Genomic DNA, 72089 nt, shown 5'->3' with positions numbered 1-72089 from the left:
CTGATAAAACCCAAATCCAACAGTTCTTGCAACTGTACCTTTAATTCTTTCAACTTAGCTGGGGCCATTCTGTAAGGTGCTCTAGACACTAGCTCCGTCCTTGGTGCCAGTTCTATAAAAAACTCAATTTCTCTGTGCGATGGCAACCCTGGAAAATCTTCTGGAAATACATCTAGGAATTCACAAACAAGTCTGGTCTCTTCTGGTCTCACTACCACGACCTGAGTGGTATCAACCACACTGGCCAAGAATCCAATGCAACCTCCTTGCAATAGATCCTTAGCCCTCAAAAGAGAAACCATAGGTATGCGAGGTCCATGCACAGTACCAACAAACACAAAAGGATCCTCACCTTCAGGCTCAAAGGTGACCATCTTCCTTCTGCAATCAATGGTTACCCCATACTTTGCCAACCGATCCATACCCAATATCATATCGAAGTTATTCATAACTAACTCTATCAGATCCACTGACAACTCTCTGCCCTCCACTGTCACTGGCAAAGATTTGACCCATCTCCTGGATACCACTAACTCTCCAGTGGGTAACAAAGTTCCAAACCCCACATCATAGAATTCACAGGGTCTACACAGTCTATCAATAATACTACTAACAAAAAAAGAGTGCGTAGCACCAGAATCAATCAATATATTATAAGGGGTTCCAACACTAAGAAGCTGACCTGTAACTACTGAGGGTGAAGCCTCAACTTCTTCTTGTGTCAATGCGAACACTCAAGCTGGGACCGAGCTGTCCGCTTTCCTAGATTCTTCTTTTCTTGCCTTAGGGAAATCCTTTCTAAGATGACCCATTGCTCCACATGAAAAGCAGGCCCTTGCCCTACACTCTCCTAGATGACGCCTCTTGCATCTAGGGTATTCAGGACAAGACTTCCAGGCTTCATTACCACCTGGACGACCCATTGAAACACCACGGGGTCGCCTATCAGGACCTGGAACTGGGAAGGTATCAGGAACCTTCCTCTTCTGATCACTAGGGCATCCACCCCTACTTGAACCCACAAATGGAGGACCTGTCCTCCTGAACTCCTTTCTGGCTGCACTGTCTCGCCAGATCTTGTTCTCTGCACTCTCAGCTGTGAGTGCCTTCTCAACCACCTGTGCATAGGTAGTAACCCCAGCCATAGTGGTAATACATACATCACGGGCTAATCTGGGCTGTAGCCCCTGCAGAATTCTCTCTCTTTTGGTCCCATCAGTGGGCACCAGCTCCATGGAAAATTTTGCCAAACGATCAAATTTCAAGGCATACTTAGTGACTAACAAACCTCCCTAAAGTAGCCTGATGAACTCCTAGTCTTTGCCGCCCTGATAGCATCATTATAATATTTCTCGTTGAACAGAGTCTGAAACTCTTCCCAACTCAGGGCATTAACATTTCTGGTCTGGGTAATAACCTCCCACCAAATTCGGGCATCCTCCCGAAACATATAAGTGGCACAGGTCACCCTCTCATTACCAGTCACCCTCATGAAATCCAAGATGGTGGTAATCATACTCATCCACTGCTCTGCCTTGGCAGGATCTACACTGCCTTCAAACACTGGAGGTTGTTGCTTCTTGAACCTTTCATAAAGAGGCTCCCATTTATTTCCAACCTCAGGCAGCTGCCCAGCTATTAGCACCAACACAGGAGGTGCCTCTGATACACTGGCCACTGCAGGTGCTTGCTATTGTCTCAGGAGACGAAGTTCTTCCCCTTGTCTCAACACTGTAGCCTGCAGATTGCTAATTATCTGTTGCCAATTTACAGGAGCTGGCTGTGGAATCTGTCCTTGGTCATTCTCTTGACCCTGATTGTTATTATTCTGGACTTGATCACTCTGGCCAGCTGACATATCTGTCTATCCTGGATTCATTCTTATTAGCTTATACCTTGCTGAAACAATAGTCAATATGACTAGTCAGGTAGTAATAACTAAACCTCTTGTCGCCTTACGGTCCATGAACAAACAGAAAATTATCATATTCCCCAGTCATACAAATATACAGGTAGATACATGATTATAGCATTTAGCACTCAGCATGCATCACATAATAATTCACAATCAACAATACTAATACATATGTTCCAGAATTTCAGTACTATTTTGCACACGGTTGGTGAAGATGTAATATTCAGGGCACAAGTTTAACATGGTGTCTCATGCATGCAGATAAAGCATTTATAATATATTTAAGAAGTTATACATATAACTACATAAATAGTTACCAAACCATGAGTCGAGCTTGACTTCAGTGGTGAGTGTACATGCCCAGCCAGTCTACATGAACCCTAACCTTGGCACGCTCTGATACCAAGTTGTAACACCCTGATTTAATTAGTGCCTGAAAAAAATGGTTCAATCTATGGCTTTATGCTAGAGGAAGAATGAGGAGAAAGAATCTTGGGACTTAGTGATGGGGTTTGTACCAGGTAGATGATGAAGAAGTAATGAAATATGGAATGAGAGGAAGAAGAAAATGAAAAATAAAAAAAAAAACTATTTGCTCAATTTATTTTAATTTAGATATCAATTTGAATTTAATTCTTCTTATTAATTATGATATTTAGTTAAATTTTGGTGTTTAATTATTATTTTTAAAGATATTTTTAAATATCCTAATTAAGTGTATTGCCATTTACATCAATCAATAAATGTATATAACGATTTCGTGCATTTATTGCGCATATCGGGCATTTGAGTCTCTAGGGATTCTTCTGTGTGTGTCGTTGAACCACCCCGAGCTAGATGCCATTCTCGAGCAGGATATGACTGGAATAGGATGGCTTAACTTAGATAATGCTCGGGCTTGATGCATGCAATTTGGACGCTGGGTACCTCGATCTCTGTCATTTGCATCTCTAATGGTCTGGAAGATCTTGGGTTGTTCCGGACTAAGTGACACAACCTCGAGCTATTGGTTCGAAGTTAACGAAACTTCACCGAAGTCTTGCCTCCTTTATTTATTTCGCACCAGTTGTACCTCGAGCTAGATAGTTGAGCTCGTGTTTTTACGGTACAACATTTTCCCCCCAAGCTCCATCTCATGCATGATGTCACTTCTGACACACACAGTAGGGACTTTTGAGTTTTTATTATGAGAAAATGTGCCCACCCACTCACTCGAGTACAAGACATGAGTCTACTTGTCATATGTGTTTGTTCGGGTTTCGAGTACTGCGACAATTGTCTTGTCAACCTTTTTCCACCATTTGATTTATTTAATTCTGACCTTTGGATTTCCGTCTGCTTTAATCATGTGGTCCAGATTTGTCTTCGAAGTTTACGTATAAATAGAAGGGAAAAATTTGTTCCTAGCCACCTTTGCATACAGACTTTTCCTTTTATCTTTCTTCTTCTCAAAATATTCAAACTCTCTAAAAATCCTTTGTTTCCTAGAAATTCTCAGACCCTCACGCTTGGATTTTTCAAGCATTTTCTGTTCTTCCTTCATTCATCGATCAAAAAACCAATTTGTAAGTATGCTCATCCGTGGTTTAAATTTCATTTTCTCATTAATCAATAAGCTTTTATGAAATTTTCCAGTGCTTTTGCCTTACTTTGGTTATGTACGAGCTTAGTTTAGGCTTTTACTAGGCCAAAAACAGTAGCACTAGAAACGATTAGAAATAATGCAAAAGAAATAGGTTATTTTATAGGTTTTCTAGGTTTAAAAGATGAATTTTTGAATTTAAGGGTTTGAGTCAAGTTTTAGGTTCAATTTTTGGCAGCTTAAGGGTTATGGTATTGGAGTAGTTCTGCAGTAAACTGCTTTTTAAAACCATTGTGTTTGACACACGAATCCCAAAATTTTAGCACCTTCCGAGATTCGGGCGTGTGAACTAGAAACACATGTGGGACCACGCGTCAGGGTATTAAGCTTACACTTAACACATATATGCCTTAGGTTGAGTAATAAAGCCTTAGAATTTTAGGTTGCCATTTCTTCTGTTATTAGAATTAGGTTACATTCCCATGTCACCTCTAATGGGTCATTTTGTAATCAGGTGACTAAAATCTTCGTCATGGCCCCTCAAAAGAAAAAGACCATGACAGACTCCTCTTCTCAAGGCAAGGATAAGTAGGTCGCCCCCGAGACCCCCATTCCCCACTTTGGTCTAGTGGTGGAGAAGGAGATTGAGGTAGGACCTGATAGTTTCTTTAAGGCCGAGAGGATCGTGTCTATAATTTTTTCTCAACCCAAAGTGAATATAATTATGCTAATTCATGGGATCGTGATTAATCCCAACTTCTATGCTCGACCTCCATTAGAAGGTGAGTGAAGCTTCACCTAGTTGGAGGACGACTTTGGGGCCTGGAGTGATGAACATCTGAAGGTAGGAGCCTTCCTCCCACTAGATCAATATTTCATGAACTTATTGAATTACGTGAGCTCGCCCCTTTCCAGCTCCCGCCAAATTCCTATCCCCTCCTTTGTAGGGTAAAAATATCTATTCCTCAAGAACGAGTGGGAGGTCCCCACCTCAGAGGACATTTTTCTAAGTTTTTCTTATTCTGAACGGGGTTGTTATCTTGTCCAACTATTTACATGAGAACAGAGCGGTATGAGACCCTTGGGGGTTAATAAAAAACACTGGCCAACACTCCAGCTAAAGAGAAGGAGTTGAGGATAGTGGTGAATGATTCCACCATTGTAGCCTGCAAGATGATCAGAGAGGAATAGACACTGGATATCTAGCCTCACAGTCCTCCCAAGGAGCTTCCTCCAATTGTTGAGGAGGTCGAGGAAGAAGAAGAGGTCGCATCGTTGGTGCGTAAAAGAAAGATAACTGAAGGCGAGCAGGATTCCGACCAAGGCCGTGCCAAATTAGGGGCAGTAGCTGGCACCTCAGGTTAAGGTAATCAAGATAGAGAAATAAACTAGGCTGCTGCTACTTTTAGACTAGTCCAATTCAATGAGAGGCAACTTATGACCCGACACCCTTAAAACCTGAACCTGAATGTGACTTTACATCAGTGCGTCGACCAATTGGTCGCAGACCATTTTGCTTACCCAAAATATACTGTAATAGTAGATAACACTTTACATTTTAGGGCCACCATTTTTTTAACAATATGGTACAAACCTCCTGTCATGGTGTTCCTTGCAACATGGTTCCTTTAGGTATAAGGCAGGCAAAGTATGAGCCTAGTCCGGACGAGGAGCCTGAGCCCAGTAGGTCCCATGAAGTGGTAATGGTTCCAAGAGTTGGAGGTTATATCCAGCCCAATCCATAATCTGGAACTGATGGTAGTAGCTTCCTCCTCTAGCTCGGAGGGTATGGTTCTTGTTCTGTTACCTTTTACTTTGTATTATTTTGACTAACACTTCTTGGACCTAACTCTTCTACTTGCTCTTTTGCAAATGAAGACATGAGTCTAAAGGAAGTTTTCAAAACTAGACCTGTTGTAAAGAGGAAGAGGATTTTGAAGAAAGCCACTCCTGGAGCTAGAGTCGCCACCGGGTCTCCTACGAAAGACAAAGGTGCCAGCATCACCTAGAAGTAGTAGCAGCCCCAGGCCACTGTAGTCACGACCCTAGAAGCTCCTCCACCACCTCATCATGACCCTTCACATGTCCTGTAGGTCATCCAAGCCGCAACCCTTACTACCATGATCCTAGGTCCTCCCATTAAGGTGGGAAACACATCCAGAACCTTTGCGCGGTTTGTTTCAAAAGATCGTGAACAATCTGATGAAGCATGCAAACTTGGTCAGAACCTAAGCGCTGCCCGCCATAGAGGTTAGACCCTCGATGACCATCCTCGACTCTACATTGGGGATGACTCTGACCGTAAGTCTAATCCTTATCCTTCTTCTTTAGTTCCATGTTTTCATAAACTGACATCTCTTTAATCATTGGTTGCATTCTTGCATGGTTCATATATGTGGTATTGCTCAGATCCAAGCTGAGGTGGATGAGGCCAGGACCACCTTGGGGGAGGTGAAGCTTGCCTTGGAGGAGGCCAACCCCATGAAGGCTACCCTAGACGAGGAAATCATAGTTAGCTCCACGGGTACAACTCGGGCAATGGTGACAAAACGTTGGCATTTTCCACACTTGAGGACATACGAGGCTGAGTCCTTTTTCAGCGTGGGCTAGAAATAACCTTGCCTTAGTATCTTTAGAGCAAAGTTTTGCCTCCCAGCGTTGTCCCCAGAAAATCCTTCGTGGGCTTTTCGAAGGATAGCATGCGCTTCCTTGGGAAAGACACACCTTAGGAAGGGCAAAGAATGACCTTGCATGTAAAGAATCCCCTCAACCATAATGTACCACGAGACCTGATACAATTGTTTTCATGTATTCTTTTGATATTCTGATAGTTTTCCAGTCGTATGATATTCAACTATGGGAGTCATCCATGTCGGTTCTTTACAAATCACTCCGACCTCCACTGGATCTTCACTGATTCTTGGTTTATTCAAGAATTCTACGGGGACTAAATTTAATGTGTCCATTTTTTTGGGTGTGGCAAGTCGGGCTAAAGCATCTGCATTCGTATTCTACTCGCAGGGGAACTGTTCAATGGAATAAAACTCAAATTCAGATAGTTCACCTTTAACCTTTGCTAGATAAGTTTCCATTTTGATTCCTCGAGCTTGATATTCTCTTAATAGTTGATTAACACCAAGCTGAGAATCGCTAAAGCATTGAATTGCTCTTGCTTTTAGCTCCTCCGCTACCAGAACTCCAGCTAATACTACCTCGTACTCAGCATCATTGTTGGAATCAACGAATCTGAATCTGAGATCTGTATGGAAGCGATGTCCATCAGGTGAGATTAGTAATATTCTATATCTAGATCCATTCTTGTTTGATGATCTGTCCACGGAGAGCTTCCACAATTCTCGTACTGGTTCCCTCATTGGTTCATCCTAGAACCTCGTACATTCAACCACGAAGTTAGAGAACAGTTGGCCTTTGATTGCTGTTCGTGGTATATATAGTATCTCAAACTGATAGAGTTCAATGGCCCAGTTTAACAAACATCCTGATGTCTCAGGCTTTTGTATGACCTGGCTTAAAGGTTAATCGGTTAAGACGTGTACAATGTGGGACTGGAAATACGACATGAGCTTTCTCAAGGCTAGAATCAAACAGAACGCGATTTTTTCAATTAGAGGATATCTAGATTCAGCTCCCAAAAGCCTCTAACTCACATGATACACTAGTTTCTGTGTTCAATTTTCTTCTCGAACTAACATAGCGCTGACCACATTTTCTGTTATGGCTAGGTATAAGTACAAACATTCCTCAGCAAATGGTTTTGGTAACATGGAGGGCTCAGCCAGATGAGTCTTCAGATCCTGAAAGGCCTGTTCTCATTCTTCTGTCCTTTCAAATCGTCTATTTCCCCTGAGAAAGTTGTAGAAGGGAAGACATTATTCCAAGGACTTTGATACAAACGGGTTAAAGGCTGCAAACTTTCCAGTGAGGCTCTGCAATTCTTTTCGCAGCCTTGGTTAAGGCATTTCTAATAGTGACCCGATCTTCTCTGGGTTTGTTTTGATCCCCCTCGCATTGAATATGAAGCCTAATAACTTCCCTGGCGAAACCCTAAAGGTACATTTCTGGGGGTTCAGCTTCATGTCGTTCCTTCTCAGCACACCAAAACATTATTCCAGATCGGATACTTGGTTATTCCAGTCTTTGACTTGATGAGAATGTCGTCAACGTACACCTCCATGTTCTTCCCGATCCATTTGATGAACATATAAACATACAAGAACATGAACATTTATCTCTTGAAGCCTATCAAGTGTCCTTGAGTCTTTTCGTATATTTATCGATCTTCCTATCCAAAGCTTTGAGCACTCAAACCATGATCTTCCAGAGTGTTCTCTACACCTCAAGATGTGTGTGGGCACATAGAGGACATGGGTTTGCAATTTTTAGGAATCACAAGTATTTCTCAACACATGAGATCTTTGATTATGGTCTGAGAATGGCTAGAATAAAGCATAAGAAAGAAAGAGTTTAATCTGACAAAAACTCTGAGAACTATTCTGAATTGTATCTGTATTGTTGTGTATTTTTCTGTGTTTCCTTCTCTTTATTCTATATCATATATATAGAGATTTAAATCACCTTATTATTCCTAATAATAATAGTAATATAAATATATTATAATGATGATGATAGGATTTGATTTTAGGTAAATATCCAACTTACCTAATTTGAGAAACCAATTTCAAATTATTAGATGATTAAATAAATAAAATAAAAACTACCCTCATACAATATCAGTATATGTGGTACATGCATGGCACAGTCTATGGACTATGTCATGTGTGACCCTCTATTCCATTTTCAGGGATGTTTTATTTTTCTTTTATTTAATTATTTAATTAAAATCAATCTCCTACAAAATAAGGTGTTTATCTTTTTAAGGAAAAGATGACAACCATATTTCAAAATTTAAATTTTAAATGCAATATTCAAAATTCAAATTGATGATCATCATTATCATCATCTTTTAAAATTAACTAAATCAAAACCTATTTATGTGATTTTTGAGCCTTTATTAGAGAAATGTCTTTTGGTTAACTTTAATTAACATACTATATAAACAGTGAGAGAACCATTGAATGGTTGCAATAGAAGACTATCTTTTATTTATTTGTATGTGTCTAATTAATTACAAGTCAATCTAAAAAATATTCACATATATGTTTCACTTAATTATGGTTGGAATAAGATGTCTTATTTAATCTATGATTTGCACAATAATTCATAATTATCATTTATACACATTGATGAAATAGGTGGAACAAGTATATCTTAAAAATAACAATTGACTTTATTATTCAAAAGAAATACTAAACTTGTTCATTCATCAAATAATAGAATCTAAAACATAATTTCTAGAAAGAATTCTAGAACTACTTTAAAGAAAAAGAACTTATTAATTTCTTTCAAAATGAAAATCAACTATTTAAACATGACAAAAATTTAAATTGTTTTAAACTAAACAAAATAAATTTCTAAACTAATATTTTCTTTATTTGATTGTCTTCATCATTTCCTCTTCGCTTTGGTTTCAATGCCACTACTATTATCCTTAAAAGATTTCTGCATCCCTGAAAACAAGAACATATGAAAAATATTATTAGTGGCATAATTTTGAATCAAGCATTCAGAAATATTAAAGAAGAGTTTTTGAGTAAATCGAGTTAACCCCATATTTAAAAAATAGAGCATGTGTTATAGCATCATCCTTTATCATGGCCCACATCTCGTATGCAGTTTCAATAACCATATATCTTTTTCTAATTTCGCCATGCATGGATGATGTAATGACCCATCTAATTCTAATATCTTGGACCATTAAAACTACTAGACATACCCACTATCTTTGAGAAAACATGCATAAGAAATATTCATAACTTTATTAAAAACTCCAAAGTAAATATTGAAATACATAAATGAGCGGTATGGGATCCCATTGTTTTAAAATAAAACATAACTTTAAATTAAATGAAATTGTTTACAAAACTAAATGTGGAAAATACATAAAAACATAATTTAAAGAGACTAAAAAAAAATAACGCCGTCCTTGAATCGTCACACAGTCCATCGAATCCCTTCATCCTTAATACACAAACCAAGCTACCAAGAATCCTTTCGCCGCCATAACTATTTTCCTGCATACATACAAAAAATAAACGAGTGAGCCTAATGCCCAGCAAGGAAAATCTACTAGACATATAACATAAACATAAACATAAGACTACAAAACATATGACTATAAAAACATCTATTATAATGGCCATCATACTTCTTGGGACTGGCTAGCTAGGCAATCATATGCCCATAAATTTACGGGGCTTAGTTATCTAAACAAGTAATATAAATTTATGGGGCTCATTTTCTAAACAATCATATGCCCAAGGAATATATTATTGGGACTTGTTATCAAAACAAGTTATATGTTTGTTATCTAAACAAATTATATGCTTGTTGTCTAAACAATTATATGCTTGTTATCTAAACAAAACATATATTCAAGAACTAAAAACATATCATACATAAACATATCAAAACAAAAAAGCACATAAAATCTATCCTATTTTCCTTACCAACACCGAGATATTTGAGAACAAGGACGGGATTTGGAACACTCCTAAAACCAACAATAAGAATGGTGGGTATTTCTAAAGAAAAGAGATGATAAAGAAAAACTAAACCACCAAGAAGAAGCTTACCGAAAAGAATCCTTAAGTTCAAAGAACTTAAACACCTAACCAAGAATCGAAAACAACAAGTTAGGATTTGAATGAAAACTACAGAAAACTAAGGAATTAAATAGAAATGAACTTAAGAATAAGAATACCTTTGGATGTACTAGAACCGAACTACACCTGATATTGAAAACACACTATATCTCACTTCCCAAATGTTTATAAAGCTTAAGATGATAAAGCTTTTATCCCAAACCCAAGTGTTTATCACTCTATAGTAACCCTAGCAGCTTGAAGGCTCTGAACACAGCTTGAAGAATGAGAAAAATGGCTGGGTACTAGGTCCTATTTATAGAGTTCAAGGAGTGAATCTACCTCCTTTTAGCTTGAATAAAATAATTAATATTAATTGAAAAATATTTGAATATTCGTTCAACAGGTGCTTAAGACTCGGTCAAAAACATTCAGAGGCTAGTCAAGAGGTTAAGGGATGAATCAAGCTCGGTTTCTACACTGTTTAAAAAGTGGTCCTAGGGTCAATATATCGCCACCCTAGGCGATATATTGCCTAGCCCTATGTTCCAAGTGCTCGTGGTTTCGATCGTGCGAAGTTGACGTGTTTTTCGTATTTCCCGTGTGGCGATATATCGCCCCTATAGCTGCGATATATCGACATACGTTGAAATATTAGACACGTAATTGCACTTTATTAGCTTGATTTGAATTGGATAAACTACTTTGACTGAGTCATAATACGATTTTAAAGCTTCTGGAAGGTTCTAGAGCTTCTAGATCTTTCTTTTTAATTAAACTATTCATTAAAATACTTAAATCCTTAATAAACATGCACACGAAAAGTGTCATGATCTTATTAGTTATATCTAAACCTTATAGTATAATAAAGGACATCTTTATAATCAACTATATTAATCAAACCTTATGTTATAATTAATATTCTTAAACTATAGGTTAAACTTATAAAATCTATGAGTGTCACTATGAGTGTTTAACTAAGTCCCAGTGTGAACCAAAATCCAAAGTAACTATCATACTATAACTACTACTAGCTACTTCCACTACTACTACTACTACTACTACTATCTAACTAGCTAAGTAAAGTTCTCGAACTCTACAATTCTCCCCTACTAAAAAGAATTTTGTCCTCGAAATTTACTTAGCAAACAATTCCAGATACCGTGCTAACATGTCTTCCTCCAACTCCCATGTTGCCTCCCGTTCAGAACTATTACTCCATAGGACTTTGACTATCAGAATACACTTAGATCGCAAATCCTTCATCCCTCTATCAAGGATGCTAATCGGTTGTTCCTCGTAACTCAAGTCTTTCTGGAGTGCTATTGTATCATACTTGAGGATGTGAGATGGGTTTGACACATATGTTCGTAGCATCGAGATGTGGAACACATTGTGGCTATCTGCTAGAGCTAGCGGTAGGGCTAATCTATATGCAACTGCTCCCACTTTGTCCAATATCTCAAAAGGACCTATAAACCGGGGATTAAGCTTACCTTTCTCCCCAAACCGCTTCACACCTTTCATAGGAGATATCTTTAAGAAGACTTGATCACCGACTTTGAATTCCACATCACGCCACTTGGTACCCGCATAACTTTTCTGATGGCTTTGAGCAGTGAGCATACGCTTTCTAATCAGCACTACTGCTTCCTAAGCTTTTCTAACAACTTTGGGACCAAGAAGTTGCCTTTCTCCTACCTCGTTCCAATGTAATGACGATCTAAACATCCTTCCATAAAGTAACTCATAAGGCGCCATCTCGATCTTTGATTGGTAGCTATTGTTGTAGGAGAATTCTATCAGCGGAAAGTACTTACTCCATGATCCTCTGAAATCAAGTACACAAGCGCACAACATATCTTCTAAAATTTGTATGGTACGCTTGGACTGACCATCTGTCTGAGGATGAAATGCTGTACTGAGACTTAACTTGGTCCCCATGGATTGAAAGCTTCCCCAAAATCTCGATGTAAACACCGATCCTCTATCAGATACTATTGTCTTAAGGATTCCATGCAGTCGTACCATTTCTTGGACATAAATGTCTGCGTATTGATCTGTTGTATATGAAGTCTTGACAGGCAGGAAATGAGCTGACTTGGTTAGTCTATTTATTGCTACCCAAGCCGAGTCATGCTGCTTATTTGTTCGTGGAAAACCCGTCACGAAATCCATGGCTATATCGTCCCATTTCCCTTCTGGAATGCTAAGTGGTTGCAATAAGCCTGCAGGACGCTGATGTTCTGCTTTCACTTTCTGACATACTAAACATTTAGACACAAATTCCGCTATATCCTTCTTCATTCCTGGCCACCAATATATTTCCTTAATGTCGTGAGTCATCTTGGTCGACCCTGAGTGAACTAAGTATAGGGTATTGTGCACTTCTTCTAAAATCTTCATCTTAATCCCTTGATCGTTTGGCACGCATACCCGATCCTTATATCTCAATAACCCCTGTCCTGATATTGAGACTTCTGTGGCCTTGGCTTCTTTAACTGCATCCATATGCACTAATAATGTGTCATCGTGCCCTGGTTCAATCCATATTTCTTCTAACAGACTTGACTGGATAGACAAGTTAGCCAGTTACCGATGACTACTTCTATTCCGGCACTAATCAAATCCTGCTGTAGCAACTTTTCTATTCCAGCTAATGCTGCTAGACTTCCATAACTCTCCCTACTTAGCGCATCAGTAACTACGTTTTCCTTTCCTAGGTGGCATTGGATTTCGTAGTCATAATCCTTTACTAGTTCTAACCACCTACGCTGCCTCATGTTGAGCTCCTTCTGAGTGAAGAAATACTTTAAGCTTTCGTGGTCTGTATAAATCTCACACTGTTCTCCATAAAGATAATGGAACCAGATGTTTAATGCAAAGACCACCGCTGCCAACTCCATATCGTGTGTACGACAGCGTTGCTTGTATTCCTTTAGCTGCCTTGAGGCATAGGCTATCACCTTGTCATTCTGCATCAACACACAACCCAATCCTTGCTTCGACGCATCGCAGTAGACTACAAACTTGTTGTTGGGTTTTAGTATACAAAGTACAGGTGCTGAGCGTAGCTTATCCTTAAGCAAATGGAACCTCTCTTCACACTTATCAGTCCAGTTGAACCTTTGCTGTTTTCGGGTGAGGTTGGTGAGCAGTGTGGCTATCTTAGAAAAGCCCTCTACAAACCTCCGATAATAACCTGCTGTTCCCAGAAAGCTTCTTACCACTGATGCGTTCTTTGGTCTTTGCCAATCCTTCACAGCCTCTACCTTAGATAGGTCTACTACAACTCCGTCCTTGGATACAACGTGGGCAAGGAACGCGACTTGCGATAGCCAAAACTCGCACTTCTTGAACTTGGCGTAAAGTTGATGCTCCTTTAGTCGTAACAAGATAAACCTTAAATGTTCCTCGTCGATGAACACTATGAAAAATTTATCCAAGTAGTCCTTAAAGACCCTAATCATTAAATCCATAAATGCGACTAGAGTTTTGGTAAGACCAAAAGATATAACTAAAAACTCGTAATGCCCATAACGAGTTCTAAAAGATGTCTTGGGAATATCCTCTTCCCGTACCTTGAGCTGATGATACCCGGACCGTAAATCAATCTTTGAAAACACGGTCGCGCCTCCGAGTTGATCAAACAAGTCGTCAATTCGGGGTAGCGGGTACTTATTCTTAACTGTCACCTTATTTAGCTCGTGGTAATCTATACACATCTGCTTGCTTTTGTCCTTTTTCTTCACAAATAAAACTAATGCTCCCTATGGAGAATGGCTCGGTCTAATGAAACCCAAGTCTAGGAGTTCTTGTAGCTGCGTCTTTAACTCCTTGAGTTCGGTAGGCACCATCCGGTATGGTGCCTTGGAGATAGGCTCGGTGCCCAGTACTAATTTAATTGTGAAGTCAATTTCTTGAGTCGGCGGTAGCCCTGGTAAGTCGTTAGGAAATAATTCTGGAAATTCCTTTACATTGTGGACGTCTCCAACCTTTAGTGGTATTTCCTTTACCACATTCATGAAGCTGGCTAAGAATGCTTGACATCCTTTTTCTATCATCCTTTGAGCTTTGAGAGATGATATAAGCAGTGTGCGTAGTCCTGAAACTTATCCCATAAAGCAAAGTCTCTAGCCATCAGGAGTCTTGAACATTACTTTCTAGCGTTTGTAGTCGATGGTTGCGTCATGCCTTGCTAGCCAGTCCATGCCTAGTATCACGTCAAATTCTTTGATCTCCAGTTCTATCAGGTCTCCTTCTAGTTCTACGTCCTCAATCTTGATCGGTACGCCTCGTACTATCCTTGATGATAGGGCAACTCAGTTACAAACCTAGTTCTGAATCTTTCACAAGGTTTGTCTAATTTCTCTATCATTCCTAACGAGATATACGAGTGAGTGGCTCCTGAATAAAATAATATAGAACATACATTATTGAGGATAGAAATCTGACATGTAACTACTTTATTGCTAGCATCAGCTTCTCCTTGGGTTAAGGCAAATACCCTGGCAAGGACCATCTTGTCTTCCCTTTTTCCCTCTGGTTTGAGCTGGGGACACTACCTTGTTTGGTGAACTTCCTAAACCATAGTTGAAGCATCCCTTGGTGTTTGCAAGACATTCACTAGGATGTTTCTTTTGGCAGTTAGCACATTGCGAATATTGTACCTAACCCGACCTTTTACCTCCATTGTTCGTCCGTGCCCTTTTATCATTGTCAGACTGCTTGTTGTCAAGATGCTTCTTTTCTGACCATTATTGTTGCTGGACTGATTGCTTTTCTTGTGGTGGTTGTTGTTTTGACCATTCTGAGGTTGACTCTGCTGTTTAGGCTCAGGCTTACTGGCTTCCTCTTTACTAACATTCGCCTGAAGCCTTTCTACTTCTATTGCCGTTTCTAGAACATCGGCATAGGTAGTATTTCTCAGGATTGCTAGCTTAACCTCTAGCTCAATCTTTGGTCAAAGTCATCTAACGAACTTGGTCACCCTCGAAAAGTCAGTTGGAATCATTTCTAGTGCAAACTTGGCTAATCGGTCGAACTGCCGAACATATTCTGCTACTGATAAGTTCCCTTGCTTCAGAGCAGTGAACTCCTCGACCCTTGAAGCGATGACTGTCGAATTGTAGTACTTTTTTTGGAACAGCTCCACAAATGTGGTCCAAGCCATGGTGGCGACATCACGAGTCTGCTGGACTAAGTCCCACCATATTCTAGCATCTTTCTTAAGCAGAGACAAAACGTAGGATATGCGGTCCGCATTGTCGAGATTCCTATGCACTAGGATCGGCTCCACATTTTTGAGCCATTCTTTCGCCTCGAAGGGTTCTGTTGTCCCTTTAATGTTCGGAGCGTGTTGCTTACGAAACCGCTCGTAAATTAGCTCCATGTGCTGTGCTGGGTATGGCACATAGTTCGCCATTTTCCATCCCCCACATGGACCAACTTGTTGGGGGTGCTGGAGCCATTTGCCAAGGCTATGGTTCTGGCAGAGGTGGAGGTTGTGTCTAAGTATGAGGCTGAGCTTGTTATCGTTGTTGCTGCAGTAATTCCCAACCTACTGTCGTAGTCTGGAAATTTCTGCAGTGTTGTCAACCGACAGTGGCGGCGACACATTTCGGTTGGCAGTAGCACGCACTCCCCTTCTGCGAACTGGAGGGGCTTCATTGGTCTCAGGAGTAGCGTTGGAGGCATTGGCATTGGTGCGGGCAGACCTTCTGAGCGACATCTTCATCGGAGTTCTAATAGTTGAGAAAAACATGTTAGAACTTACCCTAATAGGCTCTAAGGTAAAAACTTAATCTAAGCAAACATAACTCGGACCTGTTAATTATGATTTCTTATGAAAAATTATATAAGCCTTCTTTATCATTAAGGTGTGTTTCTATACTTAGAAAAATAAGCCATCTTTATTATTTTCTAAGTCTGTTTCTAATCATCCTATATGACTTAATTCTCAGGTTCGAAACTCATCGTTGTTCCAAAGTTAACCATATTGAGGGAGGCCTGGGATCAGTAAAATCGTTCCCACTACTATGGCCCCCTAACTCTCAATATGGAACCCGGTCCATTGATTTGTATCCACCCTCACCGAACTTGGTCATTATTTATTAAACTTATTATTTATTATGATTGCAAAAGAAAATCAAACTCATACATGTCATCAAAATAACAGTGATATTTATTTGGAAAAAGGTTTTCACTATATACAATCATAAATGCAAATATAATAAATAAAACAAATAAAGAAACTAATCTATTCTAAAAGTCAGGATCTTCTACATCTGATCCTTCATCTAACATATCATCATCTATATCCTCATAGTCATCATTATCTTGAGCCTCAAAATACCCTCGAGGAAGATTCATAAAGATTCTATGTTTTTGCTTATTTGTGAATTGGAATTCCATTTTAGAAGTGAACCTAAGTATGAGAAAATAATATCTCATAGCTACCAGTAAATCATCTTCATCATCTATGATCTCTCTTACATCTTCTAAGGATGCAATTACAGTAGGATAATCTATAAAAGTCTAATCACTAAAACATATTGCTCCGTAGCTCTCATCATGATTTGCTTAGTTGCTTGGAGGTGACCTATCTCCCTGTGGAATAAGAGTAGTCTCTGAGTGACTCTTTTTAGCACTCCTACGATATTTCTTGGCTCTTTAATTCTTTTCAAGGCCTTAATGGCTCGAATATCCTCATAAGTTAATACTCCATTCATTCTTAACTGAAAACATAAGGCAAAAATGTTAGCTATACATATAAATATAATAACTATAACATAAACACTTACACTGGCGGTTAGATTCAGAGCTTGAGCGTGTGTATCAAGGAGAACTTCATGCGAATGAACCATTTCTCCGATACCAACTGTAATGACCCAACTAATTCTAAGACCTTGGAACATTAAAACTACTAGACATAGCCACTATCTTTGAGAAAACATACATAAGATATATTCATAACTTTATTAAAAACTCCAAAGTAAATATTGAAATACATAAATGAGCGGTATGGGATCCCATTGTTTTAAAATAAAACATAACTTTAAATTAAATGAAATTGTTTACAAAACTAAATGCGGAAAATACATAAAAACATAATTTAAAGAGACTAAAAAAAATAACGTCGTCCTCGAATCGTCACGCAGTCCATCGAATCCTTTCATCCTTAATACACAAACCAAGCTACCAAGAATCCTTCTGCCACCATAACTCTTTTCTTGCATACATAAAAAAAATAAAGGAGTGAGCCTATTGCCCTGTAATGACCCAACTAATTCTAAGACTTTGGACCATTAAAACTACTATACATAGTCACTATTCTTAAGAAACATACATATGAAACATTCATAACTTTATTAAAAATTATAAAGTAAAAGTTGAAATATATATAAATGCGGGGTATGGGATCCCATTGTTTGAAAAATAAAACATAACTTTAACTTAAATAAATTTGTCACAAAATTAAGTGCGGAAAATACATAGAAAACATAATTAAAAAGACTGAAACAATGTCATCCTCGAATCGTTCACGCAGTCCACAGAATCCATTCTTCCTCAATACACAATCCTAAGCCCCCAAGAATCTTTCCGCCGCCATAACTATTTTCCTGTACATATAAAAATAAAGGAATGAGCCTAATGCCCAACAAGGAAAATCTACTAAAAGCATATAAACATAAACATAAACTATAAACATATGACTATAAAGACATATACCACATAGGACTGCAATATTAATGGCCATTATGACATGTGATAAACCATCTATGTCCCCTGTCTAATATTTGAGGTAGGTTAGATCACATGATAGTATATGATAACCCATCTAGGTCCTCTGTCTAATATCTGAGGTAGGGTAAATCATAACTTTAAACATGAAAATAATAAACACTAGGGCTTGCTAACAAAGCAACTATGAGCCATAGATAAAAACATAACATAGCATAACATAAAATTATCATAACATATTACACATAAAAATGACATATAAACATATAGAATCTATCCTATTTTCCTTACCAATACCGGGATGTGAGAACAAGGACGGGATTTTGGAACACTCCTAAAACCAACAATGAGTAGGTGAGTATTTCTAAAAGAAGGAAATGAAAAAGAAAATGAGTCTAAACCACCGAGAAAAAGAGCTTACCGAAAAGAAACCTCAAGTTCAAAGAACTTAAATGCCTAACCAAGAATAGAAGATATTGAGTTAGGACTTGAGTGAAGAAAACTATATGAAACTAATGAAACTTACAGAAATAAACTAGGAATAGGAATACCTTTGAATGCACTAGAACCGAACTACACCTCGATATTGAAAAACACACTATTATCTTACTTCCCAAGTGTTTAATAAGCTTAAGATGATAAAGCTTTATAACCCCAACCCAAGTGTTTATCACTCAAAAGTAAACCTAGCAGCTTGAAGGCTCTGAACTGAGCTTGAAGAATGAAAGAAATGGTTGGGTACTAGGTCCTATTTATAGAGTTCAAGAATGAAAAGATCTTCTTGTAGCTTGAATAAAAATAATGAATATTTAATTGAAAAACATTTGAATATTCGTTTAGCAGGGGCTTAAGACTCGGTCAAAATGTTCAGAGGCTTGCTAAGAGGTTAAAGAATGAAATGAGCTTGGTTTCAAAATCATTTGAAAATCTTGCCCTAGGGCCGATATATCGCCCCTATATCCCGAGGCTCGACGATGCATTTGTGCGAAGTTACGTGTTTTTCGTATTTCCCGTGTGGCGATATATCGACATATGCAGAAATATTATACACGTAATTGCACTTTTTCAGCCTAATTTGAATTGAGTAAACAGCTTTGACTAAGTCATATAACGATTTTAAAGTTGCTGGCAGATTCTGGGGTTTTCAAATATTTCTCTTATAAAACTATTCATAAAAAATGCTTAATTTCTCAATAAACATGCACACGACAAGTGTCATGATCTTATTGGTTCTATCTAAACCTTATAGTATAATAAATGGCATCTTCATAATAAGCTATATTACTCAAACCTTATGTTATAATTAATATTCTTAAACTATAGGTTAACCTTATAAAATCTGTAAGTGTTGATATGAGTGTTCAACTAAGTCCAAGTTTGAACCAAAATCCACAGTAATAAACATACTATAACTACTACTAGCTATTACTACTACTACTACTATCTAACTAGCTAAGTAAAATTCTTGGACTCTACATGCCCAGCAAGGAAAATCTACTAGCACATATAACATAAACATAAGACTACAAAACATATGACTATAAAAACATCTATTATAATGGCCATCATACTTCTTGGTACTTGCTAGCTAGGCAATCATACGCCCATAAATTTACGGGGCTTAGTTATCTAAACAAGTCATATAAATTTATGAGGCTCATTATCTAAACAATCATATGCCCAAGGAATATATTATTGGGACTTGTTATCTAAACAAGTTATATGTTTGTTATCTGAACAAATCATATGCTTGTTGTCTAAACAATTATATGCTTGTTATCTAAACAAAACATATATTCAAGAAATAAATACATATCATACATAAACATATCAAAACATAAAAGCACATAAAATCTATCCTATTTTCCTTACCAACACCGAGATATTTGAGAACAAGGACGGGATTTGGAACACTCCTAAAACAAACAATAAGAATGATGAGTATTTCTAATGAAAAGAGATGATAAAAAAAACTAAACCACCAAGAAGAAGCTTACCAAAAAGAAACCTTAAGTTCAGAGAACTTAAATACCTAACCAAGAATCTAAAAAAACAAGTTAGGATCTGAATGAAAACTAAAGAAAATTAAGGAATTAAACAGAAATGAACTTAAGAATAAGAATACCTTTGGATGTACTAGAACCGAACTACACCTTGATATTGAAAACACACTATATATCTCACTTCCCAAGTGTTTATAAAGTTTAAGATGATAAAGCTTTTATCCCAAACCCAAGTGTTTATCACTCTATAGTAACCCCAGCAGCTTGAAGGCTCTAAACACAGCTTGAAGAATGAGAAAAATGGCTGGGTACTAGGTCCTATTTATAGAGTTCAAGGAGTGAATCTGCCTCCTTTTAGCTTGAATAAAATAATGAATATTAATTGAAAAATATTTGAATATTCGTTCAACAGGTGCTTAAGACTCAGTGAAAAATGTTCAGAGGCTAGTCAAGAGGTTAAGGGATGAATCAAGCTTGGTTTCTACAACATTTGAAAAAGTGGTCCTAGGGTCGATATATCTCCCACCCTAAGCGATATATCGCCTGGTCCTATATCTCGAGTGCTCGTGGTTTCGATCGTGCGAAGTTGACGTATTTTTTGTATTTCCCGTGGCGATACATCGCCCCTATAGCTGCGATGTATCAACATACATTGAAATATTAGACACGTAATTGCACTTTATCAACTTAATTTGAATTGGATAAACAACTTTGACTGAGTCATAATACGATTTTAAAGCTGCTCTAAGGTTCTAGAGCTTTTGGATTTTTCTTTTTAATTAAACGATTCATTAAAATACTTAGATCCTTAATAAATATGCACACGACAAGTGTCATGATCTTATTAGTTCTATCTAAACCTTATAGTATAATAAAGGACATCTTTATAATCAGCTATATTAACCAAACCTTATGTTATAATTAATATTCTTATACTATAGGTTAAACTTATAAAATCTATGAGTGTCGCTACGAGCGTTTAACTAAGTCTAGGCTTGAACTGAAATCCACAGTAACTATCATACTATTACTACTACTAGGCACTACTACTACTACTACTACTACTACTACTACTACTACTATCTAACTAGCTAAGTAAAGTTCTGGGACTCTACAGTTGATAACATGCACTGATGTGCCAGGTGATTTGATCTCATCCATTCACAATATTTTATCAAAGCTAGATGAAAAACTTGGTTCCCTTGGTGGTAGATCATAGTTCGCTCCATACAAGTTTTGTGTTTCGAAGACAATGTGAATCCCATCGTACCATCTTCTCTTGTGGTTAAGATTAAATAGAATCTTTTCCAAGGGTTTGTCAATGAGATATGTTTGTTTTCCCTATTTTTCAAGTACATGATAAGGATTAGGAGAATTAACCATTGTTGCTGGAAATAAATAAATAAAATATAAGGAATTAAAACATATAATAATAATTATAAGATTTTATTTGGAAAAGTAAATATGATGCGTGAATGCAAAATATAAAAACACATAAAAATATATACTAATCCACGATAAATTAATTTGAAAACTTAATGGACCGCCTTATGGTAGGTCATACTAACTCCAAATTAATTTTGAGACAAATCTCAATTTTATAAGTGAAAACTTAAAAATGCCCTTTTCTCTTTTGACTTATGAACTACCGCTAGTTTGGTCAAGATGCACTAGTCGTGCTCGGAAGCCTAGATACACCTTTGGAGTGTAACCCATTATTTTCAATCAATGACTTAACTCAAGAGTGTGCTTTAGGGTCAGTCAAACTTGAAATACATCACTAATTATATTCTCATAAGAAAAGTCAACCTTGAGATAAAATAAACATATTCGGAAGCTTTTCCTTAGGGATGCTGTGAACGGAGGTGACATGAGGCCCTTCCTATGCCTCTCGGTATTCAACCAATAATGGAGACCATGTGACTTATTGTCATAACTCCCTCTTCCACTCACTATCTTGGAAAAGTGTGTTTTTCACAAAATAAATATTTTTTAATTTAGTTGTAAAAATAATTATAGTTATTTTTACCAAATGATATTCTAATAATTACTAATCTAATTGAGCAAAAATAAAATAAAATTGTGCCCTTAATTCTAATTCTAATTCTAATTTAGCTTTAATTAAGAGAATATAATATTTATTTTAATAAAACATCTTTCATTAAAACACAAATTAAACAACTTTAATTTTGATTTACGATCTTAACTTATTAAGAATAAATTTATTATTATATGAATTATCAAATATAGACATATAACAAAAATTGTAGGACGTTCCTAATAGCATGTTTCTACATGAATGTAATGCATGCAAGGTGCGTACTGTGTGGGTATATGAATGGCATATTATAATACATGACAAAATATTAAACATTTTAATCACATTCAAATATTTATAATAAAAAAATAAAAGCGGGTATGATAACTTTTGGGTATTTCTAGAAAAATTACAACACTTGCAAAAATATACATAAAAATGTAGTCTAGGCTAACTAAGGACTGATAAAGAGCACTTTGATCTTCATCCTTGAAATGTAGTCTTGTTGAGGCAATGCCATCCTTTTCCATATCCATTTTGAATTATACAACTGTTTAATTATTTTAAACAAAATTTTAAAATAATTAAACTTTGGGTTTTGACACCCAAAAGTTTCCAACGCCCAATTTGAATTTGGGTAATTTAATCCAAAAATAAAATTAAACAATTTAATTTTAATAAATTAAAATTGAAAATAATTTTAATAAATTAAAATTCAAGATAATTTTAATTTTGGATATTTTAATTAAAACAATTTAAATTATGGAAGATAACAATTAAAACATTTTTAATTAAGGAAAATAATCAACATTATTTGAATTAAAGAAATTTCGAAATTAAAACCATTTTAATTCAATTTTTGATTTTTTAATTAAATAAATAATTAAAAATAATTATGGTAACAACACACTAGGTGTGTACCAATGGTGCAACGGTCAGCAGGTGGTCCAGCAGTGGGGCTCGACTGGGTGCAAGAGGCTCGCGGCAGGGGCGTAGTGTCTGGGCGCATAGGGGCGCGGTGGCTGACAGCTGGCATGACGCGCAGCTGGCTGGGCAGCAGCTTGGGGCTTGGGCTCGGGCTCGGGGCTCAAGCTCCAACAGAATATTACCCATAATTTTTAAACAAAAAATTACAAAATTCCTATGCTCCAAAATGACTTACATTTTTCATCTAGAAATTTTAAGAACAATTCATAATTCCAAATGCACCATTATAACAACCCTTAAGAATCTATCATCATGAAAATAAACATCCATCCATTCAAACATATATCGCATATAATATAAAAATACATATATTCCCACACAACTATTAATAATATGTATAGATTAATGACATACTCTGGTACCAATTGTTGGAAAAACATTGAAAGCACGCAGCTGAATCAACGTGGTGGGCCCATTATTTATAGGAAAAACAACAATAATTTTTTTTAATTAATCATATAAAAAGTTTATTTGATCAAGAAAACAATACATAAACTTTATCATAATATATTATTAATCATACAACAAATATATAAATATACAATATATTTATATATAACATAGAAACATATAAACATACAAGAACATGAACTTTTACCTCTTGAAGCCAATCAAGTATCTATGAGTCTTTTCATATATATCGATCTTCCTATCCAAAGCGTTGAGCACTCAAACAACGATCTTCCGGAGTGTTCTCTACACCTCAAGATGTGTGTGGGCACATAGAGAACTTGGGTTTGCAAATTTTAGGAATCACAAGTATTTCTCAAGACATGAGAACATGGATTATGGTCTGAGAATGACTAGAATAAAGGAGAAGAAAGAAAGAGTTTTGTCTGACAAAAATTCTGAGCACTATTCTGAATTGTATTTGTATTGTTGTGTATTTTTGTGTGTTTTCTTCTCTTTATTCTATATCATATATATAGAGATTTATATTACCTTATTATTCCTAATAAAAATAGTAATATAAATATATTATAATGATGATGATAGGATTTGATTTTAGGTAAATATCTTACTTACCTATTTTAAAAAGCCATTTCAAATTATTTAATAATTAAATAAATAAAATAAAAACTACACTGATACAATATTAGTATACGTGGTACATGCATGGCACAGTCGAGACTGTGTCATGCATGACCCACTATTCCCTTTTCAGGGATTTTTTATTTTTCTTTTATTTAATTATTTAATTAAAATCAATCTCCCACAAAATAAGGTGTTTATCTTTTCAAGGAAAAGATGACAACCATATTTCAAAATTCAAAATTCAAAATTCAAATTGATGATCATCATTATCATCATCTTTTAAAATTAAATAAATCAAAAATTATTTTTTGACTTACCAATTTTATTTTCTCCCACTCAAATAAAATAATTAATTTATTAATTTATATATATCAAATTCAAAAGTTACATATTTAAAGTAATAAATATATTTTTCAAAAATTAATAATTAATTCTAAATTAATTATTCAACGTCAATTATCATATAATTGCATACTTGACTAATAAAATTCTTCTCGAATTTCCAAATTATAGTTATACCCTTATATCGACTCTTACCATGATATGGTATTGATAGCGCCACCATGGGGACCTATAATATCAAGCTCCAATAAATATTACATTCTTAATCAAAGCTCTTTGATTAAATAATTATATTTATTAATCTCATGATTACTCAACTATAAATATGAGATTGAACTCTTGATAATTACAGACATATATTTACTGAGTACTTTATTAAAGAATAAAGTGTCCATTGATATATTCATTACATACAGTGTTAATCCTCTATTAATGGTTCATAATTAAAACAGAATAAAATTATCGTTTTACCCTTTTAGCTATATCTTGTTCCTAGAGTACCACTTACTTTACTAGTGAAGGTTGTTTCACAACAAGTTTGCGACGTGAGCGCTCATAACCTTTTCAGTTCCAAAAGCCAACCTAATAGGGAACCATTATTCAATCTATAAGAAGGTATAGATTCCATATCTGTTAAACTACGTCCCCAGCCTTATACATCGTTGAGTCCCCAAAATAATTGTTCTTAGCCTGATCATTCTGACAAACCTTAACACATGAATCAAAGGATCAAATGACATATATAAGAGTACATAGCAACCTCAGGATTAAGATCATCGTGTATATGGTCATCATTTGATGTGTTTGATTAATATTACGAAACAGTGTTCAAATAAGTATTAACAAATCACATCTAGTCCAGTTCTATATATCACTATATATAAAGTGCCTCCACTAAAGTGTCCTATTACACTAGTAACCTGGATCTAAGTCACATGTATTCATAATACTAGAGGACCATAATAGCAGTAATTAATCTAAAGATTCCATAACTTTATTTTATTGCGAACTGTTTCAATTTTATTACCTTAATCTCGATCCTCTCACAACTATATGAGATTAAGACCACATAGATAAACTTTGGAATTTTTATGATATTTAATTAATATTATCATATAATATCGGACATAGTCTATATATATATAATAATTCAATTCAAATATTTATTTCATTTAAAAGATTTGTCAACTACAATTGCATTAAGGGCACTATTCCCAACAATGAGCTCTTGGCCGGCTGTGGCCTCAACTAGTTGATCTATTCTCGGTAGTGGGAAATAGTCTTTAGGACAGACTTTATTGACGTCAGAGAAATCAATGTAGGTCCTCCACTTTCCGTTTGGCTTTGGGACCAAAATGGGGTAGGCAATCTAGGTCACATATTTAGCCTCCCTAATGAACCAATTTTTTAATAAGCCAGCTACCTCTTCCTCCAGAGCTTCTTCTCGATCTTTTCCCAACAGCCTATGTTTCTGCACCTTCGTAGGCACGTTTTATCCAGGTTTAAGTTATGCATCATTACACATGGACTGATGCCCACCATATCCTCATGTAATCAGGCAAAGACGTCAAGGTTTTTCCTTAGATATTAGAACGATTTGTTCTTACTTTCGGTTCCAAGATTTTTTCCAAACTTTACTATCCTCGAAGGTACTTCTAGGTCAAGAACAATTTCCTCTAGCTCCTCTAAATATTGGAGCTCAGATTTGTCTTCGCCTAATCTTGGATCAATTTCTTTTGGTTGGGCGACCTTATTTCCAGCTTCTTGAGGTTTTTCTGCCTCTTCGGAAATTACCATTGCCTGAGGTTCCTCATTTTCTTCGGTTATTACCTTGACTTGTTGTACGAGTTGTGATTTTCCCTTCATGGCAATGCTATAACATTCTCTGGTAGCGAGATGATCTCCTGTAGAGTCAAAGAACTTTACTTAGCTAGTTACATAGTCGTAGTAGTAGTAGTAGTAGTAGTAGTAGTAGTAGTAGTTATAGTATGTTTATTACAGTGGATTTTGGTTCAAGCCGGGACTTAGTTGAACACTCGTAGAAACACTTACATAATTTATAAGTTTAACGTATAGTTTAAGAATATTAATTATAACATAAGGTTTGATTAATATATCTGATCATGAAGGTGGTATTTATTATACTATAAGGTTTAGATAGAAGTAATAAGATCATGACACTTGTCATGTGCATGTTTATTGAGAAATTAAGTATTTTTGAGGAATAGTTTTATAAGAGAAATATTTGAAAACCCCAGAATCTGCCAGCAGCTTTAAAATCATTATATGACTTAGTCAAAGCTGTTTACCCAACTCAAATTAGGCTGAAAAAGTGCAATTACGTGTATAATATTTCAGCGTATGCCGATATATCGCAGCTCTAGGGGCGATATATCGCCACACGGGGAATACGAAAACATGTAACTTCGCACGAATGCTTCGACGAGCCTCGGGAATATAAGCCCAGGCGATATATCGCCTACTATGGGCAATATATCGGCTCTAGGGCAAGATTTTTGAATGGTTTTGAAACCAAGCTCAATTCAACACATAACCTCTTAGCAAGCCTCTGAATCCTTTGACCAAGTCTTAAGCCTCTGCTGAACGAATATTCAAATGTTTTTAATCAAATATTCATTATTTTTATTCAAGCTAAAAGAAGATATTTTCATTCTTGAACTCTATAAATAAGACCTATTACCTAGCCATTTCTTTCATTCTTCAAGCTGAGTTCAGAGCCTTCAACCTGCTAGGTTTACTTTAGAGTGTTAAACACTTGGGTTAGGGTTATAAGCTTTATCATCTTAAGCTTATTAAACACTTGGGAAGTAAGGTTAATAGTGCGTTTTTTGATAACGACGTGTAGTTCAATTATAGTGCATTCAAAGGTATTCCTATTCCTAGTTCATTTTTGTATGTTTCATTAGTTTTTTTTTTTATAGTTTTTCTCTACTATTTCTCGCCATTTCTCATTATCTTGGTTAGGTATTTAAGTTCTTTGAACTTAAGATTTCTTGTCGGTAAGTTTCTTCTCGGTGGATTAGTTCATTCATTTTCATCTTTTTTCTTTTAGAAATACTCACCTTTTTCTTGTTGGTTTTAGGAGTGTTCCAAAATCCCGTCCTTGTTATCACATCCTGGTTTTGGTAAGGAAAATATGATTGTTTCTATATGTTATATGTTATGTATATGTATAATGTGTTATGTTATGTTTTTATATAGGGCTCATAGTTGCTTAGTTAGCAAGCCCTAGTGTTTATTATTTTCATGTTTAAAGTTATGATTTACCCTACCTCAGATATTAGACAGAGGACCTAGATGGGTTATCATATACTATCATGTGATCTAACCTACCTCAAATATTAGGCAGGGGGCGTAGATGGTTTATCACATGTCATAATGGCCATTAGTATTGTAGTCCTATGTGGTATACGTCTTTATAGTCATATGTTTATAGTTTATGTTTATGTTTATATGCTTTTAGTAGATTTTCCTTGCTGGGCATTAGGCTCATTACTTTATTTTTTTTTTATATGTGCAGGAAAATTGTTATGGCTGCAGAAAAATTCTTGGCGGGTTGAGATTGTGTATTGAGGAAGAATGGATTCGGTGGGCTGCGTGAACGATTCGAGGACAATGTTGTTTTTAGTCATTTTAATTATGTTTTCTATGTATTTTCCGCACATGGTTTTGTAACAAATTTATTTAAGATTTAAGTTAAGTTTTATTTTCAAACAATGGGATCCCATACCCCAAATTTTATGTATTTCAACATTTACTTTATAGTTTTTAATAGAATTATGAATGTTTCGTATGTATGTTTTCTTAATAATAGGGTTTATGAATAAGCAGTTTTAATGGTCCAAAGTCTAGAATTAGTTGGGTCATTACTTCTCCTCTCACGGTAGATATTCCCGAGGACGATGGAAATTCCATGGGCAAGTGGCGAACTGAAGTTATAGCTTCAAACTTTATCACTGTAGGTCTCCCCAAAATTACATTGTAGGCAGCCGGGAAGTCAATTACCACAAACTCGAGCATCTTGGCGAAAACTCGCACTTCATCACTCAATGTTACTACAAGCTTGATTATTCCTATGCCTGCCATTTCCTCTCCTGAAAAATCCGTAGAGGGTCGTAGAGGTCACCATCAGATTGACTACAGATAGCCCCATATTTTCAAGGGTGGACCTGAATAACTCATTAACAGAGATCCCGTTGTCAATTAATATTCTGTGCACCCTCCGATTAGAGAGTTGAATAGTTATCACCAGCGGATCATTATAAGGAAATTGGACATGGCTAGTGTCTTCTTTCGTAAAAATGATTGGTTTTTTATCCAATCGCTATTGTTTAGATAAACTTTGCTCCTGAATGAACTCAAAGCCATCATGTATTTTCAGCTCTTGGATATATCTCTTCTGGGCTTCATTGCTCGTTCCTGCAAGATGAGGTTCGCCCGCAATGTTGACTATGTCCATCCCTTCATCAAGGGGATGGATGGTCTGATTTCCATGAGTTGGTTGATCTTGTGCTGGACTGACTTGGTTATCCAGAGCTGGTTGAGGGTTCTGCATTGCCGGTTGCTTAGGAGCTACCCTGCTCTGAACATATTGGGCTAATGGTCCAGCCCAAATGAGAGTCTTGAGCTCATCTTTTAACTGACAACAATTGTTTGTGTTGTAGCCGATATCATTGTGGCATTGAAAAAATTTAGTCGAGTCTCTCTTTGCCCTTGGATGCCTGAAAGGTTCTGTCTTTTTCCATTGAAGGCGAGTAAAATTAGCTAAATAGATACACTTTCACATATCTGTTAGATCGGTATAGGTGGTGTAGATGGAGGTATATTTCTCCCTGGGCTTATTCTTCTTAGGCCCACTCTGATCGCCCTCACCATTCCCTTTTCATTAATTACCCCCTACCTGGTTGTTTTGCGTGTTGAGCCATAGCTGCAGCATCCGCGACCCTAGCGTGCTGAACTAGTGTCTGGCTAATTCCTGCGATAGCATATTCCACCTCTTCTAGATTTATCCATTCTTGTGCTCGAGCTGAGAATTCATCTAAAATATTCACTCCTTTCCTTTGGAGCTCCTTCCATAGGGGTGAATATTTTAGATGAATTCTCAGCTCGAGCACAAGAATGGATTATCTCAGTAGGAATATGCCTTTAGGGACTCACCAAGTTGTTGTGCTCGAGGTGGAATATCCCGTCATTTCACTCATTTCATCATTAGCTTAGCACTGTCATTAGCGTCTCTAGCTTGGGCTGCTGCATTAATAAATTGATTGTAGTAGGCCTTTAGGGACTCACCAAGTTGTTGCTTAATGTTGGCCAGTGAGTCGGCTTCTACTCGAACCTCTTTCTCAGCTCAAAAATGTCTCTTGAACTTGGAGGACATCTTTTTCCAGGAGGTGATTGAGTATTTCTTATATTTGTTGAACCATAGCTCAGCTGGTCTAGTCAATGTAGCTTGGAATAAAACAAACCGTAGTAAACATTCACATCGTGGGCCATCATCAGAGTGTTGAAATTTCCAATGTGGTTGGACGAATTGGTAGTTTCGTTTTATGTGGGCATAGTTGTCATCCTGAAGCCAACATGATATGAAGTTGCTGTGATATGAGGGAAAAAATGCTCGAGCTCCTCATCAAAATCGCAATCATCTATATTTTTCCCAGATAAGAGCCTTTTCTCCATTATAGGTAGTCGTTTGAGGGTTGGATCCTTTTTCTCTAGGATATTTGGGAGTTGGTAAATGGCTACCATCCTATTGTGCATGTTAGGTAGGTTATTGTTCCTCCAAGATTGAGATTTGTTACACGGGACATTCCCATATGCACACACAATAGACGGATCTTCCCTGGTCTAAGTATAGCTCATGTCTTCATAGCGAGTGGACTGTCCTCTTTGCGCTTGTAGATGATCACGCAGGTCAGATAGTGGATTGAAGTGAAAGATTTGGGTAGAGCTTAACTGATTTCTCAAGTCCCTCTCTATCTTTGGGAGGTTGTGTTGCGTATACTCCCAACTTTGTCACCATGATTGCTCTGCGTCCAATAACTACCATTTAAAAAACATACGGCTTATGGCTGAGGTCGTGGGGCTTGGATGGACCAGATTAGTTCATCCATGGTCTACTCCGATTTCTTGAGTTGGCGATAACGAGGAGTGGTTACGTGGTACCTGAGCGGCTGGTTGAGGCACTAGTGGATTCATAGGGATCTTTGCCCTTCTCGATGTCGTCTTAACTCCCCCTGCTTAGCTAGGCTGATTTCTGTCAGTGTGAGCCGCTTGTCCATTCCTACAGTTATTAGTAGGAGGGTTGTTCCCAAGAGTTCGTTCAGAAGGCACATAGCTTGGTAATTATGTTATGATGAAATGACTTACATTAGGTTGATTATCTCAGTAGGACCGAGATCTGTGGGACCCACTTTGCCTCCTTCTAACATTCTCCCCAGTTGTAGTCGAGCCATGATCTCGTCTATTCGCTTGTTAGCCTAGGAAAGGTGGCTCCTTAACTGGGCATTTTCCATCTCAATTGCAGTTAAATACCTAGGGTTAGGGTTCGGTTGGCATGAGCCTGAACTTCTAGTATCGTCCTGGTCCATGTGTTGTTTTCTAGGACGGTGTTGTGTGGATGTACCTTCCCTAGTAGGAATGGTTGTATGGTAACCTCCGTGATCATCAGGCTGCTCTGTTTCATTGTCGTGCATGGAACGAGTAACCACCATGATGGTTGCTGTGTTGAATATCGTGCAAGATTTCAAGGCTAAACTACTTTCAATGAAAGCGCCAATTTGTTGACGCAATTTCTCATCAACAAGGGATTTAGAAATCCAAAATAGAGAGATTAAGCTTACAATAAACCAAATGTAAAGAAATATAAACACATACACAATTTATGTGGTTCAGTGGTTAAAATCCACCTAGTCCACGAGTCACTATTATTGATCTGTTTAGGAACCCTTGACGAAATTGTTTATGATAATTTCAGCAGAGTTTTTGCATACATAATGTTGATCCTTTTTAATGTCCATTCCCCTTGTATTTATAGGGAATTATGATGGAAAATATTGGGTAACTGGACTATAAATGGTAACGTACAATATTGGGTAACTTCCCAATGGACATTTAAATATCCTAATGAAGCCTATTTCCATTTACATCAATCAATAAATGTATATAATGAATGCGTGCATTTATTGCGCATATCGGGCATCCAAGTCTGTAGAGCTTCTTCCGTGTGCTTCATTGAACCACCTCGAGCTAGATTCCATTCTCAATCTAGTCGTGACTAGAACAGCGTGACTTGACTTAGATAATGCTGGGGCTTGATGTAGGCGATCTTGAAGCTTGTACCTAGTTCTCTAACATTTGCATCTCTAATGGTCTGGAAGATCCTTGGCTGTTTCAGACTCAGTGACACAGCCTTGAGCTATTTGGTATGGATTTAAGGAAACATCTCTAAAGTCTTGCCTTCTTGAGTTATTTCGCGCCATCTGTACCCCGAGCTAGATAGTTGAGGTTGTGTGTTTGGGGTACATTATTAATAAATATTGAAATTTGTAAATTGTAAAATTGTTGAGAGTGGCAACTTGTCCGCAAGAGATGGTCCAAAACTCAAGATTTGTGCAAAATATAAATAAACATGTGTATTTCTCTTAAGTGTGCTTTTACAACAATTTTCCAACCTTCTCCATGTCGTGAAAGGTTTCCTATTTATAGGGAATGCATATGTTTTCATATGAGGTGGTTCCAAGGGGATAACTAGGCGTGCTACAATACTGTAGAAGATCACGATGGTGAAGGTGGTGGTGCAGGTGATAGTGGTGATGACTGTTGTAGGTTCATACTAATTGCTTGACATTTGTACGCATGTTGCAAAGCCACAAACATGTGCGTAAAAGTGATTCGTACTCTTCAATGCCATTTGTCACCGTATTTGCTAGTTTTTTTTTACGCGACAATGTTGGTTGAATGTTTTCATCCCTTCTCTTATGTTATCTTCTTAAGGGATGTTGTTATGTTGTGACTTTCTTGCGAGGTCCATTTCCTCGCTTGGATATTTCTTTCTTTTCACGTGGGTCACAAATTGTACCCAATGTTGATATTAAATGTGTAAATCAGGGTGTGCAGCGGAAGGTGTATTGCAAAAAATTTCTTTTTCATACAAAGTCATGATCAATATAAGCATGTATACATTAAATCAAATATAATAAAAGATAGATCCAGATATAATACCTCTTGTAGCCTATCAAGTGTCCTCCCTATCATTTTATATATAATAACAAACATCCAATCCACAAGATTGCACCAAGATTTACACTGCAATCTTCCAAGCCAATCCTCAACACACTCGGATGTGTGTGGGCATGTAGGATGAAGTGGACAATATAGACTTTCTTGATGTACTTAACACAAGAGATCAAGAGAGGATGGAGAAGAAGAAAGGCTAAGATAGTGTATTGTTCTATTTTATGTTTTCTCTAAAAAAAATGAATAACATGACTCTCTCTCTCTCTCAAAAATCACGATACATTAGATTTTATAAACCTAAATTATCTATCAATATAGACTCAGCCAATAACTAATTAGTTTTAGATTAAATTATTTAATATAATCAAAATATCTCTTTTAAACAATAATTTAATAAATAAAATAATTCAAATTATAACATTTAAAAGTTGAACAAATCATATTTAGGTTTGATTGTAGGTTACATGCCAATAAATGTTGTTGACCAGCGTTTTGGTGAACGACACCGAGTCAAATTGAACCACAGTAAAATTATGAATGAGTTGAACTCAAGTAAACAACATAAGAATTTATAGTGCTTCGACCCGAAGAGTTGGTAATGACCTAGGTCCACTTGTACTTTTATTAATAGAAAAGGTCTCAGACTAAAGATCAGAAGAAAAATATTCAATTGAGTTTCCTAAGCATGAGAGAGAATACGATTTGACAAATATTTTGTATTTAAACTGCTCATGAGACTTAATTACTGTGAGAGTTTCCTTGCTGCAAGGAGTAAGCAATATGGAAACTTTTCGATCAAGGGATATCTTGTTTATGCTCCTACATACCTCTTGCTAATGTAGTACACTAGATGCTGAGTTTTTTCATCTTCTTTTATAAGTGCTGCACTAATAGCATGTCCAGTGACTGCTAGATAAATGAGAAAGGTTTCGCCATCAACTGGTTTTGACAATATAGGTGGTCGTTGACTTGGAAGGATTTCTCACACTCATCTGTCCTTTCAAACTTGTTGCTTCCCTTTAGTAGGTTAAAGTATGGAACACATTTGTCTGTTGATTTTGATACAAATATGCTAAGGGATGCAATTCGTCCAGTGAGGCTATGTACATCCTTGATCTTAGTTGGTGACTTAATTTCAATTAAATCCCTTATTATCTCTGGGTTTGCGTCTATGCCTCGTGAATTGATAATAAACCCCAAAAACTTCCCAGAGCCTACTCCAAATGAGCACTTTAAAGGTTTGAGCTTCATATTGTAATCTTTTAAAATGTTGAAGCACTCTACTAAGTCTTGGACATGCCCCTAAGCCTTTTTGGATTTGACCAGCTTATCATCGACATGACTACCATATTATTGCCTATCCGATTCTTGACATCATATTGACTAATCGTTGATACGTTGTGCCAACATTTTTTAGTCCAAAAGGCATTACTTTACAATATAAGCGTATATTCTGAAGCTAGTATACTCCTCATCAGGAGGGTGCATGTTAATTTTGTTATACCCGGAGTAGGTATCCATAAATTTAAGAACTTTATGTCCGGGAGTAGTATCGACAAGCTGGTCGATCCTAGGCAAAGGTAAATAGTTCTTTGGACAAGATTTTTCAAATCTGTGCAGTCTACACATGTCCTCTATTTTCCATTTGGTTTAGGTACAAGAACTAGGTCAGCAACCCATTTAGGATAAAAAGCTTCTCGTATAGACACATTTTCTATTAGTCTCTCAACCTCTTCCTTTAGGACCTTGGATCTTTCTTTGTCGAGCAACCTCATTTTTTGCTGGACAGGTTTAAAATTATTCTTGTCAATATTGAGAGCATGAGTAATTACGGTAGGGCTAATACCTACCATGTATTTGTGCGACCAAGCAAACACATCCTGGTTGTGTTTTAAAAAACTTATGATTTCAATCTTGACTTTCTCGACTATGTTTTTCCTGAATTTTATGGTCTTGATCAACTCTTCTTGATTGAGTGGGACTTCCTCAAGGTCTTCAATTGGTCCCACTCCAGTATAATAATCCCCAAAGCGAGGATCAAAGTCTATTTCCTCGCTTTGGGTATCGCCCTATTTGGAGGTTTCCACCTCGTTTATTGTAGCCTGTTCAAGCTCAGCTGAGTTGGTAACTTCCATTGTTGAGGCTGGCCCATTCTCAAAGGGACCAAAAAAGATCATGCTGGTCGTGAATGGGCCTTTCTTGGCAGTTGTGATGAAATAGTTATAGCATTCTCTAGCTTCCCTGTGATTTCCTTTAACACATCCTATCCCAACATTGGTTGGGAACTTCATTGTTAGATGGAAAATTGATGTGATTGCTCTTAAAATGATAAGTGTAAGCCTTCCAAGCAAGGGACTGAATGCAGAGAGGAGATTGACCACAAAAAAAGTATCCATTACTGTATTGTTCATCAGTGCATCTCCAACAGTAACAACCAGTCTAATTGGTCCTGCTGGAGTCGTTCCTTCTCCAGTGAAACCATACAAGGTTTGTGTGCAGGGATCGAGATCTCGAACAAAAAGTTTCATTCTTTCAAGACTGGTCTTAAAAAGAATGTTGACTGAAGATCTATGATCAACCATTATTCGTGGAAGAATCATGTTAGCAATATGTGCGTCTATTACTAATGGATCATTGTGCGAGAAACGTGATTGGCGTCTTCCTCGGTGAATGTAATAGGATTGCATTCATACCGATGCATTTTGGGAGTACACTCCTCAACGACCAACATGTCTTCACCAGGTTCATGGCATAGAATCAAGCATATAGTTCTAGGGCCTTTCTGCGATCGCTAGCTAGGTGCGGTCCCCTGCAGATCATGTCGAGTCGCCCTGCTACTAGAGATGGCAATAATGGTTGAGCTGGTACGTCAGGAGCCCTTGCAGCAGCTGGTTGCTAGTCAACTGGGCGACGAACATATCTTCTCATCGCTTGATGATTTTGACGAATCAGAAACTCATTTTCATCTTTGAGTTGATTACACTCATTAGTGTCATGTCCATGATTGTTATGGAATTTGCAGAATTTGTTGTTATCCCTCTTACTTATATGTTTCCTGATAGGAGCTGGCTGTGTGGCATAAAAAACTTATACTCATGACTCTAAGAGTGTAGAGTAAGTGGTGAAATGAGACACATATTCTCGTGGCTTATCATTGGTCTTGGCTCGCTTGTTGTCATTATTGTTACCTCCGTTAGAATTTTTTTTTTGTTTTCTATTGTTCTGGTTATTCTTATTTCCATTACCATTGGCTGTCTGGTTCATGTTAGAATTTGCACCTAGGTTTCTAGCTGGTGCAACGCTAGTTCCAGCTTGGTCGGCTTGATCTACTTTTTGAATAGCTTTTTCAAGTTTAATAAACTCGTCTACTCGGTTGAGAAATTCTCTGGTCGAATAGACAGTTTTTCTTCTAAGATCGGTCAAAATCAGTCCTTTCACTCTTATCTGGCAATGATGGCCATCAGCTTTCCATCATTGCTAACTGTTTTAGAGTGAGCAAATTCATGCATGAACCTCTGTACATAGTCTTTAAGTGGCTCATTTGGTCCTTGTTTAATATCAACAAGGTCATTGAGCTCGACTGGCATAGTTCGAGCAACGAAGAATTGTGAGTAGAAGAGTCTCACAAATGCATCCCAAGTATTAATGGTCACAAACTCTAATTTGAAGAACCATTTCTAAGCAGAGTTAGCCAAGGTAGCAGGAAAAATCTTGCATCGAACATCATTTCAAACACCATGGAGATCTGTCTGAACTCAAAGTTGTTCATGTGGGAAACTAGATCTTCCTTTCCAGTATACATCTTCCATGTTTGCATTTTAAAATTGGGAGGAATTGTCAGGGCATTAATTCGATCGAAGAAAGGATAGCCTTTCTATCTATCTAAGTCAATGTTGGTTGTTAACTCCCGAACCATCTAAGTTAAGGCATCTAGCTTCGCCTGAATTGCAGGAGCAACCAAAGGAGCTGCTGCTAGGAAATCGACTAGAATTGTTGTTGGGATTACTAGTGCAACGGGTCCTACAACATTCGACCCATTGTCTTCCCAGAGCTGGTCGAGGACATTACATAAGTCATGTCCTTGGTTACCAAGTCTATTGAAAATGTTGTTTCCTCTAGGTTGCCCCCATCATTTTGGCTATTAGCTTGAAGAGCACTATGAGGTGGTCTATAAGGACAATTAAGCTACTTGGGCTACCTTGGTGGGAGAAACTGTCCTTCAGGCTGCGAGCATGAATGTTCTATGGCTCAGGTTGTCTCACGAGCATGAATGTTTTAAGGCCCATGTGGCCTCACGAGCATGAATGTTCTAAGACCCAGGTGGCCTCGGAGGAACAAACTTTTCTCTAGGTTGTCCATCATTTCCACGATCATAATAGTACTGATCTTTTTGAGGTTAGTAGTATCTACAATCTCCTTCATCATTATCATAGCCATCTCGATAGGATGTTCGATAACTACTACTCACTTCCTGGTCATTTCTTCTCTGATATCTCTTTGGAGGATGACCATGGTTATGGCCCCCTGATGGGTTTCAGTGAGGTTGCTGTCCTCGATTCTGACTTTCTGGTTGCTTATTCCTTGGTCATCGGAATGGATTACCAACACATGGATTTTGTTGGTGAGGAGGATTTCCTCGTTGGAATGTATGTCCAGCAAATTGGTTTTGCTTGTTACGAGGATTCCATCCTCATGAGGTTGAGTGCCTAGGTTGTCCTTTAGCAACTCTCCTTTCACCATAGACTTGTATGTTATGGCATTGCTCTCAACCACGATCATGTACAACATGTTCGTCTTGAGGAAATTTGTTTGGTTGTACTGGTCGATACTCTCTGTTGGAGCGATTGCTCTGAGTTGGCCTGGGAGGAACAACCTGATCTTGAGATCTTGTTGGTTGAGTGGGTTCTGGGACCCGACCAGCTGGCCTTTGAGTCTTAGCATTCAATCGGCCAGTGTTCTCAGGTTGGGGATTCACTGGTCGATTTCCATAGCTAGGGTTTGCTGTACGACAGTTTCCAGTAACATTGCTGCTTTAGTATTACAGCGACCAGCTTTTTCTTGTCGAGCTTCGAGGGCTCGCTGCTCATGATCAATCCAAGACTGAAAGTCTTGTCTTTACTTGTTCAGGGCTTTAGCTATATCCTCTTGGGCTGCTACCTAATTCTCATGCATGGACACAATCTGTTGTGCATTTGTCCCATGACTTCTTTCAGCTGTTCAATGTCGGGGTTAAGATCTTTCCCTAAATCCACTTTTGGATCATTGTGACTCATTGCTCGTTGTGGAGGCAGATTTCTAGATGGAGAGACCTGGTGACCAGGACATAGAGGGGGGAATGGATTGCTCGAAGGGCTGTCATGTTGTCCAGTAGTTGGGTATTTCCCTTGTGGTTCCTGACTTTGGCTTCCAGTGGTTATAGCCATTGATTAAGATTGGTGAATTGAGATTTCCATGAGTTCAGCTCTCAATGAAAGCACCAAAATTTTGACCAGCGTTTTGGTCAAAGACATTGAGTTAAATCGAACGATAGTTAAATTATAAATGAATTGAATTCAAGTAAACGACACACAAGAATGTATAGTGGTTCGGTCGCAAGAGTTGGTAATGACCTACGTCCACTTGCAATTTTATTAATAAAATAGGTCTCAGACTAAAGATCAAAAGAAAAAAATTCAATTGAGTTTCCTAAGCCTGAGAGAGAAACTCAATTGACATTGATTTTGTATGTAAAGTGTGCATGAGACTTAATGACTGTGAGAGATATCTATTTATAGTCTCTTAGTGGGCCATGGGTCTTAGAAGCATGAAGTAGGCCCAACAAACATAATGTGGTCTTGTTACGACTGAATATACATTAAGAGAATATAAAAATACATTCAAATATCGGTTACATAAATATCTCCTAAGAATTGGGCCATTCTTATTTAATAAAGCATCAGTCGCGATGGAACTACCTTTGAGCAAGCTATATAGCTAACACACCATCGACCAGATCCTCATTGTCGATCAAACGCCCTTTGAGCAGTGCTCTACAAATGATAATCTTCCTTTTGTCATCGACAAAAGCAATTCCTTTTGCAATACTTGAATGGAAACGACCAGTACCTGCAAACCAACCAGCATGCACGAGTTCAATACCTAACTTTGCCACATGTCATTTTCATATGCCACATCATCATGTCCAACTTTGGGTTAAACAATTCTGTAAGCATAGTGTTTGGCGTGTAGCCCTGTGTAGTGCTCCCCAATTTTTCTCATTTATTTATTTAATTAACAAGATAAAATATCTATGCATTAAAATAATTTATTATTTCATAAATGCATAAATATAAGTTAATTCAAAATTAAATTTATCTTATAAAATCTAAATAATTTATTATCATATATTAAATTAGTATCATACTCTCTTAATATTAATTTATTCAAAGTATATTAATATTAGTCTGAACTAATATATAGTTTTTGAATAAAATATATTAATTAATTGCATATAATTATCACATAATAATACCTTTGCCCTGGAAAATTAATTCCTTGTATTTAGTCATTTCTCAATTTATTTTACCAATACCACCCACACCTTAGACAATGTATTGTAGAGATGACTTGGGGACTATGGACCTATAATACTAAGCTCCAACAGACCAGACTATTAATTAAATTCTTTAATTAAATAATCTTATTTATTAATTCTATTATTACTCCACTCTAAATCAGGAATTGAACTGTTAGTTATTATAGAATTATATTTAGAGAATTATTTTGTTCAGTCCATAGATATAATCACTTCATGTAGTTTTGTCCTCCAATTATTTGTTTATTAATTAGAGTTAATCAAAATTATTGCTTTACCTTTCTGATTACCTCTTGTTTCTTAAGTGCCATTAATTCACTAGTGAATAGTTAAATTATTATCATATTATAAATTTGAGCTCAATAACTATCGAGTTATAGAATTAACCCTTAAATGAACAAGTATTTGATCTTTTTTAGGAAAGTTGGATTCCAAATCTTGTAAAATCATGTTCCGAGCCATTCATACTATTGAATCTTTAAAATAAAAGTCATTAGCCTCATTATTCTAAGATACCTTAACAAGTACATCAAAAGAGCCAATAGACATGAACAAAATTTCATGATTACTCAGGATTTATACTGATCGACATATGATCATCATAATGATATGAATTAAATATTTATGGAAAACGATATGTTTATAAATGAATTAATTCACACCGGTCCAATCATATACAATGTTGTTATCCCAAAAAATTGGCATTAAGTTTCGACACGTGGAATAGACTGGGCAGACCCCCCCGACAGGTTGATCAGTGAATACTTCCAGGATATATGACAAGTTACTATACGACATACTATCACAGAGGCTCAGCTGGTCGGAGTACACTTGGAAAATGAATAACAGTCACTGCTCGGTACGCTTGACAGAGAGCGGTTGGTCAGTGCGACATACAGGTAAACCTGGCCGGTAAAAAGCAGTTACACTCATCATTCACAGCCAGGAGGAATCGTCCAACCACCCATAAAGAGCGCCTAACATCCCTAAAAACTTGGTCAAGCCTCCTAACAAATAGGATTGTAACTAACTGCGAGAATTAAGGGATATTTCCCCCTCAGTTATGTTCAGGCAAGACCCTTGGACAAAACGGACAGTATAAATACAAACTCCCCACCATGGTGGAGGGGGTTCAGGAAATATAGCCTACCGACCAGCATTAGGAATATACCGAGCAGCTTGGCTCAGTACTTAGCAGTAATTCTATTATACTGTATTATATTTTACACATAGAAATCCACTTGTACTCACTTGTAATTTTGTGTAAACCTTCAAGATTAATACAAATCTAAGTGGACGTAGGTCATTACCAATCTTTGGGGCCAAACCTCTATAATTCTTGCTGTTCTCTATTATTTATTCCACATTATTATTAAGTTCTTGGCTCATTTATGGTGCATTGATTGTCTAATTGAAAACTTTTTAATCAATTATTTGACTCCACATCAGCTGGCTAAAAAACCGATCAACATTCTGGTGCTTTCATTGAGAGCCTAAGACAATCACATTTAGATTCTATTGCTACAAGGATGGTAGTCTCAACCAGAAAGTCAAGCAAAGAGCCTCCAGAGCCTGAGGCTGAAGTCTCTCACCAAGTCCCATCAATGAGAAATTTCAATGGGCAGCGAAGTGACTTGCAGACTAGGAATCCATCTACTGTTGGGGGGTAAACCGCTGGGCCCACCGCACTAGGACGCGAAACAGCTACCTCTGCTTGAGTCACCCATGCAGGAACGTTAGGTTGAGCTGCTGCACGAGGTGCCAACCAAAAAGGACCCAGAGTCGGAGGTCCTATATGGTATGAGCCCCACATAGATATTGAAAGACTTTACCTAGAAATTGATCAGATAAGGGAAGTCGTTGGGCAGATGTAAGATCGGCTCGCCTCCATGAACTAGCAGTGAGCCACTGTGCAAGAGGCCCTTAATGAAGCTTTCGAAAAACAAAGGAGAGATTTTCAAGAATGGATGGATCGACATGCCTGGGAAATGCAGGCCGATCATGAGGACATGGAGTGCCGGACTCGGGAAGCGACTGAATCCATCCGCAACTATATGCAACAGCAGCAAACCCAAGGTATGGGAACGACAGCTAGAACTACTGCCCAAAACCAACAACACCCTCCTGATTTTAGTTTCAGTGAAGGTGTCATGCATGGGCAAGAGGCTCAACCTCAGAATGGGAACCAAGGTCTGACCAGGAGTCATAGATCTGGTCGGGGCGCTCAAAACAACAATAATAGGCGACCTTTACTGGCAGACGAGTAGGTCTTGCCAAGGCGTGGCATGGGACAGGACCAAGCCAAGAAGTTTTGGCCAAGATCTCAAGGCAGTGGCCATGAAAGGAATCCAGTACTGCAGGGTGAAATGGCAACCCTCGAGCTCTAGCACCAAATAGGAGTGGTCAACCCCAAAACTACCAGCATCAACCTGGTCAGTACAGACATCATTAAGAATATCGACCAAGGTCCCCAAGAGATAAGTCGGAGGTTAGTAGTGCATACAAGGTCCCAATTATGCTGATGGGTATGACCATGATGAGGCAGCAAGCGAAGTTCGCCAATAGAATAATCAAGGTCAGAGAGGTAACCAGCCCGAAGGACTACTTGTCCCACAAGGGCAGGATATCCCGAACAACTAACCACCTCGAGGTGGAGGGTTCCAGAGAGTACCTCCAATAACAGGCTGTGCAGACAGCCAGAATGTCAGGGGAAGACCACGACCAAACTCTGTTTTCAACCGAATAGGGCCCATGGGAGGTGAAGACCTTCAAGATGCTCTTAATCACAGCGGGGAAAATTGAGATTCGAACAACATAGCTTTGGTTGAGCCTGTTCAGGATCCAAAAATGGATGAGGTCCGCAATGCAGCACAGCCCAAGGCAGCTGCAGACCCTAACATCCAAGCCCAGCTAGATCTGTTAACCCGACTGGTAAGGGACTTGACAACCCCCAAGTTAACAAATATTGATATGGAGAGGCAAAAAGGTTCCCCATTTTCAGACTGTGTTAATCAGCTGCCCATACCTGTCAAATTCAAAATGCCGACATGGAAGATGTACATTTGACTGGAGGACCCAGTATCTCATGTTCACAACTTTGAACTACAGATTGATTTACAGGGAGTTCGGGATGATGCCAGGTGCAGGATCTTCCCGGCCACCCTGTAAGAAATCGCCCAGCAATGGTTTTTCAAGCTACACCCAGGGTTGATTACATCATGGGATGGATTTGTACGCACATTCTATTCTCAATTCTCCTCAGCAATGCCCCTTCCCTCCTAGACGAATGACCTAGTAGACATAAAACATAGAGATAATGAACCTTTGAATGATTACATTCAACATTTTATGTGGGAAGCCACCAGAGTGAAATACCTTAATGACGATGGTAAATTAATAGCCATCAATTGGAGAGTTATGGTAAAGATTCTGTTCTAGAGAAATTTGAAAAGGAAGTTTCCACGTACCACCCCAGGAGTTCCTTGATCGGGTAGAGGAATTCATCAAGGATGAGGAGGCCGAGCAGAAGGTGGATAATTCAACTCAGGCGGCTACCAAACAGGGGAAAACAGATGCTGGGAATACCACCAATCCTGCAGAGGGAGGAAAGAATGGGGCTTAGAATGGAAAGTGCAGTAATAGGGCTGTAAATAGCAGGAACCAGAATGACAATAAGAAGCCCAAGACTGCCGAGCAGCCCAAGCCACGGGAATATGTTCCTAAATTTACTACTTAGTCCATCCTGTTAGAGACCCGAGTAGACATTTTTAATGCCACATAGGCTGTCGTACCATACGGAAGGCCTTCACCAATGATGAAGGATGTTAATAGATGGGATATGACCAAGTTCTATCGGTTTCACAATGACAATGGTCATGAAACCAATGAATGTAACCACCTAAAAGAGGAGATATAATTCCTCATTAGAAAAAACAATGCTCATCTGAAGAGGTATGTACGACCGACTGCCGACCAGGAAACCTCAACAGCCTCATCAGCAACAGTCTCAGCAATATCAGAGCAATCAGCCTCTCTCACCACCACCAATTGCTGTTCGACTAGATATGATGTGCAACAAGCCGCATTTAGTCGGCAACTCCGGCAAAGCTCGAGAAAGATACGCTTATTCCCTTAGGGACGAGCAGGAGGAAGATGTACTAGCTGTCGAGGAGCGTACTCCCAAATAGCGTCGCTACGAGTGTGAGCCCATCACATTCTGCGAAGAAGACACAAGTCACGTACATCATCCACATAATGATCTGTTGGTGGTAGAGGTACAGATGGTTAACATGATTGTAGCACAAACGATGATTGACCATGGGTCATCTGCCAACATCCTATTCAAGTGTAGCCTGGATAGGATGAATTTAAGCATCAGAGATCTGGAACCATGTGAGCAGTTATTGTATGGGTTTACAGGGAATGGAATGGCCCCGACAGGAAGCTTAAGGTTACCTTTGAGAGTGGGAACGACTCCTAACTACAACACTGTAATGGATTTGTTCGTGGTAATCGACATCCCATCTCCGTACAATGCGATGATGGGCCGACCAGCCCTGTATGACCTCCAAGCAGTCACTTCAGTTTTCCATCTGCTTATCAAATTCCCAACCCGAGCAGGTACAAGATGTCTTAATGGGAACGAACTAGTGGCCTAAAAATGTTATAATTCATCAGTAAAAAAGGCGAGGCAGTCAACCTACACCACACAGCCTGAGGGCTCAGTCACCAAAAATATGATGTAGCCCAAAACAGGGGGAAGACATAGACCCAAAACACCAGACCAGGGTGGTCAAGGTAGGGAAAGGATTGTCCAGGAACATAAGATCTGCCCTGATCCAGTTCCTATGGAACAACAATGATGTGTTCGCCTGGTCTCATGATGACATGGTAGGGATCTTCCCAAAAATTATAAGGCACACCCTCAACATCGATACCGAACGCTTCAAGCCTGTAAAATAGTATAGGAGATTACTGGATCCAAGAAGAAGTGGAGAAGCTACAAAATAATGACTTCATTAGGGAAGCTTTCTACCCAATACGGGTGTATAATCCCGTGTTGGTGCCAAAGCCTAATAACAAGTTGAGGGTGTGCATAGATTTCACTGATTTAAATAAGGCATGGCCAAAGGATTGCTTCCCACTACCGAGAATTAACCAGCTAGTGGACGTTACAGCCAGGCATGAGATCCGAACTTTTATGGATGCCTATTCGAGATACAACCAGATAATTAAGCATCCACCTGACCAGGAGCACAGCAGCTTCCACATGGATGTGGGGCTGTATTGTTATAAAGTTATGCCATTCGGCCTGAAAAAAGCTGGAGCCATGTATTAGCGACTGGTAAACTGTATGTTCAAAAACCAAATAGGAAATAACATGAAGATTTACGTGGATTATATGTTGGTGAAATCCAAAAAGGCTGGGGCACATTGAAGACTTGGAGGAACGCTTCAATATCTTGAGGTAGTACAGAATGAAATTGAACCCCTTAAAAGGCTCCTTTGGTGTGGGGTCGAGAAAATTTTGGGGTTTATAGTGAACTCCTGGGGAATTGAAGAAAACCTTGAAAAGATAAAGGCACTATTGTACATGCCCTCACCATCCAGAATCAAGGATGTGCAGAGTCAAACAGGACGCATATCAGCACTCAGCAAATTCGTATCAAAATCCACTGATAGGTGTATTCCGTTTTTTAATATCCTTAGAGGCAAAAAGAAATTTGAATGGACTGAAGAGTGCGAACAAGCCTTCCAAGCTCTAAAGCAGTAGCTAGTACAACCCCTGATCCTTTCAAAACCTCTGGAGGGTGAAGAACTGTGCATATACCTGGCAGTAACTCAACATGCTATTAGTGCAGTCCTGGTCAGAGAAGAAAACAAGATCCAGCATCCAGTCTACTATGTCAGTAATAGCGTGGTCGAAGCCGAGAGCAGGTATCCTCTATTTGAAAAATTAACTTACTGCCTGCTCCTGTCATCCAGAAAACTTTGCCCATACTTCCAAGCTCATCCCATAAAGGTTCTTACCGACCTACCATTGCGCCAAGTCCTGCTAAAACCAGACACCTATAGCCAGTTACTAAAATTGTCTATAGAGCTTGAGTAGTATGAAATTACTTACCAGCCCTGAACAACAATTAAGGGCCAGAATCTCGTAGATTTTATAGCCGAATGTACCGGTATTCTAGATGCAGATGAAGAAATGGCAGAGCAGCCACAAGAGTCTGGACCACTGCCCAATACAAATGTTGAACAGAACACCGAGCACACATCAACCACTATTGTTCATTATGAGGAGAAACCCCAGATATGGAAGCTGCACGTCAATGGCTTATCTACCGATTAGATGTCTGGGGTCAGTCTTACATTAATCACTCCTGCAGGGAAACAGATCCATTGTGCACTTGGTTTTGGATTTAAAGCATCCAATAATGAAGTGGAGTATGAAGCATTAATCACGGGGCTGAAGTTAGCAAGGAAAGTAAAGGCTGAAGTCTTGGACATATACAGTGATTCACAATTGGTTCTCAATCAAATCCTTGGTGAGTACACTGCTCGAGGAGAAAAAATGATGGCCTTTCTTGATAAGATCAAAGACCTACTGTCTCAGCTTAAGAGGTAAGATATCGAACAGATACCAAGAGTGTAAAATGCCACAGCAGATGCACTGGCTAGACTAGCCAACAGTGTTGTGATGGACAAGGCTAACCTAGTCCCTATTGAATACTTGGTGGAACTAAGTATCAACCTGCCAGAACTAGCCTTTCTTATAGACAACATTCCATCCTAGATGACCTCGATTGTAGCTTATCTAGAACACAACATTTTTCCCAATAGTCGCAATGCTTCCAGAAAATTAATGAGGAAAGGTGCTCGGTATATAATCCTAGATGAGATTATGTATAGAAGGGGATTCTCCATGCCATTACTCAGGTGTGTCACCCAGGCAGAATCAGGACAGATGCTAGAGGAAGTACACGAGGGTCTCTGTGGGAACCATATAGGGGGGAAAATTCTGTCTAAGAAGATTTTAAGGCAAGGCTACTTTTGTCAAACTATGAATGAAGATGCCTTTGCATATATTCGAAGATGTGACAAGTGTCAGAGATTTACCAAGATACCCCAAGCATCCCCAAAATGAGCTTACTCAAATGTAGAGTCCATGGGCCTTCGCTATTTGGGGAATTGACCTCAGTGGTCTATTATCGAATGGAAAGGGAGGAGTTCAGTATGCAGTCGTTGCAGTTGATTACTTCACCAAATGGACGAAAGCCGAGCCACAATCAAAAAATCACTTCCAAAAAATGTATTAGACTTTGGGGTGAAAAACATAGTCTACAGAATTGGTCTACCCCAGAAAATAGTGTCAGGCAACGACACCCAGTTTGATAGTAAACTTTTTACTAATTTATTTGTCAAGCATGGAATTACAAAAAGTTTCTCAACTGTCTCGCACCCTTAAGCAAACAGACATTCAAAGCTGTTAACAAAGTTCTCAAAGACACCCTGAAGAAATGTCTAGAACTGGCTAAATGAAACTGGCCTTAGAAATTGCCTGAAGTACTCTGGCCATACAGGACTACCAAGCGAACAGCTACTGGTGATACCCCCTTTGCACTCATGTATGGGTATGATGCAATGTTGCCAGTCGAGATGACTCCACCTTCCCAAAGACGAACGATGTACGACCATGATTGTAACCACTAATTGTTGGCCCAGTCCTTAGACCAGATTGAAGAAAGACACGAAAAGTCCAATGTACGCTTGGCTGCCCACCAGCAAAAAGTTGCTCGATACTTCTATTCTAGAGTTAAGGAATGAAAGTTTTACGTGGGAGATATAGTCCTGCGAAGAATAGTCCCAGAAACTCAAGATGCCTTAGCAAGAGCGCTAGGGCCAAGTTGGGAAGGTCCTTACCAGATCGCAGAGGTAGTACAACCTTGCACGTACAAGCTAGCATAGTATGAACAAGATCTCCAGTTAGTACATGTCCACCGTTACTGGAATGGGGATCACCTGAGGAAGTACTACCAATAAAGATTACTGTTAAGTGATCATTCATTGGCCGGTACAGGCACGAACTGCCCATACCATCGGCCAGCTTGAGTAAGCTATGTTGATTATGCACAGGCACGATTTGCCCATTTATTCTAATAATTAATATTTATGAATGTAAGCTACATTGTAGCGACACAACTTGTATGGTTAACTTTTAATCACTAAGACACGATTTTTTTTCCATTTTTACAAGCCTTACTTTTACGATGATTATCTTGCTAATTAGTGATTTATTTCACGGATTGTCGGCAGTGTATGAAACCTTTGTAGGTTTTAGCGAACCCAAATACCACTGAACAAGTTATCACGAACATCTCTGGTCAGTTAGCAAGTGACCAAGAGGATAACCCAAGAGTTATGAATCCTGCTCGGTCACTTGGGGGGCACCATAGTCATATGTGGACAAGCAGAGAGTAAAGCATGTAATCAAAAGGACTTAGAAACATTTCTTTTTATTAATGTTAAAGTGCTTGCACGTTTCACTGTATGTACCAAGCAAAAAAACGGGCCATAAATAATTTCTGTAGATAGGGTTGAATAGTTTTTGTTTACAACTCATTTGAAAAATTGAATAGCTCTGATTCACAGAGCCGCACATCTCCAAAAACAGTATACGTTGAGTAGCAAGGAAAAATAAAAGCATGAGCATATATGATAACTCTACAAAATAGAGTTATTTTACCATATTTTGTATACTAATTGTTGCTTAGTTCTTGAGTTTTTAATTAACTTATTAAGTTTTTATGTAATTTTTAATTTATTAGTCTTAGTGTAGTTTTATTGATTTTTATACGTTTTTATAGTTATTATATTGTAATATGTTATAATTTAATTATTTGAATTATTGTTGTGTGTTTAGTGGTAAAAATAAATGCATATTTTTTCAATTTAAGTGTCAAAACAAATTAAGTTTAAATTAATATTTTCTTTAATTTAATGAGATGTATTTGTATGTTGAAAATATTTATTTGAAGTTAATTTATACTATTTTATAGAAATTAATTTGCATTTTTGCATTTTTATTTAAAGGAAATCAATGATAGAAGTGGCATTTTTGAGAAGAAGGCAAAGAAAATGGCTCAGCCCAGCCATGGCCCAGGCCCAGCCCGCCTGTCCTCTGGCCCAGCCCGCCTGTCCCCTGGCCCAGCCCGCCTGGCACCTCAAGTCAAACTCCTTCAGCCTTCAGCAGCTCCCCTTGCCGCCAGCTGTCACCGAAGCCTTCAATCACCCAGCCATCTTCATCTCCTTCAGCATATATGCCTCCCACGCCAGCTGTCACCGAAGCCACCCAGCCTCTTCAAGAAGCCAGCAGCCACCGTGGGCCTATCCTCCTGCCCAGCCCACTAACCCCGCGGCCCAGCAGCCTACCCAGCCGCCTGGCACCCAAAGCAGCCCACCTCCCACAGCTATGCATGCCACTTTTTGAGCCTATATTTCCTAAGTGTACCAATTGTCCCCTATACTCAAAATGCCACCTTTTTACCCTTTTGTCTACACACTTTTACCCCAAAATCATCATCACTCCTACAATTTACCCCTATTTACCATATTATTATTAATTTAATCAATTTACTTAATTTAAATTGATTATTTTAATAATGTCATTTTGGCTATAAATAAGGGTTTTGAAGACCATTTTGGGTGCTCAATGTTTTGGTTACCATCTTTTTCTCTCATTTTCTCTCTACCATTCTCTCTTCCATTTGGGTTTTTCAAGAGCATTTTGCAAGTATGTATGTCTTTTATTTTGTAATTTCTACTCTAGTTATGTGCTTCTAATCTTTTTCATAAGATTATTAAGATCATGATGAAGCAACTTGTAACTAGGTAATATTTATGTTGTATGTTGATTTCCCTTGTAATGCAACAAAGTCTATGGATTTTTCTTCTTTCATATATTTATTTCATCTTAAATATCTTGTATTTTAGATTGTTAGAACATATTTGCACTTTGTTCTTCATTAGTGCATAAACATAATATTCTTTGTGTAAGATGTGTCATTAAATTGTACACATCCATGCTTAGAACAAAAATATTATGTTTTGCCTTATAAATAATGTTCATTGATTTATTTGTTATTTCATTAGATTGATTTACACTAAATGCTTTGAAATTATAATTTTGAAAAGTGAAGAAAAATCCTATCTTTTTATAAGAAATTTGTGTTTAAAATTATAAATCTTTTTGAAAAAGGATAGTTTAAATTATTTTAACTATCACTAACACTTGGGAATCAATATACTAATAAATATTATTAAACTTACATTTTGTGGATTCTAGTATCTTAATAATCTTTTCTTTTAACACTTATTTTCAACTCATTATTGGTTTATTTTCATTATCTTAAATAGCTTTATTTTTCAATCTTTTATTTTATGTTCATAATATTAAAACTTATCAATCTTTGGAACTAGGTTAGAATTTATTACTTTTGATTTAAAATAGTTTCATTTTCGATTTTAGACAACTCCTTTGGGTTCGACATCCTTGCTTACGATCACTATTCTATATGGACGATTCGTGCGCTTGCGATATATAAATTTTTAAACATACCCGTTTTGGGTCCATCAATATATATAGCTAAAACAAGAATCATTTTATAAAAGGAAAAAGATTGCTCGAGATTAAAGGTTGCTTGACTCAACTATGCTATTTTGGCTAAAGTAAAAGATTGCTCAAGATTAAAGGCTGCTAGATTCAACCATCTTTGTCTTTGCAACAATAAAAAAAAAATAACAGGTAAAGTTTATCAAGCACTCTGGATTTGTTGGTTAGACTCGATGACAGGGGTCTCGGCAGGGAAGCTGTCAGACTGGTCGACAGGGGTCGGAGCCTCAGTTAGAACACTTAGACTAGAGGGCAGGACATCTTTTTCAGGGGCCGTGATAATCATCTCGGTTGGTGGCACAACAGATTCTGGCTCAGAGGCTGGAGGTTGCTTGGCATGGACGGTTGGGGCCTCGTTCTTCTCTCGCTCAGCAAAGTAGTGCATAAGCTCATCATAGGCCTCTCCCAGACTAAAGTACGTTGTCTTATTGCGAACCCATAAATCATAGAAGGTGCTCATACCAAAGTCCTCCAAATCTTTAGCATCAGCAACCCTGTCAATTCCCTCTTTCTGAAGAGCTTCTACCAACTTATCTTTTTCCTCTTGAGCGGCCCTCCCATCAATAACATTATTCTCCTTTAACTCCTCAATCCTCCTTTCCAATCGGTTAACATCGAGATTCCTCTATTCGGTAACAGATTTGAGCCCCTCATTTTCCTTAGTAATCTGTTCGGCGACTTGTTGAAGATGCTGGACTTGCTCTGTCAGTTGGGCAACCAGGGAAGTTTTATTCTCGGACTCTTTCTCTAAGACGATTACATGTTTGCTCACCCCTTTGGCTCGATAATGAGCGTAGCTAAGAGCCATCATACAGTGCAATATAAAATAAAGAAATTCAGAACAAGTAACAAGAGAAGAAAGACCACGCAGAGATCAAACAAATTCATTACTTACCCTGGTAACATCTTAAAGACCGATGCTAGCAAAGAAGTCCATAGATTTTCTACTAAGAGTATCCATGAATAAAGTTTGGGAGGTAGACACCCTTTTTATATGTCCTTGCTAGATAGCCAGGTCTTTCTTCAGAGGCCCGTGGACCTCCTCGACAAGATTCTCAATAATGCCTTCTGGAGCTCTGCTCGGGCTGGTCAACTCCGGTGTAGTGGCCATATGGGTAACTTCCTCAGCAGATAGTCCTTTGCCTGATTTGCACAATGGGGTGGGTGCCTTATTATGAGAAAAGACCTTATCAAGGGTCTTCTTGGCCTGGTCGGTAGTTTCGACAGGAGGGTCGGCTTTTTGACGCTTGGCCGAGGGAACCTCACGAATAGGACCACTTGTGTGCTTTTGGGTAAATTTCTTTAAAAATACAGACGACATATCTGCAAAAATGAAAGCAAAGAATTAGAAAAAGCATCGAGTAGGGTCAAAGAAAACAAAAAAAATCATCATAATTAGGCAAAAATTAAAAGTAGGTTGTTGAAATCGAGTCAGATCACCCTCTTCAGCTCCCCCCTAGCAGTCGACTGCCTCGAACGGAAGACCCCCATCATTATTTGATGAGTTTGAGTCTATATGCTCTACTACAGCCTCCTTGCCCTTATTAGGCTGGGGGTGATAACAGTTTTGGGAGTGCCATGCTCGACAGGCTCCTTGATGACAACTCCGGCTGAACTCTTGGTTCGGTGAGCCACGCAGGGTTTGGACATGGGGATTGATGCTTTGGCTTGCTTTTTACTGGGTTGTGGACTAGGTGACTTAATACTAGACGAAGGTTTTCTAGGTGATTGCCTGGCAGGGGTGGCATCCTTGGCCCTTGTCTTGGGATTAGGGTAGAGCCCAGGGGATACAAAACTTTTTGTAAAGGTAAAGGACACCAGAAATTTGTAGCAAGTATCCATAGGAGCTAGTTTTTTTTCGCTCTTATCTCCATTTCTCTGGTGGGGGGCCGGCCAGCTAAAGGGACCATTGTGATGGAAGGACAGGTGATTAGCAACAATGTTGTCTATGACAAGGTTTTGGCTGGCGTAATCCCCAACCTTGGAGATACCTTCGATATTCGATAAGTAAATGTTGGAGTCCCTGTGGCTAAAATAAAAATACCCCGACCTGCCTTGTCGAGGGATGGATTTGTGGTCAAAGAGATAGTTTATCTCGTGTGCAGTCGGTACTAGCCAGTTTAAGGATTGGTATAAAAAATAGAGGGCTGAAAGGAACCGGATGCCCTTAGGACTAATTTTTGTAGGGCAAAGCCCGAAATAATCTGCCACACTGCGGAAGTATGGCAGAATAGGAAGGGTGGCACCCGTATTCATATGGAATATGCTCCAGGCGCATAATTGGGCCCCAGGGTGCTCGGCAGTTTGTACAACAGTAGGCTTGAAGATGGAAACGTCTCCGAGATGGAGGTGTTCTTTGATGTTCTGCAGCTGCTTTTCAGAAATCATGCTCTTAGGAGCCACATACAAGGGGGCGTCCTCCATTTATGAGGCAGGGTTAAGGACGACCTCGGTATGGATCTCCTTGGCATAGTCATTTTCAGTTTCTCCCTCTTGCCCTGAAGAGTTCTTCTCTTCATGTGTGACCCCAGTGGTTGCAAGGCGTGCCACATGGGGGTCTTCTTCCTCTATACCACGGTTAGTGTATTTCATTCTAGCCATCGGTCGTTTCAAATGGTGTCTAACAACACAGTTTGGTGGTCACCTCCCCTCTGCACATACAAGAGAAAGGGAAAGGTAAGGCAAGAACACCTAACAGTACTGGTCGGTAAGGAGTCATAAGGTATATCGACTAGCCTAGAAAAAACACAGGACAACACGCTGAACAGATGGTAAATCATATTTAAAACAAGGGAACCCAAGAAAGTGGAAGGTTTCCCCCACAAACTATTTTTGAGTGGTGTTCTTCATGTTCTTTTAAGAACACCGCACGTAAATCAACAAAAAGAGGAAAAGAAAACTTAGTTTTTACAAAATGAGGGGTTCAAAAAGATTATCCAGGCCGAGGGCTACTCAAAATAGATATCTATTTACGGGTTGAAACAACATACATTCAAGAAATCTAGGGATTCATCAAGAAAATTACTCACAGTCACAATGTATAAAATGCAAAAATAAAAGAGAGCATCTTGCATAGGTTACAGGAATAACAAAAAGATAAGCTTGGAAAACTTACTTGTTGCAGTATTAAGGAGCCAAGGACGAGTTCATGGTGCGATGTAAGGATCATAATATAGGCTAGCTCTCTCTGAAGGACTGGGAGATGGAGATTAGGGTTTTTCCAGAATGACTCTGGCTTATTTGAAGTAGAAGGGGAAAGGAAAAGGCAGCCATATTTATAATCAAGGAAAAACGAGCTTCTCCTTGCAGAATTTCAATGCGTCCATCCACTCAGCAGTTCCCTTAGCCACCGCAGGCACATCTCCCCAGACACGTCATCATGCTCGTCCAATTACTTTGCCTCAGCCACCAAATACATCAGCTACTCTTCGATAACTGCGCGTTACAATAAATGAAGGACTATTATGGTGCTTTCTGGTTCCAAAAAGTGGTGGGAAGAACTGAAAGGTCATTTCTTAGAAATATTAAGGCTATTAACTACACCAGGTGTTATGCCACTCAGCAGGGCATGTACCTCAGACCAGGCCGGACAGTATGGTCCCCAGACAAAAAGTTTCCATGCTACTTAGCACCATTGCAAACTTGTGGGGCAAATGTTATTCCAAAAAATTGACATGTCTAAAATTGCATTAAGTTTGGACACGTGGAATAGACTGGGTAGACCCCCCCCCCCCCCCTGACAGGTTGATCAGTGAATACCCCCAGGATATATGACAAGTTATTGCATGACATACTATCACAGAGGCTCAGCTGGTTGGAGTACACTTGGCAAATGAATAACAATCACTGCTCAGTACGCTTGATAGAGAGCGGTTGGTCGGTGCGGCATACAGGTAAACCTGCGCGCCAGAAAGTAGTTACATTCACCGTCACAACCCGGTGGAATCTCCCAACCACCCACAAAGAGCGCCTAACAACACTAAAAACTTTGTCAAGCTTCCTAACAAATAGGAATGTAACTACCTGCAAGAATTAAGGGATATTTCCCCCTCAGTTATGTTCAGGAGGGACCCTTGGACAAAAGGGACAATATAAATACAAACTCCCCACCATGGTGGAGGGGGTTCAGGAGATATAGCCTACCGACCAACATCAAGAATATACTGAGTAGCTTGGCTCGGTACTTAGTAGTAATTCTATCATACTGTATTGTCTTTTACACATAGAAATCCACTTGTAATCACTTGTGATGTTGTTTAAACCTTCAAGATTAATACAAATCTAACAGGACGTAGGTCGTCACCAATATTTGGGGCCGAACCTCTATAAATCTTGGTGTTCTCTATTATTTATTGCTCGTTATTATTAGGTTCTTGTCTCATTTATGGTGTATTGATTGTCTAATTGAAAGCTTTCTAATCAATTATTTGACTCCGCGTCACTTGGCTAAAAGACTGATCAACAAATGTAGCTATATAAATTACCTTAACTAAGATTTCTATCTACATTAGTGATCCAGATATAGATCACATGTATTACAAAAAATACTTAGTGAACCATACTACAACCTATTCATTAAAGATTCCATACTTTAATATGTTGTTGAATTTTTTATTCATTATATATGATCTTAATTCTCTCATACTCATACAACATCATAATCTCATTAATGAATATGAAATTTTCTAAAATTTATAATAATTATTCACGATAATTTAAACACACAATTATAAGAATAAAATGTTCTTTTATTTAATTTCAAAATAAAATTTCTTTACCAATACTTTTAGGGCATCAACCTTAAAAATATCCCATTTGCTCTTAAAGGAAGTAACACAACTCTTTTAATCCCATATTTTACACATGACCATCAAATGACTTAGGAAGAAGTGTCTTGGTAAACGAGTTAGCCAGGTTTTGTTTCGATGGTATCTTCACAACTATCACATCACCTCTATGCACAATTTCTCTGACAAGAAGACATTTCCTATCAATATGATTGCCCCTATAATGACTCATTAGCTCTTCTGAATTAGCTACTACTCCACTGTTGACACAGTGTAGGATTAGAGACTTATCCATATCTAGAACAACTTCCAAATTAGTATAGAACTTTCTGAGCCAAATTGCTTCTTTATTTGCTATGTATTTGACTTCCATGGTAGAATTTGTAATGCTGGATTGTTTAATACTTTCTAGACTATAACTCCTCCACCAAGAGTGAATACTGAACCAGACGTCTATTTATAACTATCCCAGTTTGATTGAAAATTAGAATCAGTATATCCAATAGAGTTAAGGTCGCTACTTGAATACACAAGCATATAGTCTCTCGTTATCCAAAGATACTTAAGACTGTGCTTTACTACAATCCAGATTTCCAATCTAGGATTTGATTGATGGCAACTGACTACACCAACTATATAATATATGGTCTTGTGCATAACATAGCATACATTAGACTACCAACTGCTGAAGCATAAGGATACTTTCTCATATCATCTTCTTCCTGAGGTGTCTTATGACACTATTCCTTGGATGGAACAATTCCATGTTTGGTCGATAACGGACCTTTCTTGGAATTTTCCATAGAGAATATTTCTAGCACCTTATCAATATATGACGCTTGAGAAAGTGTCAAGAACTTGTTCTTCCTACCCCTTAGGATTTGGATTCCTTGACAATAGCTCGTCTCTCCCAAATATTTCATTTGGAATTTAACCTAACCATTTATTTACATTTGATATAGTTTGTACATAATTACCAATGAGTAGAATATTGTCCACATGAAGAAATAAGAAAACCACATTCTCCCCTTTGATTTATTTATGCACACATGCTTCATCAACATTTTGTTCGAAGTCGTATGTTTTAATAGTTTCATCAAAAGTATGATTACAAGGATCTTCCATTGCCTCATTAAAGGTTAATGGAGTGTCCTTGTTAGTGTATGATACAAGGATATGTTCTTCTTGTTCATAGTGAACAGGTTGTCTAACAGCCCTCCCACTATGATGCTGCACATGGGCTTCCTTTTCAGGTTCAATAATTTCTATGGTTTGTCACTTTATCCCCCAATTATGAAGATGGACTGATCTGATCAGATGTCAGTTCCTCTAAAATTACTTTGCTCCGAGGTTTATAGTTTACGATATAGTCGTGTTCAAGGAAGGTTTCATTTGTTGACACAAATACCTTTTGGTCCTTGGGACTATAAAATTATCCACCTCTTGTCGCAGGAGTGTAGCCAACAAATATGCATACTTCTGACCTTGATTTTAGCTTACCAAACATAAGTCTTAGAACATGAGTTGGACACCCCTATATACGAAAGAGGAGCAAACTAGGTTTGGTGCCATTCTATAACTCTAATGGTGTTTTACTTATGGACTTAGAAAAGACTACATTCAAAATGTATTTCACCATTTGAAGTGCATATCACCAGAATGTGAGAGGAAGTGATGAGTAGATTAACATACACCTGACCATATCCAACAAGGTAATATTTCTTCTTTCTAAAACACCATTTGGATGTTCTGTTCAAGGTGCTGTGAGTTGGTATAAAATTCCATGATCCAGGATGAAATCCTTGAATTCTAAATCCAAGTATTCACTGCTTCAATCTATTCGAAGTGTTTTAAGAGATTTACTTAATTTCATCTCAGCCTCGACATTGAAGTATTTCAACTTGTTAAAAGTTTCTGACTTCCTAAGAATTAGGTAGGTTTTGACAATATCTTGAGTAATCGTCAATATCAAATTGGAATGTCATTCTTGCTGACATTATGCATGAGTATACTTCCCCAAAATCTCTTGAGGAACTTCCGTGCAAAATCTTGTATGAAGATTATGTAGCTCAAGGATAGATTAGGGGAGGTTGAAGAAACACATAGTATGCCTCAAAAAACACAAAAAACGAGAATTATTCTTGAAGCCTGAATATGTGGCTTAATTGAAGGGGGACATTTTTATCTTGAAGGGTTTAATATTGATCCATGAGAAGTACTTTGATGAGTGTGTATTTCATGCACTCATTCTTAACTCTTTAATCTTGTTTTAGTTTGTTATTGTTGGAAACAATTTTCCAATATGCATAGTCGAAGCGCAATAGGCTGGCCCATGAGATTACAATTTTTTTTAAGGAACAGATCCATGAATACACATACATTAATTATAAACTAATAGAAGAAAAATAACATTCACCGTTGAAGATTTATCAAGTGTCCTTGCTATGTTTTAGTATTTATAAACAAACACCCTATCCAAGCTTTTTCATCAAGAACTCAAACCATGATCTTCCAAACCGTTCTCTATACATCAAGACATGTGTGGGCACGTAGAGAAATAATGGGATTATTTTGATTCATAAGATGTACTCAAGACATGAGATCTTGGAATAGGCTATGAGAAAATCAGGTTTTTCTTTGAGAGAGAATTATACTATATATTTCTTTATGTGAGTGAGTGAAAGCATATGAAAATTTATTAGACCTAGAAACAATAATATCTAATTATGTTATTATATTAGAATTTTTTTAACTATCATCTTATTATTTAAAATAATTAAATCACATTTAATTAAATAAATAAGATTCCCTACTTGATTAATATGCAACTCATCAAGATATCAAGAAATCAATCTTGCTTAATCCACACCATCTCTTAGTAGTGTTTCAAAACATAGTGAAGCATGATCATTCACCACACTTCTCTTTCACACACACACCACACGCCATACACCACATGCCATAGACTATTCCATGCACACACATGCGTACACATTTATCATATACTTGATTCAAATCATAATTAAGTGAATAAAATAAAGTAAATAAATAACTACGTAAATAAATAAATAAAAGAATTACTATTAAAATAAATAAGATAGCAATTAATTAAAGAAGTAAACATGAAAATAGTAAAATAAAATAATTAAATTAAAAATAATTATATTAAACAACTATTACCTAAATTAAAATATATCAATAAAGAATTAAAATGTGTGTTTGGATATTACAGCTGGACACCCCCAAATACAAAAATGGTGTAAACTACGTTTAGTACCTTTCCATAGTTCTAATGGTGTCTTTTGGATTGAATTTGATGGAACAACATTCAAAATGTACATTTCACATTGAATTGCATAGCCCCATAATGACAATGGTAATGATGAATAGCTCATCATTGATCTAACGTCATGTTCCTTCTTTCTGTAACACCATTTTGCTGCTGCATTCCACGTGCTGTGAGTTTGGATTGAATTTCATACTCACACAAATGGTTCTCGAATTCATAATCTAACTACTCTACTCCTCGATCAGATCGAAGAAATTTTAGAGATTTACCTAATTGCTTTTCAACTTCTGCTTGGAATTCTTTTCAACTTTCCAAAAGTCTCCAGATTTCTTTTGTATTAAATATAGGTAACAATATCTTGAATAATCATCAATAAAAGTGATGAAATATTCAATCCCTCTACTTCCTTGTACATTAACTGGACCACGCACGTCAGTGTGTAGAAGTTGGTGTGGTTCTTTGGCTCTTGAACCTTTAGCAGAGAAGGGTATTTTGGTCATCTTGCCTTCTAGACAGGATTCACAAACTGGAAGAGAACAAACATTCAATTCTCTTAAAGTATCTTCCTTTACTAACATATTTTTCCTATCCAAACCAATATGTCACAATCTCAAGTGCCATAGATATGTTTCATTATCAAAATCAGTCAGTTGTCGTTTAATAGATCTTAGATTAGCAACATTAAACATTTCAGAGTTGTAGATTGATCGTTCATTAGCTTTCAGTTTATACAGACCATCATTGGATTTTTGCATGACAGATTTCAATACCACATCTCGAAATAACAATCCAATTATCACTAAAATAAATATCAAATCCTTATTCATGCAACATAAAAACAAAAGGTTCCTAATTAATAATCATATTACTAATCATAAACTAAAATTTCTAAACATTAGTTTTCTTGCTTGAAATAGAAATCTAAAATCTCTAAGACAAAAACAAACTAAAATTTTAAAAATTATTCATAATAAAAATTAAATTATAAATAAAACTAAAATCAAGCTCCATCTCTATCCATTTTTTCACGCACAGTTAACTGCTTTCTGGAAAGATTCTTAACCTACAATGATGAACAAACAAAATATAATTTGTAGCATCTGAAAGTACAATAATCACCAGAAAAATATATGTAAATAAAATTTACCTTTGTTTCTTTCAAACGATTAGACCTAGCAACTTCTTCACATTTGTCTATTATCAAGTGCCATATTTCATAGGCGGTCTTGATATGTATATATTTTCCTATCTTTCGTGAGGCAAGCTATAAAGCAAGTTGTAACTAGCCAGATGATTGGACTTGATAGTCATGTGAAAAGGATGGAATTGATTGGGGATCTTCAACAACAACACTCATCAATTTCTTCGTTTCGAGAACGGTCATCACTCTCGAAAACCAATAGTGCATGTCATTTAATCAAATGTGAGGATTTCGAGGATTGCGTCAAGAGTATGTTTATTAGATGGCATGATTGTTGAAATAAATTAATAAAATAAAATGAATTTTGCTCATATAATGAATATCAATAATTTCATAATAGTAAATACGATGCATGAATGCAAAAAATTCAAATAACACATAAATAATTTATTACTAATCTGCGATTAATTAATTTGAAAATTAATGGACCAACCTTATGGTAGGTCAGACTAATTTCAAATTAATTTTGAGACACTCCTCAAATTCATAAGTGAAAACATAAAATCAACTATTTTCTCTTTTGACTTACTAACAACTCCTTATTTTGTCTAGATTAACTAGTCCGCTTGAAAGCCTAGTCAACCTTTGTGAGTGTAACACATTATTTTAGCTTAATGACTTAATTCAAGAGTGTGTCTTAGCGTCAGTCAAATTTGAAATACATCATTCAATCCTATTCTTGATAACATAGAGTTAACCTTGAATAATAACACAATCAGAAACCTTCCTTAGGGCGACACAAACAAAGGCACCACGAGGCCCATTCCATGAAACATCGGTGTTTACTAATAATGGAGACCATATGAGTTATTGTTACATCTCCTTCTTCCACTCACTATTTTAGAATATGTGTTTTCTCAAAACATCCTATACTTTTTAATAAATTAAATTAATCTAATTAATTTACCAAATTATATTTTAATACTTACTAATCTATTTAAGCATTTAATTATTAAACAAGATTTAACAAATTTACTAAATAGGCTCTTCAACTATCTAGTCTACAAATGATCTAATTATTAAAAATATTATTTGCCTATCTAATAAAGTTAATTGTCAAATTTGTTTGAAATTAACACTTAAAATCAATTCACCACCTTGTACTAGATTAATTATATTATTCATCAAATAAAAACATACAATCAAATAGGATGTTCATAATCAAACATATGTTGTTATTCGTATGAGATGCATGCTTTAATAAAATATTGTGTGGGTAATATGCATGGCATGTTATAATGCACGACAATGTTATAAAACACAATTAATACATTCAAACAATTAAATAAATAAATACTAATAAAAAAATTAAATAAATGCGGGCCGGGTGCCTTGGGTAATTCTAGATAAAATTACAACACTTGCAAAATATACAACAAAAATGTAAATACTCTCTAAGGCCTATATAAGATCCTCTATCTTCATTATTTGGGCCTTCAAAGTAATCTTGGTCTACTTTTACTTTTATCCATTTTGATTTTGAATTAAATTAACTTTAATTATCTTAAACTAATTTTGACAATAATTAAACATGGGTTTTAAAATCCAATGACTTATTAGGCCCAATTTGAATTTGTACTAAAAAATAAAAAATTAATTCAAAAGAAACAATTTTTAATGGGCTTTTACGGAAAGTCCTGATGGATAACATGTTGCCAATTAGGGTTTGAAAACCCTAATTGTGGTAGCTAGGTGTGGTGCGCTAGGAGCATGACTGCCCTGGGGTGGCGTGAGCAAGGAAGCTTAACTGGATAGTAGGTGACGCTCGCAGAGGCTCGTGGAGCGCCTGGCTAGGCACGCGCGAGGCTGTCGTGATCAGCCTAGGGTACTACTCGATTGTTGGTCGAGTGGCTCTTGGCCAAGGCCTAGGGCCATGAGATTTGGGGTTCAAGAAGAATTTTTACATAATCTAAAAGTATATAAAAAAATTACAAAAATCATATGCCTCAAATGGCTTGCATTTTTTAGATCTAGAAAATTAAGAACAATTCCTAAACCCAAAATACCATATAATTAACAACCCTTAAGAACCAAACATTCATCAAACATACATTCATCCATTCAACACATATTACAATAATATAAGAATGAATATTTTGCCCACACAACAATTAATGTAAGTAGTGTTTAATGACCGCTCTAGTACCAATTGTTGGTAATTGGCTTACCATGTGCGCAGTGAAATGCAATGGGTGGTGGGCCCATGGATTTCTAAAAAAATTATTTAAACAATTTTTAAATAACCAAATACATTAAAATGCTTAAATTAATAAATGACATAGAAATAATAAGGAATTTTACCAGTTGTAGAACTATCAAGATTCTTCTCTATCTTTTCATTCCTCCAACGAACATCCAAGTCTTAGCAGCCTTCAAAATACTCAGACTAAGATCTTCCAAGATGTATCCCTTCACCTCAAGATGTTAGTGGGCACGTAGAGATATGGTAGAAATTTTATGATTCACAAGATATTCTCAACACATGAGTTCTTGGAATTTTTGAGGTCTGAGATAATTTACATGGATAGAGAAAATAATACGATATCTATTTTTCTTTCTGTGAAAGACTTAGAATTCTCTTGAATCTTCCAGAAACTATTTTCTATGAGATAGATTTATAAAAGAATAATAAATTCAAATTATAAAATAATTATTAAATTAAATAAATAAAAATATAAAAGACCCATGCTTGAATATTGTTACACGCCAATCATAGTGTCGGCACTGTGATTGGTGTGTAACACATACCATTTTCTATGCATTTGTCTTAACAAATTTTATTAATTTGTTATTCATTCAAAAATATCTAAATTTTGATAACTAATCTCATTAGATTAATATTTTAATTAATGAATAAATTATAAACTAATTCAAACAAATTTTGAATTATGTTTTCCCATTATCTAAATAAATAAAACTAATTAATATAAAATTAATTATTCTAATTATTTAAATGGAATTTTCAAAAAATTACAATTATAATTAAATAATTATTTTCAAAAATTCAATTTAATAATGTTGACCCTTGATTTGGTCAATGATATGGAGTCAAGTAAGACGATGAAAACAAGATGAATTCCAGATAAAAAGATAAATGACAACAAAGGTTTATTGTCGTTCGGCCCCAAGCAATGGTAATAACCTACATCCACTTAGTGTTCTTATTAATGTAGAATCCAAAAAACTGTGATAAATGAACTAGGGTTCACGAGTTTCACAAGCCTCGGGATGAATACAATTTTGGCGGATAAAAACACTATAATTCTCTCTCAAAATTTTGAAAAAAAAAAAGTCCCCTCTCTTGAGCCCATTGAGTCTTATTTATAGGCTCAAGGAGTTCTTCATGGGTCGATGGGACTTTATTACAATTAATACAAGCGTATCTGAATAAAAATGAAATCACAATTATTGAATAAATTCGAAATTACATATGCGTAGAGAATATCTATAATGCTGTGACGAGATTGGTTGCCCGTAAAATATGTCGTATGCTGAGTGAATTTTTCTCTGGTCGATGGTCGAACAGATCGTACTCACTTTAACGGTCACATGCATCCCATGCGTAATTTAATTTTGCCACGTCATCATGTAAATCTTTTTTGGGTAAACATTTGCCCCCCAAGTTTATTTTACTGCAACCAGCATATAATAAACTTAATCGATCAGCTCTCCGTCTGACCTATCACGTCTGTCAGCGCCTTTTCAAAAAAGTAAATAATTATGACTGTTGTAGTTTCCCAAGAACATTTTGACGGCTAACACGATTTCCCACTCATCGAAAAATTACCCCCATCATTACTTCTTTAAATGTGCAACGAGCAGTATAAATAAATCACTTTTCTCATTTTTTTTACCTTTTATCAAATCTTCCTCTCTCAAGAACTCAAAAGAACTCTCAAAGGAAAACCCAGAAATTTTCGGTGATCTGAGGCATGTCTGACCAACCCTGAGCATTGACATCCGTGACTTCCACACAATCTGCAATCCAAGTAAGTTTTGAACTCCTTGTCTCTGTTATACCATGCAAAATAAATTTCACGAGTTTTCTGGTGTGAGTTTTTGAATGTTTTTGAGAAAAAATATTTTGGGCTAATCGGGCTCATACACAGAAACATGATAGGATAGGAGTTTTAAGTAGCAAAAACATTTAGTGAGGCTTAGAAATCGGTGTGGGAAGAAGGAATACTATTTTAGGGCCCAAAATCGAAGTGAAAATTCGAGTTTTATGCTTTCGGAAAAATCTGGGTTTTTCACTTCCGCTTTTTGATCTGTTTTTCCAAACTGCTCGCATGTTTTTAGAGTTTACGTTAGGATGCTGTTGTTCATATAAAAGCTTAACTTTTATACACGAGCAATGTTATCCCAACGTTTCCTCTTCTTGTATCTATCGGTCGTAGATTCTCATCTCCCCTTTTCTGTTCTCAGATATTCATGCACGATCCCTGGGGAGGTGAGAGGCCAATTGACGACGGTCTTCTTGCACTATTGTTCGAGGATAAAGAACAACCGCCACTTTTTTTTTTCTGATCTTCCTTCTTCTCAACAAAAACCCACAACTAGCTCACCAGACCACAAAATACACATGGGTCGTGTCAAACATGGTGCTCGTAGAAAAAAGAAATCCACCAGTTCTCCTTCTAACCAACCAGCAGCCGACATCGAGGGTCCTTCAAATGATCCTCAGCCTATAAATGATGCACTACTAGAGATCTAACTCAAAGCCCGGCCTCGCGACGGCCTTAGGCTAGACGTTGACTGGTACGTTGCGCCTCCTAGCGTCATATCGGCCAGGATGGTGAATAATTATCTCAAGAAGTACGGTATTCCCGGGATCACCCTAGTCAAGCCTACACCTGACCCGAGGGCAAACATGCCTAGGGGCGCCTTCAGCGCCTGGTTGAGGTACAACATTGAGGTAGGGGCAATCTTTCCCCTTCACAAATTTTTTCAAGGGTTGGCCAATTACTTCGAGGTTGCCCCTTTTCAAATTACCTCTAACGGATATAGAGTACTGTCAGCACTCTATATCTTTTACAACCATAAGAAATGGCCTGTGCCTACACCGCATGAGATTAACTACCTGTTCGATCTAAAGTCCAACCCCAACCACAACAACACGGGCTTTTTCCATTTCTACCATCAAGAGTCTGCTCCTACATTTCTGAGCGACATCACCTACAAATCCAACGTAGGAAATTACTTCCAGAAGTACTTCCTTACGACGAACCTGGTCCCCGATAACCTGGCCTTCACTCGAGGAGGTAAATTTCTTAATCACTGGTCATTTATTTTCTACTAGTTTGTTTTTCTTCTCCGTCCTTAGAACCTTGATGTTACGTCTAGGTCCATGGCCAGCTTCCAGAGATGGAGATAAGGACTGTAGCCCTGGCCAGCTTGAAGAATATCGAGAAAAGCGTCAAGGAGCTGGTCACATAAAGCAATCTAAGGCTGGTCGGCCTCTTGGTACCTCACCAAGAAGTGAGGGAGTCCACCACGGGGAGTGCTACTGGAGAGGGAATCTTCGAGCAGCAACAGGATGTGTCACAACCCCCGAGACAGCGGGAAACAGGAGTGACCATCCGGGAACCTTTCAGTAACCCTCAGGCTACTGCTACCCCTGCCCAACATGGGAAGGGCAAGCAAAAACTTCCCGAGTACACCGAACCCGTACTCGATTCTTGTAACGAGAACGGTACTGACTTCTTACTTTTAGATAACTTGCCCATCCCCTGTCATTTATTTGACAGGGACAACAACTTTAGATTTGCGATCAGTAATTTAAATTCAGACTTCTTCGAGGCAGAGAGTGAGTGTAGCAGTAGTTCTATAAATAATGTATTGACCAGAAATAATAGCTCGGGTATATTACTTATAATTTAATTTCTCCTTATTCCCTTTCTCATTTAAATAACTTAAATTATATTGTCTGATCGTTTGTTTCCATCCTGCAGTCATGCCTTCTGGGGATGCCTTTGACATATACACTGACGTTGATGCTCCTCCAAGCAAAAAGAGAGCGAGCAGGCGACATCCTAGGGAGGGCAGCTAGGAACCCTCCAACAAGAAGGCTCAAGCAGAGGATCCTCCAGCACCTCCTCCAGCACCCACTCCCTCCAGGAATACGACACCTCCTCCTCCTCCTCCTCGCAGTAGCCTTCCTCCCAAACAGGCAAGGCAACCTTCAATCAATGACTTGCTGAGTGGCACCTACAACGCTACTCATGAGAAGCTACAAAGGCTTTCAAAGCATTGTCGTAGCCAGGAGGCCTTCTCGGACCTTCCTCCTCTACCACACAACTAGGTCATCAGCCGCAGACTGTTTGAAATTCTCAGCGTAAGTTTTTCTTCTTTTTCTAATTGAACAACACTTTCTCTCATCGCCCCTGACTGGTGTACTATTCTTTTTCTTTTTGCTGGGTATCCTTATAATGGGGCATGGCTGGCACTGAGCTGAGGAGTTCGAGGCCAAATTTTTTGAGGAGGTCAAGGCGGTTGAGGCCAGATATGTCGAGCAGCTGAAAGCGGCCGAGGAGAAAAATGCTAGCCTGAGTGACGAGCTGAGGTAACACTAGGAGGCAGTGGTTAAAATCATTGCTGCCAAGGAGAAGTATAAGGAGGCTTCGGTGACTAATTTTAAAGAGGCCTCCAAACTTCAAGATGACCTGGTGGCAGCCAGAAAGAAACCGCTGAGCAGGAGGTGCGCGTTAAACTGCTCGAGGAAACCAATGCTTGTAACCTGGAGAAGTTCAAGGGAGCGGCGTTCAAATGCTTCTACCTATTCTGGAAGAGAAACCCAGGGGCGAACTTTGACTACCTCCTAGAGCATATAAAGCGGGCTGAACTGGCAAAGTTCGCTGCTCGCCTGGAAGAAGCGAAGAAAGCTCAGGAATCTCCTGAGATCTCTTTGGCGATAGGCATCGAATGTGCCGAAGAGGATGCTAGGACTACAGTCGACCAAGAATCCCAACAAGAACCTCCTACTGCTCCTGCTGCTCAATGATTTCATTTATTTATTTTTATTTGTAACTGGGACATATGAACCACGGTTCGTGATGTCAAGACAGTTTTTGATGCATAGGGCAGCTTACTTTTAATTACTAATTACATCTTAGCAACAACTGCTCGCGTTGTAAAACATTTCACTTTGATATTATAATATTTGCTATTTATTATAACATCTTCTCGCATGACAGAACTTAGCATAGCACTTTGTTTTCATCTTACAAAATCCAAAAATTTTGACAAATACTCTATGTGTCGTAGTATGCTTTCCCTTATTTTTCTCATGTGTTTACATATGTTTGTTGATATGCTTTGCTTTCTTAGTACCTTATATGCACCCCCAAGTGATTAAGGATCTCGAAATCCTCGGTCACTTTCCATGACCAAGACCTGTTCAAACATTACTGCTCGTGCCCTAGTAATTAAAACAATAATATAGCAAAACAACACACATAATGAGAAAATACTTGTAATAAATACATTAATTGGCAAGAATAACTGGCTACGCACAGTTCCCTTTAGTTCTCGTAATAAATGGACAAAATCGTGTCTGTACGAGTGATCAAAATTTGTTCTTACACTTGTAATCAACTAGTCATTTAATGAACCAGCCCTTATTCATAAACTTGTCAAAAGTGAAATTAATACAAGCCAATTCTTTAAAAAGACCTGATTATTGATAATACTTGCATATGTGTTCTCCATTATAATAGCGATGAATGAGATCTCCATTCAAGCGAGCAAGTATATATGTGGCAGGTTGGAGGACTTCTTCAATCTGATACGAACCCTCCCAATTAGGTCCAAGCACTCCAGCAACTTGATCACGTGTGTTAAGAAAAAATCTTCTAAGTACTGAACCCCCTACGTTAAACTTTCTTTCTCGTTCTTTAGAGTTAAAATATCGAGCCACCTTTTGCTGATAAGCTGCCACTCGAAGTTGAGCTTGCTCGCACCTTTCATCGAACAAATCCAAAGACTCCATCAATAACTAATCGTTAGTACTCTGATCGTATGTCAACCTTCTATGTGATGGTGGGTCTAACTCAACAGGCAACATGGCTTCATATCCATAGGCCAGAGAAAATGGAGTATGGCCTATTGTTGTTCGATGGGGTGTTCTATACGACCAAAGGACTTCTGGTAGTTGTTTTGGCCATGCCCCATTTGCTTCTTCAATCCTTTTCTTCAGGGTGTTTTCATGGTCTCGTTGACAGGTTCAACCTGTCCGTTTGCTTGCGAATGATCTACAGATGAAAAACTCTTGATAATCCCGTGCCTCTCGCAAAAATCAGTGAAAAGATCACTGTCAAAATGTGTGCCATTATCAGAGACAATTTTCCATAGCAACCCATATCTACACACGATGTTCTTCACCACAAAGTCTAATACCTTCTTGGTCGTTATTGTCGCAAGTGGCTCAGCTTCGGCCCACTTCGTAAAGTAGTCAACATCAACTACTACATACCTTACATTTCCATTTCCTGTGGGTAAAGACCCGATCAAATTAATCCCCCATACTGCAAATGGCCATGGGCTTTGCATCTATTTAAGCTCATTTGGTTCTACTCGAGGTATCTTGGAGAATCTTTGACACTTGTCACATTTCCGAACAAAGTCCATAGAGTCCTCATTCATGGTAGGACAGAAGTATCCTTGCCTTAGGATATTTTTTGACGAACTCTGCCCCCAGCATGATCTCCGCAGAAACCTTCATGGACTTCTCGCATTAGTTCCTCGGCCTTTTCATTAGAGACACACCTTAACAGTGGCCTCGAGTACCCTTTTCTATACAATATTTCGTCGACCAGAATGAATCGAGTCGACTGCCTCTGGAGGGTCCTTGCTTTGTTTCTTTTTGCTGGCAACACTCCTTGCTCAAGGTATCTAATGAAGGGCGTCATCCATGTGTCTGTCGCTTGGATCACCAGTGAAGGCTCTTCTGCTTGAATGCTTGGTCCTAACAAATACTCAACTGGTACTATGTATAAGGTGTCAACATCCTTCATGTTTGCTAACTTGGCCAATGCACCAGCATTTGAGTTCTGATTGCGAGGTACTTGTTGGAGAGTATACTTTTCAAACTGTGCCAATAAGTCATTTGCTTTGTTCAAATAAGCAACCATCTTGAGACCTCAGGCTTGATATTCTCCTATAATTTGATTAACCACTAGTTGGGAGTCACTGTAAATCTCAAGCGACTTTATATCCATGTCCTTGGCTAATTTTAATCCTGCGAGTAGAACTTCGTATTCGGCTTCGTTATTGGACGTTTTTAAGTAGAATATGATTGCACAATGGAATCGATGTCCTTCGAGCGTGACTAAGATCAAACCTGCTCCAGCATTGTGCTCATTGGAAGAGCCATCTACAAACAATTTCCACGAAGGACTTTGACTTTGGAGTCCAGGTTCCTCCATCGGACCAACATTCAGGATTCCAATGAATTCCGTGACAAATTCTGCTAGAGCCTGTCCTTTCACACCTGCTCATGGAGAATAAGAAATATCGAACTGCCCATGTTTGACTGCCCATTTTAATAACCGATCGGTGGCTTCTAGTTTCTGCAGGGCTTGCCGTAATGGATGGTCGATGAGTACCACGATGGGGTGAGCTTGAAAGTATGGTCGCAGCTTTCTGGAGGCCAAAATCTAGCAATAGGCTAATTTCTCAATGGGTGGATATCGCAACTCTACGCCTACTAGCCTCTTGTTTATATAATACACAGCTTTTTGAACATGTTCCTCCTCTCTGATCAAAATAGTGCTAGAAAAGCATACTCTGTGACTGCCAAGTAGATAAACAAAGTTTCTTTTTCAACCGGCTTGGATAAGATCGGTGGTTGTGACATATGGTACTTTAGCTCCAGAAAAGCATGTTTGCACTCTTCCGTTCATTCAAACTTCTTGTTGCCCCTGAGTAGATTAAAAAATGGAATGCACTTGTTCGTTGATTTAGAAATGAATCTACTCAAAGCAGCGATCCTCCCAATCAGGCTTTGAACATCTTTAATTTTGGCCGGTGACCACATTTCGATCAGGGCCTTGATCTTTTCGGGATTAGCTTCGATACCTCGCGAGTTTTCTATGAATCCCAAAAATTTTCCTAATCCAACACCAAAGGATCACTTGAGGGGATTTAGCTTCATCTGATATTTGTTCAAGATGTTGAAGTATTCTCGCAGGTCCTCGATGTGCTCTTCTACCTTCTTCGACTTGACCAGCATGTCATCGACATATACCTCCATGTTAACGCCAATCAGTTCTTTGAGCATATGGTTGACCAGTCGCTGGTAAGTCGCACCAGCATTTTTCAAACCGAAAGGCATTACTTTGTAACAGTAAAGCCCTATATCTATTCAATAGCTAGTGTAATCCTCATCAGGTGGATGCATACTGATTTGATTGTACCCAAATTATGCGTCCATGAATGATAAAATCTCATGCCATGATGTAGCATCGACCAGCTGGTTGATCCTTGGGAGTGGGAAACAATCCTTCGGGCAGGCTTTATTGAGGTCTAAGAAATCCACGCACGTCCTCCACTTGCCATTCGGCTTGGAAACCAGTTGTGACAGTCAGAATCCCGTGATCTGTAAGGGGAAAGACCGGGTAAGCTGTGCAATCCCACACCGCCTGGGAAGGTCAAGCATGATGATTCTAAGGCTGTGTAGGTATGGGACTACACAGTTGAAGAGGGCTTAAATGGATTGATGGGTACTACCTATATCAACAAGATGCATCTTCTTTTCGGTAGCCCATCACTTGAGAACTCGAAAGTTAAGCGTGCTTTACCTGGGGTAATCTAGGGATGGGTGACCTCCTGGGAAGTTTTCCCAGGAAGCGTGCGAGTGAGGACAAAGCACGCTGGAAAGACTAGTGTTGGTTTGTAGGGCCAGTTGTCATTCCAGAAAGCAGCCATAGTGACGTGGGGCGTCACACCAGTACAGGATTAGAGACCCAAGATGGATAAAACGCTACCCTGATGAATCCGTTCTCCTTCAGCTTCTCGACTTCATCTTTTAATGCCTTCAATTTGTCTTTGTCGAGCAGCCTCCTTTTTTGTTGCTCTGGTGGAAATTTTTTGTCTATATTTAAGACATGGTTGATAACTGTTGGGTCAATCCCAACCATATCTTTATGCAACCAGGCAAACACCTCCTGGTTCTCCTTCAACAATTCCACCAATTTTTCTTAGTTGTCTCTAAATTTTTACCGACTTTCACAACCCTGGTCGGATCTGCCTCTTCTAGTTGGACCTCCTTGAGGTCCTCCACGGGTCCCACATTTTTTTCAAAATCCCCAAAGCGAGGAGTTAAGTCTCTATCCTCACTTTGGACAACTCCCTATTTGGTGTCATGTTCACCTGATTGAGCTCGTACTTTGTTTTCCAAGAACAACCTTTTTTCTACTTTTTCCCCCGATTCGCCTCTTTTTGCCTTGGTAATCAAGGAATTATAACATTCCCGCGCTTCACGCTGGTGACCAGAATCCTGATCGACGCAGTTAGTGTGAGCCCTTCACTAGAAAAACCATAAATGGTTTGGTTGAATGGTTCCAAATCTTGAACTGATAACTTCATCGTCTCCAGTGAAGATTTGTACAAAATGTTGACTGAGCTTCCTGTATCCACCAATACTCGCTTGACCATCATATTAGTGATCTGGACATCCACGACCAGAGGATTCGAATGGGGGAATTGAACATGCTGGGCGTTAACATCGAAGAAAGTTATTGGTTCTTCCTCTATTCGAGCATTTTTTGGAGTTTGCTCCTCTATGTTTAGCATTTCAATGTCCTAGTCGTGACGTAAGGTTCGGGCGTACCTTTCTTTTGCCTTCCCACTATCTCCCGCCAGGTGTTGGCCACCGCAGATGGTTAGCAATGTACTAGCAACTGGAGCTAGCTATAAAGGGGGTGATCATTGGTGTACAAGTGCCTGCTCGTTGCCTCCTTGAGCCTCTCGTTGAGAACCTCCAGCCGCTCACAAATACCTCCTCAAGTGTCCTTGTCTAATAAGGAACTTAATCTCATCCTTGAGCTGGTTGCACTCGCTGGTGTCATGACTGTAGTCGTTATGAAAACGACGAAACTTGGTTGTATCTCTCTTGGAGATGTCTTTCCTGGATCTTCTTTCAGACTCTGGCCGTCTGTGGGTAACTTCCCTTCGTTGGCTATGGCCTACTTGATCTTGATGTACTTGTCTACTCGGTCCAGAAATTCTTGGGTGCTCTTGACCCAGTTCTTTCGCAAACTATTCCAGAGGGATGAATGTCACCGTACTCCAGCAGTAAGAGCCATCATCTTTCCTTCATCGCTAACCGTCTTAGCCCCGGCAGCGGCTCGCATGAAATGTTGAACATACCCCTTCAGGGTTTCTCCCTCCTTCTGGTGTATCTTGACCAGCTGATTGGCCTCGGTCAGATGTATTCGACCGGCATAAAACTGTCCGTAAAACTCCTTCACGAAAATTTCCCAAGACACTATACTGGCTGGAGGGAATTTGAAAAACCACTCCTGAGCAATCTCGGACAAGGTGGCTGGAAAGATTTTGCATCGAGCATCGTCTGACACCTTTTGGATGTCCATTTGTGTCTCAAATTTGGTCACGTCAGATGCAAGGTCTTCTAATCCAGTGAAGTTGGACAAGACCGGCATCTTAAATTTGCTTGGAGTCTCAGCCATCGCGATTCTTTGCACAAACGGAGAGCCCTTTCTTCGGTCAAATTCAATGTGGGATGTCTGGCTCCCTACTAATTTCTGGACGGCCTGATTTAAAGCATCGAGCTAGGCCTGCACAACATCTGCCAGTATTGGAGCGACTGGCACTGGAGGGGGATACTTGTCATGTCTTTCTCTCCTATCATTGAGAACATTCCTCAAATCTTCCTCCATACGCCTTTGCTCGCTCGCGCCCAGTCGATCAAAGACGTTGTGCTGTCTTG

The sequence above is a fragment of the Humulus lupulus genome, chromosome 1, assembly GCF_963169125.1.
Source record: "Humulus lupulus chromosome 1, drHumLupu1.1, whole genome shotgun sequence".
Lineage (NCBI taxonomy): Eukaryota > Viridiplantae > Streptophyta > Magnoliopsida > Rosales > Cannabaceae > Humulus > Humulus lupulus.
The sequence above is the reverse complement of the archived record's forward strand: the minus strand, read 5'-3'. Positions refer to the sequence as shown.